The 72,089-nt window shown below is 43.4% G+C and overlaps 2 protein-coding genes across 2 annotated transcripts; both read right to left on the bottom strand.

Moving 5' to 3' along the window:
• Positions 1 to 5,142: 5,142 nt before the first annotated feature.
• On the bottom strand, positions 5,143 to 7,669 carry ARL4A (ADP ribosylation factor like GTPase 4A). The gene has a single exon (XM_033165837.1). The coding sequence runs from the start codon at positions 7,628 to 7,630 to the stop codon at positions 7,028 to 7,030; it is 603 nt and encodes a 200-aa protein (XP_033021728.1). The 5' UTR covers positions 7,631 to 7,669; the 3' UTR covers positions 5,143 to 7,027.
• Positions 7,670 to 18,402: 10,733 nt separating this feature from the next.
• SCIN (scinderin) lies at positions 18,403 to 59,125 on the bottom strand. Its single transcript, XM_033165836.1, has 16 exons — positions 58,699 to 59,125; positions 55,371 to 55,525; positions 54,383 to 54,544; positions 47,496 to 47,645; positions 35,884 to 35,976; positions 35,596 to 35,728; positions 35,372 to 35,460; positions 33,872 to 34,087; positions 32,289 to 32,410; positions 31,495 to 31,585; positions 29,628 to 29,798; positions 28,516 to 28,693; positions 27,967 to 28,088; positions 24,726 to 24,803; positions 21,184 to 21,244; positions 18,403 to 18,904 (listed from the first exon to the last, which is right to left on the bottom strand). The coding sequence occupies exons 1-16, from the start codon at positions 58,898 to 58,900 to the stop codon at positions 18,771 to 18,773; spliced, it is 2,157 nt and encodes a 718-aa protein (XP_033021727.1). The 5' UTR covers positions 58,901 to 59,125; the 3' UTR covers positions 18,403 to 18,770.
• Between the last annotated feature and the right edge of the window lie 12,964 nt (positions 59,126 to 72,089).

Genomic DNA, 72,089 nt, shown 5'->3' on the forward strand with positions numbered 1-72,089 from the left:
CTGCAGTGGTGGGGTTGGGGGAGAGATTAAGGTTGCCACCTTTTTGGCTGGTTTTGCCCCAGTGCTTTTTAACAGCAGTTTGATGCACAGAATAATCAAATATAACCTTCCCCCTATCACTTTATCTTCGTGCCAAAAAACCATCGTGCAACTTCTGTTCCTTGCCCGATGTAGCTGAGTCAGGCACATCTGTTCTGCATGAAAGCATTTCTAGGAGGAAAAGGGAGGAGAACCGGACAAGTCATGAATGCTGTTACCATTGATAGAGCTTGGGTCGGGGCTAGATAAAGGAAGTAGGGCCCAGCCTTTTTAGAGCAATAGCCTATCATTCTGGTGCACACTCTGCAGATGAGTGGGAGCTCCCTGCCTTTCCAGAAATCGCTGCTTCATGCAGAAGACGCTCTTATTAATAATGCAGAAGTGGTATTTGGCATATATATATATCAGTAGCCCATTTCATATACACTCTAAGCACAACTTGCATTTCCAAGACTACACAGAGAAACAATTGCCTGATACCTTTGTGCAATGATCAAAGAAAGATATTTTTCCCCCAATGAAAAAGAAAATGGCTCAACGGAGCAGGATGCGTTTTCTGGACATTTTCAGCGTTTTGTCTGCCACGTTAAAGCATGAGATCTGTCATGCTTGAGGTCTGCCAGAAACTACAAGCATTTAACACTGGGTCACATCACGAGATGGGTGTTAAAAATGCCAGCAGAGCATTTCAAGCAGGGCTCCCTAAGGCTGCTAACACAACGAAGCTCCTCTGATCTTAGCAACAGTGGGATATTTTTAGAAATTGTCCCTATTGTACACAAGCTGAAAATACTCCACCTTTCCATTGCTTCTCAGATAAGCCAGCTTTGCATCGGGACTTTCTCTGGCAAACATGAATAGAACACCAACACTGCAAAATGTCCCCTACCCCCATCCCGCAATAAGCTTCTGAAATAGCCTCATCTCAAAGCTAATTTTGCCATCAAGAACTTGATAATTCTGGCAAGTACTGTAAATACATTGTTTTAAGTTACTTATGGTACAGGAGTGGAGGGAAAGACTGTTCTACAAAACTCAGGTTTATAAGAGATGGAAAAACAAAGACCAAGGTTTGATAGGGAATTGGACAAATGAGTTCTAGCAGGCCCCCAGCTACTCCAAACAGCTGCAAAAACCTTAGCATTAAACAGGAAATTGAACTAATTTTCAATTTGTTGACCAAAACAAGGTGCTAGATAGCTTAATGCCAAACCCATGTAGGAGTCCCCAATCACTAAAATCCTGACTGCCAAGTTTCCCATTTCCCCCTACTGTTCCCAAAACTTCCAGACCCCACGTCTATTTCCTGCTTCCTCTGCATTGCTACAATAATCTCATTTGAAAAGAAACAAAACTATTGCCACTTTCTTTCTTCTTTCCCAATCTGCTTACAGGGCAAAAACTCTTTGATGACTTTGCCCTGTAAACAAAATATAAGAATGCCCAAAACCTGCATAGGCCCCATTAACTCTCTTAAGTGTGTAACAGGATAGACTGCTCCTTAAATACTACTGTGGTTTCCAACAGTCTCCTCCCTCCTACCAAGAGAAGAATTGTTCTATAAACCTCCTGTCCACCCTAAAGCCGAAACTATCCTATATCCAATAGTGTGTTAATAGTGAACTAATTCTCTGGGTGTTGATCCTTACGAAACCAAAATAGCACCATCCATCTGCAAGAAGGAAGATTATCAGGTGAGAGACCCTCTCCCCCTGCCCATGTACACACTAGGGGGGGAAACCTACTTGGGGGCTCAAAGACACCCCAATTAGGACTGAACATGCTCAGTGGCACACAAGGGGATGGGGAATGAAGTATTCTTAAAGGAGATACAGCAGACTGCTTTATTTTGTTGTAGGCCCCACTACTTCCGTGTTTTTTACTCCATACAGCCATTGTTGGAAGCTGGTCAGAGTGGCTGGTGGAGTATAAGAAAATTAATCATCATCATCATCATCTGAATTTATTCTGTCTGTAAACACCTTTGAAATGCACCCTATATTAAATTTAAAAAAACTGGTGCTCTAACAGGTAGTTGCTAGAGAACCAACAATGGAAGAGCCAATCATGCTGTTCAGTAAAGAGTAACAACAAAGAGATGTGATTTTGTCAGCAGCATGGGTCAGCTCTTAAGTCTAAGCTTATATCTCGAAGCTCAGTTGCCAAGAAAGGAGGTTGTGAATACTGTATGTGCAAAATAATTTTAAGTAAGGCTGAGAAAGGAACCTACCTATATTATGGAAGTCCATAATTATGGAAGTACTTCCAGGTGCATCTGGAACCTACACTTGCCCCATTTCTCTAGAAGCATAAGTTTAAAATAAATTCTTAAAATAAATTCCTGTAAACTGGAAGAGGAAGTGGGAAAAATCTAGCAAATTCATTAGGGATTATATAGATTGAAACACTGCAATAAACTTTCAAGAGGCCGAAAAATATGTCTGCATTAGAGTACCTGTAAGCTATTTATTCAAACCAAAACAGATTGAAATAAAAGTACCTGTGAGCAAGTTAAACTTTTCTAAATGCTCGATTATACTCATTGGGTAGGATCCAGACTAAGCTAGTTACACTTAGATCCCATTAAAGGTAAAGGGGCCCCTGACTTTTAGGTCCAGTCGCGGATGACTCTGGCGTTGCGGCACTCATCTCACTTTATTGGCTGAGGGAACTGGCGTACAGCTTCCAGGTCATGTGGCCAACATTACTAAGCCGCTTCTGGAGAACCAGAGCAGCGCACGGAAACGCCATTTACCTTCCCGCTGGAGCAGTACCTATTTATCTACTTCAGCTTTGACATGTTTTCAAACTGCTAGGTTGGCAGGAGCAGGGACCAAGCAACAGGAGCTCACCCCGTTGCAGGGATTCAAACTGCCACACGTTTATATTCAGCATGATACGGTGCTTATATACAAAACAGTTCTATCTATTGCTTATCAACATAGATAGCATCTCTTTCAAAATATTCAGATAGGGGGAACAGCCAAGCATAATTTTAATGAATCACTGCAACACAAACAATGGATTTCCCCATAGAAGAGCTGTAAACAACCATCTCCCATCCTGCTCGCCCTGCTGCATTTGTGTATGTGTTACAGCCTGGCTGAATTCCCTAATCCTACATGGTTAGATCTCAGAAGAACTAGTAAAACTTTCAGATTAAGGTACATTCATCCTGCAGTGAATGTCATCGAACTTCTAAATTGCCACACACAGAGAGAGATAACTAGTTATTGCTACTGAGTCATAACACATACTACAGATGTGTGGCTGGTTAGAAACCACATGTAATATTGCATTGGTTTCAATCATGGGTGGAATAAACCAATACAATTACAGTTGCACTACCAGAACATGTGTGTCTTGGTGCATCATATCGTAAGAACTTCTTTCAATATCATACTAAGCTTTACTAAAATGTTCCATAAATTAGCCTTTAGAAGCACAACAGAATTTCATTTAGTGATTCAAGGATGTGTGGCTGTCCTGATTTCTTGCAAAACTGGGCGAATGAAGTATCATGCATAATATACTGGCTTGTGCCAACAAAAAGAAAATTGGCTGCTTTCCCCCTCCCCCTTAAATCTGTGGCTGAAGTGTAGTTACTGAATGTCCAAAGAACCAACCTTATCTACAGAGTGAATCCTATTAATCTACATCAAAGTCTTCCACAGGAAGAGGGACAAAAAAAATATAGGAAAACATTTTTCCCACCCTCTAAGTGTTTCTCTCAGCAGGTATTTCCTCCTTTTCCTGTCCATTTTAGTGGAAAGTTTCACCTAGAAGAATCCCTAGCTTTAACCCAGAATTGTTAGTTTCCAGTAAATCTATATTTTGCTTCTAGTAAGTACACCCCTTTTAAGCAAGAGTAAGGAGAAAATGAACCATGTTCAGCAAACCCTGAAAGGGGGCAGGGAGAGACTCAAACAAGCAATCGGCTTCCTTCTCTGGCACACACACAAAAAACAACACATTCAATGGCCACAGAATGGATGGGCAAACTGGATCTTTCCCAGCAGAATTCCTCCTGGTGCTGCCACAAAGACAGTGAGGTGGGAAGACTAAAAAAACACCTTACTGCAAATTCTCACAGCAGTAGTTTTAAGAGGACACACCTTTACAAAAATATTGAAAAGGAGTACTCAGCAGACAGCTGGCTCCATCTAGATCAGCTAAATTGACTATTCAGTCTCCAAACAACACAGCAAAATCACACTGCTTTAATAAGATATCACCTTATGTTTGACAATTTGTTTTTATGAAGTATACTACACATATTGGAAAACCACCAAGACTTAAAGGCTGAAGTGCTTAAAGGCTGAAGTACACAAATGTAAGCAACAGTAGTATGACCCTGTCAGTCACCTACTGAAGTCCACAGGATCAACATAGAGGAATTTTTGGCAGCTGCAGGTATTTTCACCTCTCACATGCATATGGGACACAGCACTATAGGTGCCTGCAAGAATAGTTTGTGTGGCATAAGAGTCTTATGCAAAATTCATCTGCATTGGGATCCTGCGGTGCTCAGTGGCTTAATTCGGACACAGGTAGGTAGCCGTGTTGGTATGCCATAGTCAAAACAAAATTAAAAATTAAAAAATTCCTTCCAGTAGCACCTTTCATACCAAGAACAAACTTAGTTGGTCTCTAAGATGCTACTGGAAGGATTTTTTTATTTTTTATTTTGTTTTAATTCAGACAGTCAGGGTCCTGCTACTTTTGCTTAAACTCCTGTTTGGCATTGGTTATTGATAATCACTGAAAGGGTACTTAAAAACTATGTAGCCAGGAGAGATAAAACCCATGCATACTCTTCTGGAAATGTATGCTATCAATGAAGGAAGGGAACACCATGGCTAGCCCCTTATTCTTCCTATTCAGTTATATACATAGGGCCTCAGAGTTCAAGAGCAGTTATGAAGAATGCTGAACTGTGACAAAGCAACAAAGAATGTCACACCTTTTTTAAAGCAGTTGAACTTTTCCACAATTTAATGAGAAAAACCTATTTTATACTACAGAATCAGGCACTGTAATAAAAAAAGTATTTTAAACCACAAATGACTGTATCAATAAGATTTCTGTTGTAAACATAGAACGTAATGCAAATTGCCATTAAATCTTTAATGAGATACCTGTGATTTTTAACATTGTCACATTTACAAATCTCACATGAATAAAGGGTTCAGTTTCATGCAGACAGTTCTGATAAAAAGTTATGATCCGCACAGTAAAATGTTGTCAACTTCTGTTGCCGATGACTCATTTGGAGTTGGGTTTATTGAGGTTTAAGAAGTTATCCACATTTCTATAAATATAGACATTAAGTGACTTTTCAATGTCACTAGTGCAGGTACATATAACCAACGTACAAAAGCTCCATTGGAAGCTACTTCAATTCTTTCAAAAAGGACCAGGATTTCATTATTTTTTTAATTAAAAAAAAGCTGTCACTTTCAGTATTGGAAAACACTAAAGTGCATTTTTGGTTACCTTCTAAGCAGTATCTGGCTATAAAATTTGATTTTATACAAGTATCAATAAGTTATGTTTCCTGACATTCAGATAGCCTCCCTATTTTCCAACTAATCCTCCCTATTATCTGACTAGTAGGTAAGAGAACATGCTGTGTTGTGGGTTGTGCCAAGTGGAGAAGTCTTGTTGTCCCTTGAGCTGTTCTCTTACAATGAAATTATTCTTATGTTTCACAGCACCAGTAGAGTAATACAGGATTCACGTTAGCCCTTTAACCTGCTACCCAAGTTGCCCATTTATTTATTTATTTATTTATAAAAAAACTGTACCAGTAAGAAAACTCATTTCTTTCCATCATATGCTGTCCCACCTACTTAACACTGTTTGCATGACTGTAAACAAGGAAAGCTTAAAGCATAATTTGAGCAGACACAGGTCATCTTTAAACTCTTGTTTTTCCACAGTGTCAAAATGTTTCAAGTGTATAAAGCTTCAATACATTCCTAAGAGTACTGCAAGGGTAATAAAATAACCTGGCAGTACATTTTAACAGCACTGGGCACATGGGACATATAGTTTTGTTAAATTTAGCTTAATTTACAATTAATTATGATCAAATTTTATTGCCATCAATTTCATTTAAAGGTAATATTGCACTATAAAAATCCAGAAACTCAAGTCCCTTATGGTCAGTTTACTTTTGTCTCATTGTTCAGTGTTTGTTGCGAGCAAACATTTTAGAACATGTCTCCATAGGACAAATAAGTATGGTCCAAACCTGATTAGCACTGCTTAACGATGCACAGCTATTTCTAAAGAACCCCTACACACCAAGACATGCTACATTATCAGGAAACTCATCCATGCTCTTATATATTCCATACTTTTTCCCTCTATCAAGCTTCAGATAACATGAATGCCACAGTAGTGGTAGTTCAAATCATCCAAGCCACAAATGTTATTTTAAGAGAATAGATCTAAAAGCATACCATACTGCCAACCTTTCATTAAAAACCCTCCACATTCACAGCCTCCTTAAATAATGGTATACTAGCTCCATATATGTTAAAGGATACTATTTTAAAGCTGCATATCTTCATCTAAACACTCCACATACAAGCAGTAGTTGAAAAAACACTGAATGCCTTGAACGTAGTTTTCTTGCAAAGGCACTCTCAAACATATTATTACACCACCAAGCAGAACACTCTTCATTGTTTTATTTGGCTATTTAAGATATCCAGGTCACATTTACCCACCCATCTGTTTCCTGATCATTTTGTACTATGCAACAAGGGAGCTGTTTCTGTTTTGCTTTCTTTATATATAAAAAAGTAGTTGTAGTGCCAATAACTTGTGGGGAAACCAGGTAAAAGGGTCTGCGTCTGCAAAGCTTCCCACCAGGCTGAGTGTTTTATTAGGCTGTACAGGATCCAAACAAGCAGGCCAGGTGCTGGGAACTGTTTTAGTCCAATGCCAAGAAGGAATTACCCCTCATGCTTACAGCAGCTCATCTCTTCTTTTTCTGCTGCCTCAGCATTTTCCTTCGCTTAATTATCATATCGTGCAGTTTCTCGAGTCCTTCTTTCAGTCCATCTCCTATGATAGCACAGGTAGGCTGCAGGTGCCACGGCGTGGAAGCGCTCAGCTCGCCTGTGGCCAACATCTTTTCCATCTCCGAGAGCGACAGCGAGTGTCTCAAGTCCTGCTTGTTGGCCACTATGAGCACGGGCACCCCTTGGTTCTCCGAGATCCGCGTGATTTTGTGCAGTTCCGTTTTGGCTTCTTCCATCCTTTCCACATCCACAGAATCCACCACGAAGACGATGCCGTCCGTGCAGCGGGTGTAGGACTTCCAAAGGGGCCGCAGCTTCTCCTGGCCTCCGACGTCCCAGAAGTGGAAAGTGACCGTCTTGTTGTTGCCCAGCGTCACCTTGATCTTCTCGGTGTTGAAACCTTTGGTGGGGACGGTGTTGACAAACTCGTTAAACTGCAGCCGGTAGAGGACCGTGGTCTTGCCGGCGCAGTCCAGCCCCAGGATCACGATGTGGAAGCACTGGAAGGAAGGAAGGCTCGACAGGATCGACGTCTGCTCAGACAACCCATTCCCCATCGCAGGGGAGGGGCCCGGGGCGAGCTGGGGGCACCAGTCGCCCGCCGCCGCCTCAAGCCGCCCGCTGCTGGTCTCAGGCTCCTAGTCACGGTCCTCTCCTGCCAACGAAAGAAGCGCAGGGTCAGACCCTGAAGACGATCGCGGGGCCGGGGCGGCGTAAGGAGGACGAAGAAAGCCCGTGGCGGGCGCAGGAAAACCCTGTCGAGAGGCGCCCACCACCCCCTGGGCGCAGCTTTCCCTCCGTCGCTAACAGAGGCTCCAACAAGTCTCCCAGTGACGCTGCAGCAAAGGAGCGCCGCTGCCTATGGCCCGGCCGCGCCTCCTCCTCCTTCACCTAACCCCACACTCCTCCCGCCCCTTTTCGCACAGCGCGCCTCCCATTGGACGCAGAGAGCTGCGGTGGGCGGGCAGCGAGGCGGCGCAAAGGCAAGCCGACCCTCCAGCTCCCTCTTTTTCTCTTTGGGCCAGAGACACGCCACTCCGCCGGACTGCTCGCGTTCCTTCCCGCCCATTGGTCGCCGCGAAGCTGCTGGAAGGCGGGAGGTAGCGCCCGTCGCCTCCTTGCGGCCACGCTCGTTTTTAACCCACCCACGCTTTCTCCTTTGCAGCGACCGGGAAAGGGACGTGCTGCAGCGCCCGGCCCCTTTAAGCCGTCAAGGTAAAGGGAGTCACGTCTTGAGGGTGGAGAAGTGTAATAATAAATTCCCCAGCTCTAGCCCCCCTCCACCCTTCAGGCCCCGCCCCCTTTCCTGACAGGACACCCGACATGCCTCCGGCAGCGCCGAAGGTCAACCAGCGCCACGACACGGAGCCCCTGGGTTTCAGGGAGCCGCCATTCCTCCCACCTGTTAGTCACGCCGCGGCCCATCTCTGGGAACGCCACCCTCGACAGCCGTCGTGTTCTTCGGTCACGAACAGAGAGAAGGGAGGGACGCCGCGGTGTCTCGCTCACACAACTTCGCCTCAGGCAAGGAAAAAAAAAAAAAAAGACGAGCTGGCTTCAGCCGCGCCACTCCAGCCGCCCGCCCCTTCGCCTTTCCCCTTCAGACTGGCGGTGGAACGCCGTCATTGTAACGGAAAAGCCTTTCCGTTGTGGCGCCGCCCCCACCGGCGAGCCGTCGCCTAGCAACCCCTTTCAAATGACGCCCTCGCGGAGCTGCAGCTTCTCAACGGCCTACGCCGAGGCCCCGCCCCTCCCAGAAAGAGTTCCGTGAGCTCGCCGCAGGCTCGGCTCTCCCGCCTAGCCCGTCTCGGCGGCCCATGTGCCACGTCACGTGAGCTGTCAGATTGCTGGCCGCGTGTCCGTCCCTGCGCCACCGGCTCTTGGGCCACGCCCTCTCTCGCGCCTCTACAGCTGCTGGTTCTAAACCACGCCCCCCCGCTGCTGCTGCGCCGCCTCCCAGTCCTTTCCTGCCTGTTGCCTCTGCTCTGCGGTTTTTCCCGTTTCATTCCGCGCAAGTCCTAGTTTGGGCGCGTTGTTTGCTGCTTTTCTTTCCTGCCCAGGGCTACTGGTCCCATAACTGGGTCTAAATAACTGAAAATGTGGAATGTTCATAACCAAGGCGCTAGATTTTAACCAGTAGGGAGGAGGAAGAAGCTTTTTTCACACCAGGAAAAAAACATGGACACCTGTTGGATTTCTGCCTGTTCCATTGAAGGTGCAGGCATCTGGTTAGAAAATGGCAATGATAACTTTGGAGAATTCCTCCAGACTTATAGACAAGCGCAGGTCACAGTGATGAATTGCAACTGCGGAACAAAGAGAAAGATTTCCCCCCCTCCTTACTTAATTTTACTTATGTTGACTTTTTTTTTTTACTTACTTAACTGGAGCAAAGGCTTATTCCTCACAGAATTGGCTCATGTGGTTGGAAGCAATCTATCTCCTTACAATCTTCAAAAAGCGCCCTTCATTTCTAATTTACCATATCTGTCCACCTTAACACAATAAAACACATGGCAATAAATCATATTTTTTTTTAAAGACACTTAAGGTTCTGTTCCCACTCCTGCTTACTGTGCACTTTCTGCATTTCCAATACTGGGTTTTTAATCCATATTCACATGACATCCCAAATGTGTATGTATCCTGCTTGTTGAATTGTTTTTCAAACCAACTTCACACCCATTGGAATCCTTAAGCCATTTCTAATTCATCTCTAGCTAAGATGTGAACACTTTTGCATCCCCACCCAGTCATCGCCCCCTGGTGTGTACACAAACAAAAACATTGAAGTGGTGCTGATGTGAATTTAATTTACCTTTCATTTTATCTTCCAAAAATACTTTTTTGGCAGAACTCATTTGTTTCAGATGCAGAAATCCTGGACTTCACTCTCAGCCTCCTTTAATTTGTTCTTTTCCAATTTACCGTATCTGAACGTTCTACAACCTTGTAGTCACCAGAGTATTTGCCCAGGGCTATCCAAAGAGGGCCACCTTTTAAGAATGTGTATCTAAGTGCCCAGGTTCCTAACAGATATTTGACATAAGTCAAGTATTAGCCCTACATTTGCAGCTTATATTGAAAAAGGCATAATGAATAAACAAGAGGACTCTTGCAGCCTGAGGAGTTCCATGGTTACCTCAGAACTCCTGCTTTATCGGGGAATTTACTTAAGTTGCTGTCTTTTTTGAGTTTTAGTTTAGTGTTTTGCTTACTGTTACATATGAATAAAATGTGGTTCCGTTAGCTGTTGTCGGAGTTCAATACCCAGCAACCCCAGCCAGCATGGCAAATGGTCAGGGATTGTGGGAGTTTCAGTCCAACAGTTGGAGAGCCATTACTTCACCATCCCTATGCTAGGTTTCTAGAGGGTGCAAAAGAGTTTTCAGAAGACCATGAAAGAACATTGGGAACAGGGAAATATATCGTTAATTTTTTAATCCTCAATTTAAACTCAAACATTTCTTACAGTGAGTTCATTTGCATTTTTTAAAAATAAGGGTTTTTCTTGGCAAAATGACATGCATGTTCTATGGGGGTTTTATTACTAGAGTATTAACATTTGACTGAAAATGTGGAGAAGCGCAACATAATGCAAATAACAAGTAAAATTAACTGGCATGCGATGTAATTTGAACAAAGCAGATTTTCATAATCTCTGCAATGTCTGCTGAACACTTCTCCAATAATTTGCATGTTGCCAGCCTGAGTTGTTTTGCTTTGATATTGGAAAAAGTAGTTGCTGGACGAAAATCAATTTTATTCTTCAGAAAATAACAAAGCTTATAATCAGCAGGAGTTGGCAGTGATTCATATTACGATGGAAATTTGTTTACCTGACTGGACTATTTGATTAACATTGCAATCCTACTCCTTGTTTAAGTCATCCCAGGTGGGGTTAAGATGCTCCTAAATCCACCTTTCTCATCAGAGCCTGGAGGTGCACTCGCATAAGGAATCTATGTGGGTACTGCAGAATCCTTATGCCATGGGTAGGCAACCTAAGGCCCATGGGCCAGATGCGGCCCAATCGCCTTCTCAATCCGGCCCACAGACGGTCCGGGAGTCAGCGTGTTTTTATGTGAGTGGAATGTGTCCTTTTATTTAAAATGCATCTCTGGGTTATTTGTGAGGCCTGCCTGGTGTTTTTACATGAGTAGAATAAGTGCTTTTATTTAAAATGCATCTCTGGAATTCGTTCATTCCCCCCCCCCAAAAAAAATAGAGTCCGGCCCACCACATGGTCTGAGGGACAGTGGCTGAAAAAGGTTGCTGACCTCTGCCTTATGCTATCGGAGCAGAGTGACGTTGGAGAGAAGGTGGGATGAGGAACTGTTCATTTACATCACGGGTCAGCAACCCTTTTCAGCTGTGGGCTGGTCCACCATCCCTCATACCATGTGTTGGACCGGACTATATTTTGGAAAAAAATATAAACGAATTCCTATGCCCCACAAATAACCCAGAGATGCATTTTAAATAAACGGACACATTCTACTCATGGAAAAACATGCTGATTCCCGGACTGTCCGTGGGCCAGATTGAGAAGGTGATTGGGCCACAAATTACAAGGTGATTGGGCTCCCAAATTACATGGGGGTTACATTCCAAGGCAGCATTCTTTTAAGTGAAACCGTGTACGTTTATTTGAAACACCGTTGAGAAAGCCTGCAAACACTCCATTCTGCCCCCAGGGGCGGAGGAAGGGGGGCGATGGGGGCGCACCACCCCCATTGGTGTGATCCCAGTGGGGTTCCATCGCGGCTGCCCCCCACCCCAGAACGCATGCCCCACCCCTTTGGGCGGTGCACCCCGCCCCCGGGAGTGTGCCAGCCCCACCCACGCCTGCTCCCCTCCCCCGGTGCCCGAGAATGAAGCTCCACCACTGTCTGCCCCTACCCCATTCTGCCCCTTTTCGTGGAGTTTTTCTCTTTCTTTTAAAGATTTTATTAATTTTTTTGGTAACAGTTTGTGAAAACAATTATCCAATTTTACATTTTTCATTTCCCCCCTCCCCATTGACTTCCCTCATCTTCCCCTCCCTGGCTTGTTACGGTTTTTGTTTTCATCTGCATGTTAACATACATAAAATGTTATTGCATTGTTTTTCTCCATTTTTTACTTAAATAAAAGTGTGAATGTTTATTCAAAACCTGCCAATGAGTCCATCTCTTTTTGTTGTTTCTGTAGATAAGTTGTAAAAGGTTCCCATTCTTTTTTAAAGTCACTATTGTCCTTTTCATGTAATTTGTCTGTTAATTTTGCTAATTCTGCATAGTTCCTCAGTTTTTCTTGCCATTGTTCTTTCGTTGGTACGTCTCCAGTCTTCCAACCTTGAGCTAATAAATTCTTGCCACCGTTGTAGCATACATTAAAAAAAATCCATTTTTCTTTCGGTAATTCTTGATCTGAAATACCTAGCAAAAAGGCTTTTGGTTTTTCCATTTTTGGGTCACTTCTGGGTTTGGCATGATGTGTGCATGCACAGTCATGCACCTATCAGACGCACCTCAAACAGTTGCTGCCTGTATTCCTATTGGAGTCCATGGAGAGACCAGTCAAGTGCTCCCTCCTCTCCATTGTCAGTACAAAGACTGTGGATTCAAACTAATTCTGCAGGTAATCACAGCACATCACCAAGTAGGTTTGTCACCAGCTCCTTATTTAGGAATAGGCTACATTTTTTGTACTAAATCAGGAACTCTTCCTTTAAATGAGGAACAGGAAGCAACCCTACTGCCAAACAACCATCTGAACAACTCTCCTTTACTCAAAAGGCGGTAGCAATGATGGTCATATGCATACATTGTAAGTATGCGGGATTCAGAGAAGAGCTTCAGTTAGTGGCAAACGCCACACTTAGTATGCACTGGGCTTATTGTGCATGGATGAAAGCTGCGGGGAGCATTTCCTATTTAGATCTTAACCGTTGCTTCACATTCATCCATTGAACCGAACTTACTGGTCTTATTCTCTTGTGTCTTGCTTGGCCATATTTTCTCTTGCTTTGTTGAGTCCCCATATCCAAGAAATATATCAAACTTCCACGAAAGCAGCAATGAGAATTATAATTGCTGCGGCTCATTACAGGCTGCTTGTAGAGTTATAGGCACTGCTATTTTGCAGATGATTAATGGCTTGTTCTGCTAGGGATTGCCCAGTCATTATACAGTCAAGGCTTGTTCCTGAAACTGGGAGCCTCTCATCTAGGATTAGAGCAAGAAAACGGAGAGAGGAAAGCTCACACATAATAGGAAGTGGAGGGTAGAAAGGCCTCATCAGAGCAATACAAACATTAGCAGTAGTCCTTTCCTGCCACCTGCCTGAAAACTGTATCAATGTTTTCAATCCACTGAAAGACATTAAACCTGATGCTGTTATTTTTGTAGTTATGAGGAGGAAATCCAAATGATGTCAGACAGCAGAGTGAAAATGCTGACTGGGTTTTATCATGCCAAGTTCCAGTTCTTAAATAGCAAAGTAGAATCCTTAGGAAAAATTATGTTACAATTATCTGTACTAATTTATAAGGAAGTGCATGTGCATAGGCAAGGAGATGCTGTCTGTAAGGAAGTTCTCCTGGTGCCAGCTCTGACATTATTTCAGTGTCAGGCAAAAACTGTATTGCCAGGCATCCTGCTGATTCTTGCTTCTTGGGGTGGAATTAGTTTTACAGGTCAATTATGTGGTGTTCATGACAGTGGAATGTGGGTTCTTGTGAAGGTTTTTTTTTACTGAATACACCACAGTGTTTTTAATTTTGAATCCCATGGGTTTTGTATTTGAGATGTGCTATTTTTATATTATCCATCACCTTGAGAAGATTCATGTAAGGTGATTCATACCTAATAAATAAATCACATGGAATCTGGTATCCAGCCATTCTTGGCAATGAAATATTAATTCCTGGTTGACATTTTCCTTCAAGACAGCTGAGTCTGAACGAATGCTGTATTTTTGTGGTTATCCGTCTAACCTAGCTACAAGGCAGACAGAAGAACATTACATCTTGCTGCTTTAAAGTAGATCTTGCCCCCAGGTTAATGGATCTGATGTTATTTCTAACCTCCTTCCACAATCCATACTAGTAACACAAGGAGTGCCATCCTATCCAGAATCAAGTCCCATTGAGTTCAAATAAGCATATTTCCAGGTTAGTGTTGTTGAGTTCAAAGGCCTGAGGCTATACTAGAAATGAGAACCTGGACCGAGACTTTGGTTTTAAAGTGAAGATGTTTGTTTTAGAATACTTTCCTTGCTCACAATTACGGATGGATGCTCTTCCTTCCAGAATTCTCTATGTCCTGGAGTGGACTAGTCTACGCTTAGGACAGAGCATTCTGGAATCCTGGTCTGGATCAAGGAAGGGATCTGCCATAGACATTATATAGGATTGCAACATTATACCTTATTTTACTTTGGAATGTATCCTTTGTAAATCATGGTGATGTGAGAAAGGAAAGCCCATTTTTAAAATGAAACATTCATTCTAACCCATATACATCTTACATTCAAATAGTAGATGCATTAAATGCAAAACCAAAAAATGATCCAAGTGTCACTTGCAGAAACCACATTCCATATCCTATCTGCCAAAACCATATTCCAGATACTGTATCAGGCATACAATAGGATGGGTGCCAGTTAAACCACCACATGTATATGAGAGAAATGCAGCTCTTCATTCGACTCCCTCTGTACAAATGTATGCCCATGCACATGGTGTTCTGCTGCACCCCGTTTCTGGGGTGACTGCAATTATTTCAACAAACCAGTTTGAGATCATCACCTCTGTATGAGTCATATTTTTAAGTTCAAGGGAGTGCCACTAACATGCCCATTCTAAAATACTGGTATGTTTTCAAAGTAGATTGCATGCATCAACTTGATTAACAATCATGTTGTTCTCATGATAGACACTCTTGATGTACAATTTAATGATACAGAAGTAATGTTAACACACACTGTACAGATAATGCCAGTAGAAGGAATTGATGTTCAGAGTTTTCGCTATTGGGTTAATGTCAGAATCAGACAACACAGAGAACAATTTAAGTTGCTTACTGGTGGTGGAAAATATAGCATTGCATTTCATTTGTCTCTTGTTGATTGCATTATAAAAGGAAATTGCTAATCAGGCCTTTCATTGTTGTGTTCACGCAAATAGTAATAAACTTGGTTGTTTTCCATAAGGTGACCCCTTATGTGCAAATCTCATGTGAGAAAATGGGATGCAGCTGTACAAATCCTTCTGTTCTGTATATCTGGAGCCAAAAAAAGTAATAGACCTAACAACTATGAAGCAGCTGAAACCTCCATGCACGTGAGCTATGATGGCCAGTGTGTTGAGGGGTTTTGACTAACATGGTGTGTAAGAAATGCCAATAAGGTGGTTCTGATGACTTGTTCACTCCCACAAAGAACAGAATTCTGCAATCTCCAGTGCACTGCACCTAGTGATAATCAAATCCTATTGTAGGATCTATATTCATGGCTGAGTCCTGATGCTATTTTATTTTGATTTATTGATACATTGTACTTTTATTATATATTTTATTTGCATTAATATATATTGTTGTTCACTGCTTTGGGAGCCTTGAGTTAAAAAAGCAGTACACAGTGTAAGTAAACCATACCATATATTCTTTAGCATTTGGATCTCATGTGGTATTTCAGTCAGGAGGTTGTAATGGGGGGGGGATCAAAGATAATCAGCCATTAAATGGCCAGTCACTTCCATGAGTACTAAGCATAGGTCATAAAAGTGGTGTCTTTACCCTTCCAGGAGGAATGGCTAGGTGTAGTGAGTCGGAGCAACTCTACACTGGTTGGTTATAACGCTAAAAATGTGTTCTAAAAATGTGACAACAGAGGGCTCTGCAGAGCAGCAATCTGTTGGCAAAGGGAAATTGCATTGAGAGCTATATAACTTTTTAAAAATAGCTTTCAGTAGCGTTTTTACAGATCAGTATAGATCCATCCTTGGACTGGATGACCTCTAAGGTGCCTTCCAACTCAAAATCTGTTTCTAGACGGAATTATCTTTACTGAAGGCAGCTACATCTCATTTGAATTTTTGTAAAGCATGAAGAGTCATGGTGTGCAATATGCACTGCATTACTAAACCAGTACTAATCTCAGTGTAGTATTTTTGAAGCTGCACATTAATTATCCTGCTAGCAAGAACTAGTGGAGCAAAGGGGTTAAGAATGTTAGATTAGCCCCAGCTGTGTAGCTCACTGAGTGATCTTGGAGCAGGCACACTGTCTTGGCCAAAGCAACTCCACAGGGTTGTTGATGGGAGCGACCATGTACAATACTCTTTGGAGGAAGGTGGGATAAAAATGTAAGAAAGAAATATTAAGAAATAGTTACATCTACCTCAAAAAGCCAAATAAAAGATAATTTTCTTCAGTTAGTGGGAAAATAAAAGATGAATATAACATCATGTCAAAATTAGTTGCATTATGATAAAAGAAGGAAAACAACAATGTAGTTAGATTGTTCAAGATTGGAAAGCATTTATTTATTGGATTCATACATCTATAAATGTGTCAATTTTTTGTAAAAATGCATAATTTAGAAAATTTATAGTCATCACTTTTTTGTAATTTATATGCTTCTTTGAAATATATACTTTAAAAAATAGCAATGTATCAAAATATGACTTAGCACATATATGCTCAGGTCCAGAAAAGGAGCGTTTTATGAAGAAGCAGGCCTCTACATGCGGGTTTTCTTGCTAGATCAGGAGCCATGCATGCCTCCAAACAGCAATGCGAATCCACTGTGATCTTCATTCACACTCTATGGTGTGGCATTCATTTGCTCATCCATTCTTTACAGCTACTTCATGAGAACTATTTTACATACATTTTATTCCTACATTTCTACATATTCAGTTCTGCAGGCATCTTGCTCACTTTTTGCCTCTACTCATGGTCTGGATTATGCAGATTGATCTGGAGAGGTGGTAGGGGGAGAGGTGGCCACAAACCTCCACACAATCCCACAATCACGTGAAAAGAGTGGTAAACCCAAAACAGTAGCATGGTGAGGAACCAAGCTTTGCTGAAATGTGTTTAGACCACAGTTTTGGCACAGAAAGAGGAACGAATAGAGTTTTCAGCAAAGGAGCACAGCTGGAAATGGCTTGAGTATTTCCCTCTAGGCTGGGGCTCTTACCAGTTACATGGGCTAAGGGGAGAGCTCAAATATAGAGACTCTACAAACACACTGTGCTTAAGTTTTGGCTCACTGGGATCAGGGAATTCCCTGAGCTTGGTTAAACAAGTTCAGGGATGGTATAGCTCCCTTGAATGGCAATGTCCATCAACTTGGGGGGCAGCCCCCTCAAATATTTTATTGAGCAGATGGAGGGACCTCAGCCCCTAGGAGTTGGCTCCTATGTCAGGAACTGTACAGGGACTGTAAAAAAATTTTTTTATTACAATCCTCTGGAGCCTTAAACTTTTGAGAGATAAGGCAGAATTAGCATCCAGTACTTGAGCTAAAAATAGGAGACAATGAAAACTCACTGAAAAATACAGTGTCAACAATAACTAAAGCGAAAGCAATCTATAAAGACTGCACCAACATTATGAGCTAGGCGAGAGCTCTGAGAAATCAGACGAGCTTCTGAATGCTCACTGAGAAGTCATGATTACCAAGCTAGGTCTGAGCTGAGTGTAACTCACCCATCGCTATTCCTAACGGAGACACAGCACTCAAGTACATAACAAGCCAAGCCACCGGCACAATGGAATGCGATGCAGTGGGAGTTCTATTGATCCTTTTCAAAACTGAATTAAGCCTTGGATTTGGGGGAGTTATGCACAGACTTGGAACCGGAGAAGGGGCATTTCCAGTTGCATCTGGGAACATGTTTACAGAATGTGTGCATATTATTATACCTGCAGGCTTTCCCTGATGCTCATAGGGCCCCATTCCTCCCCACCCCACCTCTCACTGAAATTAGGCTTGAAAGAAGTATTGTATTGTAGCCAGCCAAATTAACAGGTTGAGCTGTGTGTGTGTGTGTGTGTGTGTGTGTGTGTGTGTGTAGTAGGGATGGGGGGAGAAATTTTATTTAGTTTACATTTAAAGCTCAATTGATCAAATTTGCACTCTCTGAAACAATATGAGAACCAAAACACAGCCATGCATGTATCCAAATGTTGTGATGCAGTTCCCCAACAAATGTTTACAAAAATGCATATATTGGGGAGAAATGTGCATAAAATTTAACATTGTTAGTGAAAATAGCATGCAAAAACGCATTATATTAAAAGAAAATGCTTGCAAAAATGTATACATTGGTCAAAACTGCATACAAAAATGTGTTTGTTGTGATAAATTCTTAAGAAAACACTTAAGAATTTTCATGAGGATCTCTTTTAAAAAATTGCAAGTTGCTGCAGAAATGTGGAGAACAGAATTCAAAAATGAGAAACTGAGAGAACCAAAGCTGACAGGTCCTTCACTCTCTTGTGTGTGGTGCCCACAGCAGTTTTTCCAGTTTACAAAAATATTGGCAACCTCTGTGCTGTACACACACACACACACACACACACACACACACACATAACTGGCACATGGACCACGACAGCAGCAACATATACAGTGATTTGCAAACACATGCTTAAAGCTGCCAGAGAATGGCTGTCCTGGGATATCTCTTCTGCAGTAGAAGCTTCAGTTTTTCCATTTGTTGTAATCCCAGCCCAAGAACCAGCCTGTGAATGTGGGGGGTTCGTAACCTTGCTTCACAATGACAAGTGGAGTCCCTTTATCTCGCCCAGAAGGATCAGTCTCAATGTAGCGTTTGGCTGAAACACATGAATATGCAAGATAACAATCTGTTAATTTATCAGTGAGGAGGGAAGTAACTTGAACGTTACAGCTGTAACACAGATCACCACCCGTAACCCTAAACTTTCTTCTTTGCTCACTGCAACAAACAGGCAGCTCTGTGTGCACCTCTTTTCACGTCTGTGTGTGTGTGTGTGTGTAGTGGCCTTGCCCTCAGTGGAAAGATATGTCCTGCCCTCCACATCCTACCCTGGCTCCAATATGTTGGCACAGTGCAGTCGCTGAAAACCACACCTAGCCTGCCCCTGCCCTGATCTGTAGCCTGTGTGATAGACCAGAGGAATTAAAAAATCAGTGCAAGTGGTAAGTCCATGCCAGGGTAGCCATTTTCCTGGTACTGCTTCCTTCACTTCTAGGTTGTAGACCAGTGGTTCTCAACTTTTTTTGGCCATGCCCGACCTAACCATCTCTAAAATCCTGATGCCCCCTCCCGTGGCGTGACATATAATTCTTATTATTCAAAAAGTGAACTCATTCATGTGGAGGAAGCCTAAAAGGTCATTAACTGTTAATAACTCATTCTAAAATTCCCCCCTTAAAAATCAAATTGCCCCCCCCCGTGGAGAGTGTACCCACACATTGGGAACCATGGTTCTAGACCAAACTGGGATCACTAAATCTTCTCAAATGTTCCAGTTACAGGTAGGTAGCCATGTTGGTCTGCCATAGTCAAAACAAAATAAAAAAAATCCTTCCAGTAGCACCTTAGAGACAAACTAAGTTTGTTCTTGGTATGAGCTTTCGTGTACATGCACACTTCTTCAGATACCCTGAAGAAGTGTGCATGCACACAAAAGTTCATACCAAGAACAAACTTAGTGGGTCTCTAAGGTGCTACTGGAAGGATTTTTTTTATTTTTTTATTTTGTTTCTTCTCAATTGGATATGTAAGCCAGTCCCCACTGTAAATCTTGGCCATTTTTCTGTTTCTGACACCACAAATCCTATGCATAGTTACTGGGAATAAATCCAATTAAATTAATTGGGACTTACTTCCAAGTAAACATGCATAGGATTGTACTGCAATTGACTTATAGTACTATCCAAAACACTGTTATAAGCTCCACTGATTAGGTGCTGAAGGATCACTCCATCCCTTGAGTTGTAGGGTTCATTCAGACATTTTTCAAAATGCAGAAGCATCTGTGAAGGCCTCCTGCTCTTCAACACCCACATCAGCATTCTCTTATCTTTCAAAGAAACTTCCGCAACTTTTTCAAATGAATGAATTTATTGATTTCATTTTGAGCTGGATAATGTTATTTGGGTTTGTGTTGTTAGCTTTGATTTCATTGTTTGTCTCATTGTAATCTTGTTTGTAAACCACTAAGAGCTTTGCTACAGAGCCATCTGGAAATTTAATAAGTACACATTTGAAAAATGCAAAACAGATCCTGTCCATACAAAAGATCTGAGTCCTGCAGGCATTTTAATAATCAGCAAAATGCCTATTATTACAACAAATGGGGAATGTGTGGGCTTTTATACTGCAAGGACTATTGGGGACTACAGTCTGTCTCATGTGAAATACACATTGCATGCTCTTCGTGATACCTTCCCCCAACATAGACCATCTAGGGCACCCAGTGGGCTGCTTTGGGCAATCAAATGCACACAGGACATGGATCTTTATAAGCCAAGATGCAAATTGAGGTTTCTGGATGTGCGTGCAGCTTCTTTGCTCTTCCTTTTTGTGGAAGAAACAAACAAACAAACAAACCAGAAACTGTTCAGTAAACTATAGTTTCCCAGTTTTGTCCAAACATGGTTAATTGTGATTAATGTCTTTGGAACAAGCAAAGATATTAAGACAACTTTAAACCAAGGGTTCACAACCTGGCTTGTTATAAAGCCAATAACCATTGTTTCAGGATTCAGATGAAATGGATAACTACAGTTAATGGTAGACTTTGGCCTGTTCACTTTTGCGAAGAGGATGGATGCATGGAAATTCTTATCTCAGCTTAGTAAGCTGAGATTTTAAGATCAAGTTTGGCTTTTCTCACAACAGTGTCCCCAAATATTCCTTATCAAAGTGAATAATGCTTATTTAAATGAGACAGAGAAAAAGGGAGAGTTGGGGAGGAGAGAGAGATTTCTGCTTAACAACTGCTTTGATGAATTTTGTTACCTCTGACTATCTTGTCTGATTAGTATAAATAACATGGGAGCAGCTCTTCAAATATCCCCTTTCATTCATCTAAAAAAGACTGCATCAATTTTAATCATAGCTTACCTGATTTAACTGATTCAGTGCGTTCCGTTTCATTTGCATCCTTACCAATCCAGACAAATACCTAGGATGTGATGAAAAGAGATACCTCCTCAACAAAGTGGTATAAATTTGAGGTATCGCCACAGCGCAACCTATACATAAAACCAACAGTCAAGGACAGGGATGATTTCTAGTCAATATTTAAAATTCAGCCCCATAATTTGCCTACCTCTGTGGGTTTGCAGTCCCACGGCCTTGAAATTTTCCTTCAGGCTGCATGTAGTCTTATTTCCACCTCATTTCTCTATTGGCCATCAACTTTTCCCAGTCTTCCTCTATCTGGTGCCCTCTAAATGTTTTGTACTCCCCACCCAGCATGGCAGTGATCAGGAATGATAGGAGTTGTAGCACAAAACATCCAGATGGCATAAGGTTGTGGAAGTCTGACATTAATCTGTCCTCCTCTTGCACCCCTTAGGACAACAAAGGCTCTTCTTTCGGTGTCCACGTCATCAGAGGTATGGCAGATGGCTTCATGGGAAAGGGCCTGCTTGGTGGTGACACCCCAACTGCGAAATGCTCTTCCCAGTGTGGCTTGCCTGACGCCTACTTTGATGTCATTTTGATGCATGGCAAATACCTTTATATTCCCCCAGTTTTGTCCATTGCTTTTGTGCACATTGAGCTCATTGGAGAAAAGGTGGAGTGTAAATGTAATAAATATCCTGGAAGATTGCCCCCTCCTGCATATGCTTCCCCAAACCATGGGCTTCCATGGGGGGGGGGAGGCTGTTGGCTCCTCCCCACCAGATGAAGCACAACCCCCCGATTCCCAGTTTTCTTTTATTTATTTTTAAAGAGGAAGTTTTTAGTATTTGTAGAGCATGAGATGCAAGACAAAATGTGCAGGTACTCTTCTCCTCATTTATTTAGCAAGGAGCTTGCCTGTTCCCACCTTTCAGTTATGGGTGCATATTTGTTGTTTGGTTTGGAGTGTTTACAGTGGTGCCCCGCTAGACGAAAATAATTCGTTCTGCGAAAATTTTCGTCTAGCGGGTTTTTCGTCTTGCGGAGCGGCAATGACAGCCGCGCTCCGCAAAACGAAAAGAAAAAAAAAGACGAAAATTTTTCGTCTTGCGAGGCAGCCCCATAGACTTTTTCGTCTTGCGGGGCAGCCTTCCGCTAGACGAATGCCTTCGTCTAGCGAGTTTTTCGTCTTGCGAGGCATTCGTCTAGCGGGGTACCACTGTACTTGTCCCCCTTCCCAGAAAAATTCCTTCGGATACCCATGCCCCAACTCTTAAGATACTCCTAAGAGGCTGCACTCTGGGTGACCTCGCCAAGTGGAGTGAGGTGGGTGCCTAGGAAAGTGAGGGTGGTTTGGGGTTGTGGTTTTTTTTGCTAGTAGAAAGAACCCCGGCTAGGGAATACCTTTCCCAGGGAAGCTTGCCTGGCACCATCTCTGGTCTTTTGAACACCAGGCAAAGACCTTTTTATTCACCCAGATCTTTTAATTGTGTTTTGAATTCAAGCTGTTTTATACTTCCTCTGGCAGTTTTCTGTTATCTTTTCAGCAGTTTTTTTGCTGGTTTTAATTACGATATATTGCAATTTTTAGCATTATTTTGCTTGCATGCTGCCCGGGGAATATTTATTGATGGGCAGCTAAATAAACTCTGACAGAAGAACTAGCAGAAGAATGATTGACAGTAAGGGAGTGGAATGGAGTTGGGACTGACGGCTAGCGTGTGCCAGCTGAGAAATGAGAGTTGGAGAGTGTGGTTGTGAGGGACAGAGAGGAGGAAATGAGATGAGAGAGATATTAAATTACATATTTAGGAGAGTTGGGATAGCTGTTATGAAACGGAAGACAGTCAGTTACTATTAAAAAAAATTGTATATGAAGACCATTTGTGCTGAATATCATGTTCCTTAATTAAAGACATGTCTTGTGTTCAACTGACTTGTTTTCTGGTTTGGGTGGATTCTCAGATACATATATATATAAATAGTCATATTTTTTACTTTTGGCAGGGCATCTGCTAAGTTCTCCAGGTCATCTCTTGGAAAGTGGTGTGAATGACTCATTTAAACAACATGTTTTTAAGGGAATTGCTCAATAGCCAAGCCAGAGATGCCAAATGTCATGTTGAAATGGTCCCCAGGAAAGCCAAGCATCATTCTAGGACATTCTTCTGGCAAATATAGTCATTTATCAAATACATTCAAATAAACATCTTTTACAACTGCTTTAAACAGAGGTCTCTCCCTTCCCCCATGTTTCCTCCTTTAATTTCACTTCTGTGGAGTTTCCTTCACAGCACAACCCAAGATTCATTTCCTTCACAGCACAACCCAAGATTTTCTTATATCATTCTTTGAACTGCTTTACACAACAATTCAGGTAGACCATGGCTGCAGAATGAGCCTGGAATAGGCCATACCATTTCAGACTAGAAATAGGGGTTGCCACTTTTGATTCCTTCCCCAGGGAAAACAAAAACAAAAAAACAAGCACAGCTCCCTGCACATAAAAAAAACCCTAGCATTACAAACCAGCCTGCTGTGCTAGTTTTCTATTTGCAGGTATCCTTAGTGGGATTGGGATTTGAAGATGTGATTACCGTATTTTTCGCTCCATAGGGCGCACCGGACCATAGGATGCACCTCGTTTTTAGAGGAGGAAACAAAGGAAAAAAATATTTTTTTGGTTTTCCTGCTCTAAAAGCCCTGTTTTTTTTAAGATCAGCTAAATGTTTTGTAGCTTTTTTTGCAAAGGGAAAAGCCCTGCTTTTTTGAGGATCAGCTAAAAGTTTTGAAGCTTTTTTTTGCAAAGGGAAAAGCCCTGGTTTTTTGAGGATCAACTAAAAGTTTTGCAGCTTTTTTTGCAGAGGGAAAAGCCCTGGTTTTTTGAGGATCAGCTAAATGTTTTGCAGCTTTTTTAGCAAAGGGAAAAGCCCTGTTTTTTTGAGGATCACCTAAAAGTTTTGCAGCTTTTTTTGCAGAGGGGGAAAAGCAAAGAGGAAAAGCCCCATTTTTATGGGGTTCAACTCACATTTCTGCAGCTTCTTAAGGAAAGGGAGCCTTTTCTACAGTTTCCAGACAGATAATCTAATCAGCCAGTCACATGTCCCTGGGGAAACAAACAACCTCCCTCTGCAGCACATTCAACAAAGGAGGCCTGGGCAAGAGGGCAGGGCTGAAAGGGAGCCGGGGACTCTTATCTCTCTCCCATTCTCTTGCTGATCAGCTGCTGAGCGGGGTCCTTTCAACACCCCCTTTTCTCTTTGTAAAATAAAAAGCATGATCCTCTTTTGGCCCCTGGGCAATTCAGCTCCAGGGACCACCATTCGCTCCATAAGACGCACAGATATTCCCCCTTACTTTTCAGGAGGAAAAAAGTGCGTCTTATGGAGCGAAAAATATGGTACTCCATCTGCAACCTGAAGTGGTGCAGTCCATTCTTCATCTTACATGTCCTTCCACTTAATGCTGCTATAGGTGTAAAGCAGATCATACGTCTCTTTTGTCCCACACAGCTCCGTTAATAACATGCACCTTACCTGATCCCAAGTATCTAGCAGCATGACATCATCTTCAGCCAAGTCCTCCTGAGTGAATTCTCCAGGAACCTCCTCAATCTATGTTTTTTAAACAACAACAACAACACTTGGCGACATACGTTCCTGTATACAAAATAGCACAGACTAGTCTACAATGTTCTCTGATTTATGAGTGGGTGTTGAGGTAGAGTCCAGTTTATGCTAGAAGTGGCAGAAGCTATTTAAGGGTTGTTGAAGGTTGTGGGGTCAAAATCACAAGCAATGGACAGTATAGGTTGGACTGCGGGAGGTTGAAAGGGAGAAATCACGGCAAGGAGAACAGTTAGAGACCGAGTCTCAGTCCAAGATACTGCAGTCAGGCGTTCAGGACCAGCTCCAGCAAGAGGGGAGGCCAAAGTGTCAAGGGTTAGATTACCGGTATATCTGGTCTTTATTGAGCATTCACTCTGATTATACAGTGGTTATACGGCAGTGAGCACTCATCCTAATTTGCTGGTGGGGTGTTCGTATGTCTTTCCATTAATAATTTGTTCATCCCAGACTTTCCAATGCATTTCCCTATCACGTTCCAAAACTCAGAAAGTCTTTTGATTCCTTTTAAAAAATGGATTTGTTGCACAAAGGCAACAAAATGCTTTAATCTACTTTAATCGCACACACCTAAATTTATGGTATGTGCTTGAATTCCTCCTACAAAATAGTGACAGTCAGAAGGCACCCATATTTTCACAAACCAAGTGATGTGGAACACATCCTTCTTGGCCAATCAGAATCTAGGACTAGCCATAAGACAGAGATGTTCCAGGTGGCATTACACCTATGGTAGCGCTTGTTATTTAGCTGTCTGGAAACTTACCCAGGCAGTGAATTTGAGGCTGCCGCTGATTTATTTTTAATAAGCAAGGGACATATTATGCTTGCACTGAGGAACCAGGTTTAGAAAGGATTTAAATAAAGAATGAAATGCAGCAAATCTGTTAAATTAACCAGACACCCGGTGACATTACTTTATTTTATAAAACCAATTAGCAGATCTTTTTTTATTTTATTTTAAGAGAAACGCTTTTTTGGTACAGAACATTGCGTTTTAGAAAATTACGGCAGATGTGTGTGGGAATTTGCATTGCACTTGTTACTTGACTAATGAGTAAGCTGCCACCATTCGATACAATATAAAGCTACCAAATAGTGACTACTAAAAAGTTTATCTCCCTTCTCCCTTTGTACACAAAGCAACTAGACTGTTGCTAAACGATAAAATAAAACTGGATATTTCAGTCCTTCCCATACAACTTTGAAACAAAATGTAAGCCCTCTTACACTGCAGAAAGTACATGTTTTCATAATCAAGCCAAGGTTGGTTCCATTAATATGTTCTTCCTCAAAGCTTCCTGTGTTTTTACAGAAAGGTATCAAGTAACTATGTTCAGACACGTTGAGAACAAAAATATCCCACACAGGGCCAGTGAAAGATTATAGGGCCAACAGAGGCAAGCTGCCCTTTCCCCCACCATTTTCCTCTCCTCCCATGCCCCCAATACTACTCTCCCTCCCTGCTCCCACTTACTTTTGTTTTGCCACCAAATAAGAAGCAAGAGTAGTCTCATTGCCTTGCCCATCTACTCCCTGCCTCTCTCCGAGAAAGGGGTAAGGGGATCCTTCCTCAGAGTGAGGCATTCTGGGTAAGATGCCCAGAGAGCACCCGCACTGCTGAGGCATTGCTGCCAAGCCTACAAGTTCTGTTTGCATGAAGTTAACTAGGTTTAATTAGAATTTGTAGCTGCCTTGGAAAAGTGATGATGGCACTTTCCCAGAAAACCTCAGCCAGCATTCTCTGCTCTGGCAAAGGATCTCCTTTGGTCCTCAGAGTAGGGCAGGGTGGAAGGGGAGGCGGAGACCCTGCAGAAGGATCTTGTGCTCTGGCAGTGCCAAGGCAGACAGCAAAGAAAGCAAGCCGCAGGCCCATCAGTTCACAATTCCTTCACACCCACTTCTTGCAGTGACTATCTCCTATGTTCCCTCATCAGAGCACCAGCCTTCATTACCCTTATTCTATGTTTTTGTTCTGGTCAACCAGGTCTCATATGGTTGGAAACATTCGAAGTTGACCACTAAGGTGTGACTATTTAGGGGGCAAATAAAAAAAGACAAATTTTACACCCTTCGCTCTGACTTAATTATATAGCAAAACTGGAAGATCTCAATGGGGTACCAGCTTAGTATGCATGTATAAGTCAGTTGTTTCTTTCCTTCAGAGTCCAGACACACTTGATGGACACAAGGAGCCATGATTTATTAAACATTTAGGTGAAGCAACGAGCAGATAAGAATCTCTCTGTCTTATTTTTATTTAATTAATATTATTTGTTATCAATGTTTGTGTTATGAAAAGTGGTCCTGGAAAATGTTTCTTCTAGGTTTTTTTATTTTAAAAAATATGTATGTATATGCAGTGCTTTTTTCTTAAAAAAATGTTTAGGAGTACTCTCATTTTGACTCAAGAAAATCACCATTTTATAGTTCAAATCGGAGAAAATAAATACAGTAAATGGACAAAAGTACAAAGATTCACAAAATGTTTAGGGGTATGCATAAGCACTGTGTATATGCATGTATGTTTGTATGTATGGAAAGAGAGAGAGAGAGATTCAACAAAGCTTTCCTTGGAAAAAATGTTTTAATCCATGCCTCATGAAGATCCTTTGTGTGACCTATATTTTTATCCACCAATGTTGACTCAGTTAATCAATATCTTCTTTGCTTATTTTGGGCTTGAATACTAGGAATTCTTAAAAGGACCCTTTCACACCTATTACATTTCTCAAGGCAAAAGGAATGTATCGAACTCCAAACATAGCACAGCTATATACACGGAGGTGGGTTTTTTGCTCTCTTTGACAAAGTCTTTGAGCTACAGTATATTACAAAAAAAAAATATTTATACTGCTAGGTGGCTCAGTGGACAAGGAGAAAAACACCAGCCAGAAGGAAATGAAAAGGGGAAAAATAAAAGACAGAATGGCAGGATTGTCAGTGGGTGGGGCAGCATTCCTCCAAAATACGATCAACTATAAGGCAGCCTACGTCTGAGCCCTCCATGTTACGATAAACTTGCTCTATGCCCTGCAAATGATGTTCTTCCTTGCCCTGCATAGGATGTGAGTAATCTCATTTAAGACCCAGAGATGGAATGACCATAGTAATCAAGGGACAGAGCAGAAAGTATCTGCCATATACTTACAATAAACCTGCCGGTCTTATTAGAACAGCCATAAAGACGTGGAGGATGGTCTTCGGACTCAGTTAGTAACTGTGCAGATGTCTGGTATTCTTTCTTTCCACCAAGGGCACTCCAAAATGGCTCTGGAAGATACAACAAAAACACTTCCTTGGTGAAATGCCCTGCGAACAAGAGTTGAGGAAACAAGATTGTTAGGGGCGTATAATTTCAACACCGGGTGCTGCCTCAATACAGCTGTGTGCTTCCATCACTGGGCTCCTCCATGGAAACCAGGAAGTGACCTCTACAGACAATGGAACGACTCTTCTTATCTTTGCAGCTGCGATCTCCTGGATGATGTGGACGCTGTTAGGCAGCTGAAAGTGTGTGCATGCTCTGTCCATTTCCCTCCCACCCACCTCCTCTTCTATATGGCCCTGGGCACTGGCAACCCACGCTACACCACTGATACGGCCAGAAATATTAGGAATACATTTTCCCGAATGTCAAGGACTGTGGACATTTCCTGCATCGAATAATAGAACGCTAGAATTGTAGAGTTGTGCTCACCTGGTTCCTGGCCTTCTTCAATCCTTGAGGTTTGGCACCTGAGGACACCAGCTACATACTGCGCCCCCTTCTCTTCTTCTCTGCTTGCTCCTTTCCCAATCCAGGTATACCCAGCATTACTTGGCAGTTTCAAAACAAAAACATCATTGGAATTCAACGAAGTGGCATCTGCATCAACCTGAGACAGGAGTGAGATTGCATCAGTCTCCTGCTTCTTCTTCTTTATTTCTTTCCCATTTTTGCAGTTTTCAACATTAAGCCCAGAACAATTTCTCTGACTTCACAGGTGCCACTCAAGATGCAAGCTCTTGAAAGGCCAACACAAAGAGAGAGTCCTAATTATAATGTTAAAAATAAACTAGCAGTGAAAGGAAGGTTTTGCTGTACACACATCTCCACTCCCACCCAGCAAAATAAACAACAACAACAACAACAACTTCTTAGGAAAGTGCTTTTGGCAGGACTTTCAATTGACTCATAAAAGTTGGATTTGGATAACACTGAAAAATACATACAAGCGCCAATTTAATCCAGTTTCAGTGCAGCAATGATACAACCTAGACAGCAAACATTCATATGTGGGACCTGAAATCAGTATACAGCTGAATGGTTGCACAAATGGAAGACATTGCAAGGATTGCCCAGTAGCACAACATGACTCCTGAATCTGCTCCAGAGGGTCAAGGATGTCTCTTTTCTGAAGCCCTGGAGAGGTGCTGCTTGGGCCCATCCATACCTTGGTTTCATGTGGATTGTGAACCCCTCGCGCCCGTTTAATTCCCCCTCATATGGCATTCTCCTATGATGACTGCTGCTCCACCCTATTTCTTCCCCAAATCTGGAGATTCCCCATGCTTTGAAAATCCAGAGAGGAGAGCTGCTTTGATTGCATGCATACGGAATCAATGTATTCAGCACTGAGCTAGATGGACCTCTCTCAATATAAAACAGCTTGCTAGGGTCTTATCACAGCTTTCTACGTGACTGGGGCATATCTGCATGCAGACACACGTGTCTGCTACCATCACATCTAGTTTGTCCCCGGCTCTGGAAGTTGGAGTCCATTTCATCTTGCTACACAGAGAACAGGTTTCCGAACGCCTATTTCTCACCTCGACAATCCTGGTGATGGATGCTAGGTTCCTGCGGATTTGGAACAAGCGTGTTGGAGCAGCAGGCTTCTGTCCGCCTTTCTTGGATGTCCCATCCTTGTAAACAATGAGCGGTTTGTCTTTGAACAAACTCAACAAGTGCAGGGGCTCCTTGCCTTGGCTGACTCTGATCTGCAGCAATGTTTGAAGGGAACAGCACAGAAACAGATTTTTTACGAGGCTGCCTGCTGCCCTGGCCTGCCCTGGCCAACAGATGCTTCGCTGGAAGTTGGCAAGAATGAAGAGTGGCACGTTTCTCTTGAATAATTCAAGCTTACGTGACTGCAGTGTGTGCGTGCAGCCGTGGCATTCTAAATCTGCTCTCACGGAGCAGAAATGCAGCATGCGGTTGCAATCTAAATATTCCTCATATAACATTCTGGTGTGTGCATGTGCGTTTGGTTCAGATTTGAAATTTGCATTTAAATGCAGCAGGAAGCAGCGCCCTGTTTGTGTACCTGCCTGGAGCTGGGAGAAAGGCAAGGAGCATAAAGCCATCTGGGAATGGAAATGCACCAACCAGGTTGATTATCAAGAAGGCTGCCATTAAAGAAGGAAGCAATAAGAGCTCTTTCTTACAACTGATCCCTGGAATGCATGATCAATTGATCTTTGGGGTGCATTATCTAATAATAATAATTTATTATTTATACCCCGCCCATCTGGCTGGGTTTCCCCAGCCACTCTGGGCGGCTCCCAATCAAATATTAAAAACACAATAAAGGATTAAACATTAAAAACTTCCCTAAACAGGGCTGCTTTCAGATGCAGGTGGCTGCAATTGAGGCTGCTCTGACAATGGGATGTACAGGTGTGATTAAGAGAGGAGTTGGCCAAATGAAACCAACTTCACACACCATGAATTGCCTGTGCAACGGAGAAGGCAATCATTTGCAGGTCCAGCAAAGTCTCCCAGGGAAACATGGTGCAGGACTACTTACAAAGATAAACAATACAGTACCGTATTTCAAGAGCCTCCTTTTACTGTAATGAAGCTTGCAGTGCCATCTAGTGACAAAAAATATAGTTGCACCACGAGTGTATTATGATTAAGGATGGAAGGTCAGTTTGGTTTCTCACGGTTCTCATTTTTCCAGTGTGAAGCTCAGTTCTCCACATTTCCACATGAGTTTGCTATTTTGTTTTTTCCAAAAAGCCCTCCTAAAAAAACTCATCAGCATTGTGGCTTTCTCCTAATCGACACCTTTCTGTATGCAATTTTGTCTAAGATACACATTTTTTGCAAAGCAGCTTCTGTTAATATAACGCATTTCCGCATGTTCTTTTCACTAACATATGCAGCTATGTTAACCTTTTACACTAGCAAATGCATTTTCGTTTATATTACTTGGCTGCAGAACTGTGTCATTGAAAGGTAACTGTATTTTTCCTTCGCATATTGTTTCGAAAGTGCAAATTAGGTACGACTTTGCATGGGAACTAAATTGAATTTCTCTTCCCGTCCCAGTCTTAATTGTGATCCTGTTTTTGAATAGGGCTTAACTAAATATGCAAGGAAGGGGGAACATACAGAAGCGGGCTAGTTCTGCCCCACACCCACATCTCAATCTCTCTCCGTGTGTCCACAAGTCACAACCTGCAATGGCAAAGTCTCCTATATCCTGGTTTTCTAAGGTTTCTAAAGGCACAGGAGCTCCTGCAAGTACAGGGTGTCTGTCTGTCTTCCCCGCTCACAGATAGTTGCCTTTAAATCATTTGGAGGACAATAGGGAGCATGGGCTTCTAGGCCATGCAAGAAACAGAATGTAGCTTTCAGGTTTCCTGTTTGCACCATCAATATTTTCAGGCTCATCAGGAAGGCACTAACCTGGACTGCGTGCCCGTCTAGTGACCGGTCGAGCTGGACTGTCAAGAATGCTGAAGTAGTCAACTCATCTAGGGTGGCATGAGCTCCTTGCCTGCGGATGGAGAAGACGCAGATAAAACGCAAGTCCCCTTTGAAACGCGAAGCTCCTGACTATAGGAGTCAAAGCACATGGGAGTGGCAGAGGTGACTAGCTGGGGAGAACCCGCAATTGCCTTCGGAACTGCAAAGCTTACCCCCCCCAAAAAAAAATTAGTAGCCGACCTCATCCGAAAGATTCAGGGAGGTTATCTGTAGGGCAGTATTAAACATGGAGCATGTGGGACCTGAAGAGATCACAGATTAGGTGATCGCTCATCTATCCAAGAACTCCTCAGGTCAACTCCCTTCTGGTTTCACTCTAGAATGTAGAACTGGGTTACGCCCCACGGTTTGAGGCAGGAGGGCTCTTCCCATAAGCCAAAGTTGGAGTGTCCCTATTGCAGATTTAGCTATTTAAAACACAACTCAGTCCGATTCTGAAGGCCTGATGCAGGCACAATGTTATCAGGCAGAGTGAGGTGGCTCCTTCAGGTGGCAGATTCTGGGGTGGGGGGTGGGGGGCAGGATGTTTCAGCTGCCAGTCCAATCAGCTTCTGGTTACGGAATGGGGGAGGGATATTTTTGCCCTTTGCTTATGGCACCAAACATCTTGCAGCCACCAAAGGGGCTACTGGTTTTCAGAGAGGCTCCTTGCAACGCATCAAGGATAAAAACAACAGTAAGTTAAGAAGCAGCACGGCTTCCATTAAACATACCATGTGTAGATTATCTGTCCTTTGGGATAGGTGTACAGTATGATGTAGCAATCTCCACCATAAAACTGTCCGTAGCTCTGAGGTTCTACAGGGATTCTGCCATTGCTTTCGACGCGCCAAATCTAAGACATGAAAGATGTCACGGGGGAAGAGCGTTTGCAAAATTTTCAAAACAGTGCGTTTTGATAAGGTGACAGATTGAAGAGAGTTAGTTAGCTGTGTTAGTTGCAGCAGAAACACTAATCTGATTTACTGTAGCTGAAGCTTTCGCGCACTGCAATCAATTCTCATGTAAACAGTGGGTCCAAAAGGCCATGAGATGTATTCTATCACTATTAGGCATCACAATCAATTATCATTATCAGGGATTGAACCTGAGACCTTCTGCAGGCAAAGCACATCCTCTGCCACTGAGCTACATTAACTCCCCTAAATGTAAGTATAGTAGGCTCCACTATAATACTGTTATAATTTTGGGTAGCCCCTAGAAATTAATAAATGGTAGGATTTTGATTATTTGGGGTATGAAAGGAGAAATGCCAGCTGCAGAGGAATTCCTAGGTTGTGTATGCAAAACGACCTGGCCGAGCAAGGCTTTATTAAGAAACAATACAGGCCACAGGCAATAGAAGAGAACTGTCCTTTCCCCATTGCCTTAAGGTGTGAACAGTGACTGGGTGTTTGGAAGGTTGTGAGGTGACGGGAAAGGGAGTCTTTGGCAAGGTTGCTGGGTAGGAGGAAGGAAGAAGAGAGACTGGGATCCATCTTGGGCAGGCTGGCTGCAGGCCTGCTGGGAGAGATGCCTTGGGCTCCTGGGCTGCACTGATGTTGGGGTCCAAGCCCGTCTTGAAATGGACCATGCTGTAAGATCTGGACTCCCTTCCCCATGCAAACTGAAGGTGTAAACAGGGTGAACAAAGCATATTTCTTAAAGCTACGACATACTCCTCCGTGTCTCAATTCTCCAAAGGAGCACAGACCCCGGGGTGAGTGCCTGGAGCGCCCTGGACTCTTGCTACTGCTCGGCATAGATTGGGGAGAAGGCACCCACTTTTGTAACAATGCTAAAAGCATAACAGAACCTCTCCACACCTGCAGCGGATTCTGCATTCAGAGGAGCCGTTCCCCCATTTGCAGGGTTCAGATTCCAGGTAGTTCTCAGACTCAATTGTATATCACATACACAATCTAGCCCCCCCCCCCATAAAAACACGTACTAGATGTATTTGTATGGGAGTGGGGAAAATAGGTGCAAAGTACAGTTGTACCTTGGTAGTTGAACAGGAAACTGTAACGGAAGTCCGTTCAACTTCCAAAACGTTTGGAAACCAAAGCGTGGCTTCCGACTGGCTGCAGGAAGCTCCTGCAGCCAGTTGGAAGCTGTGGAAGCCCTGTCGGATGTTCGGGTTCCAAAGAACGTTTGCAAACCAGAACAATCACTTCCGGTTTTGCGGCATTCAGGAGCCCAAGTGTCTGAGTACCAAGGCGTTTGGGATCCAGGGTACGACTGTACTGCAAAACTACGACTATAAAGTAGAACAGCAGCTAAAAGAGAAACCCGGGAGCTGGATGTCAATAAATACCTCCACTTTCCCAGAGCCATCGTCGACCATGTTGTGCTGGGCTGCCATCTGCGGAGACTCGTGCAACTTGGTAGCGTCAAACTCGACCTGCTCAATCCTTGCCACTCTCTCTGTGACATACACTTTTCCGAAGCCATCGCTTTGATCCTTATCTTTCCAGTCTCTGAAGAACTGCTTGAAGATCGGTGTTTCACCTCCTTCTGGAAGAACCTGAATCTGAAACCAAGAAGCAAAGGGTTGGAAAGCCTATAACTGACAGCTCTCCTTCTTTCCTAGAGTACCGCTGTGTGCTAATGTATGGGAGAAGAGAAGCAGTCGCCTGTTAATCCAATCTCTAGATATATACCAGACAGGAGCAAAGGCTCACACATATGGCCAGTGATCAAGGATAATGACAGTCCTGCAACTTCTGGAGAGCTGCAGGTTCCCCATCCCCAGTTTATAGTTTTGCCACTTTTTCACAATGGTATATTTCCTTAACATGCTGCCATATCAGAAGGGGGAATGTATTTGAACTTTTAAGACAGAGTGTTCCTTCCTAGACTGGCCTCATCATTTCTACCTCAGCCACCCATACCAGGTTGCTCACCGGAGCAAGGTGGTTTGAGCATATTACACCAATCCTGGTCCGACTGCACTGGCTACTGATTAGTTTCCGGGCCCAATTCAAAGTGCTGGATTTGACCTATAAAGCTTTAAATGGCTCAGGACTGCAATTCCTCAAGGACCACCTCTATCCGTATGAGCCTACCCAGACACTGAGATCATCTTCTGAGGCCCTTCTTTGTGTGCCTCCTCCTCGAGAGGTCCGGAGGGTGGCAACATGAGAACGGGCCTTCTCTGCAGTGGCTCCCTGTCTGTGGAATGCTCTCCCCAGGGAAGTTCACCTGGTGCCTTCATTATACACCTTTAAGCACCAGGCAGAAACGTTCCTTTTTAACCAGGCCTTTGGTTGACCTGATCAACATCCCATACCCTTTTAAAATGTAGCTCTTTTGGGGGGGCATTATTGGGTTATTGCTTTTATTTTTATTTTATATACTGTGATTTTTTTATGTGAACCGCCCGGAGACCTCCGGGTATAGGCGGTATATAAATTCTAATAATAATAATAATAATAATAATAATAATAATAATAATAATACCAGTGGCTGGCCTTATATAAACTATACTCAGGGTAGTTTCAGACTGCCACTGTTTTCTGGTGGGATTTATCCACATACCAGCAAATTCAGGTAGCACAATTCAATTTGAATTGGTGCTCTTGCACAACAAAATGCACCCTACCTACCCTTAAAAACCACACCTTTTGCAACAAGAAATGTGGCAGGGAAATGCACCCAAAAGTGTGAGGTACCAACTGAAGCAACGTCATCTAACCTCCCTGGAAACAAATTACGATAATAACAGATAACAGGTCATCTGGAAGTGACCTTAGTCACCTGTAGGGGTTTACTGGGGGGGGGGAGGAAAGTACGTTTGTTCCTTGCATAGGTATACCTGAGTGTTGGCAGGATAGTTCATTTGCTGAATGAATTCTTCAGCCGATTTCATGGCTGCTTTCCTCTCACTTGGATTAGCATTCTTACCTTTATAAAACAAAGCAGGAGGAAAAATTACAATGGCAAAAAGGAGAGCTAAACTCCCAGAAGCCTTTGTTGATTACAATAGCAAATTATAATATTGTATTGCTAAAAAGAGAAGCAAAAAGATTTGCCACATACCTTTCCACACAAATATCTTCCTAGCTACTCCGTGATCCAGTATAAAGCACTCTTCAGACAAAAGCATTGCCCTCAAGAAAGGATTCTCCTCTGCAACAATCGAAACCTTCATGGATCCACTGGCGTCTGATACCTGATGATGCAGGACATTCACATTTAGATCAGCTACAAATCTGCATTCAAGTAATTAAAAAAAAAAACCGAACACATATTGTCATGACTTCTAAAGTTGTAACAGGGTTCTGTACAGAAACAGCCCTGCAGCCAGATGGCGATTCTGCTCTTTACCATGTAGAGTTTGGCGCTTTTCCTGTTGGTAATATCAGCAGCTTCATCATCGTTATCATCACCCTCACGAAGTTCTGGTTTCCGTCCCAAGACCTTCAGAACGAAAAGAGGAAGAGAAAAATTGTACTGGCGGATGAAGCCAAACAGTATTTCAAGACTGGAAAGATAAAATGCTCACCACCCATTACTCAAAGGTCTGAAGATCTTAATCCCCTTTCTACATTTGAACATATATCTTGTTATCATCTGCTGGTTAGGCTATCTATTCGGACAGATGGACTGCTTAGATTAATGTGCCCGTTTAATTAAGATTGATGGGTTATTCTTGTTCACCGCGAGCAGACGTTGCTTCCTTCTTCTTTTCACCATATTTGCGATAAAAAGAAACAAAGCCAAGCACCCAGACTCAAGTAAATAAACAAAACAAGAAAAAAGGGGGGGAATCAGTCATTTGTAGCTATGGCTTTATTAGCAGCATTGTGGAAAAATTTAGGATAATTTTGAAATTTGAATTTAAAAAAAAGATGTTGCATGATTAAGGACTACATTTGGCATGGTAATAATAATAATAATAATAATAATAATAATAATTTATTTGTACCCCACCCATCTGGGTGGCTTCCAACAAATATTAAAATGCATTAAAAGGGTAGAAAAAGTTCTGTAATGGGATATACTGACGTGATATTTTCTTGGGCAATAAGCCGCTTGGGAGCTGATGTGAATTGGAGCCACAGTGCTAGGGGTGAGGAGGGTTGGGATTAGGCTGTCACTCTGTGATGACGTCTCTCCAATAGTCATCATTCCCAGATCCACCCAGACTCTGCTCTTAGCCATGAAGTGAGGAGGCAGAGGACAGGAACCGTGGTAGCTGTATATTTTCCTGCCCACAACTAGTAAGTCTGGGAGCATGAATTCCTTTGGGAAAAGAGCATGGGAGAAGTTTGAAAGCCCCCTTTCCTCTGTGCCGCGGCTGCTCATGAGGATGCTGCCTAGGCAGGGTTGTGTGCTGGGGGGAATCTTGCCTTTGCCTTCTTTGAGTGCACTGGCTGCTTCTGTGTGTGAACAGCATATAGGTAGTGTCACCGTCACAGTCCCTGACTGATGGGCTGTAATGGCCTTTCCAGGGATGCTAATGGGCATGTATGTCATATTTACAGACTTTTTGCATTTTCAGGTTGTGGGTTTCCCCTCTCCAGGGCTGTTAATAACTGAGGCTTTCCCAACCAAGAATCCTACAGATGTTTGGATTCCCTTTGGTCCCATCCAGTGCTCTTTTTTTTTTTTTTTAGAACAAAAGGTGCCAGTACTGATTCACCATGAAGTTTTAACCTTGTGTGTGTGTGGTTTTTTTTAAGGTGCCGGTACAGTCGTACCTTGGATCTCAAACGCCTTGGCTCCCAAACAAATCAGCTCCTGAACGATCGAAACCCGAATGTGAGCATTCCGGTTTTTGAACGATTTTCAGAGCTGGCATCTGGCGTGGCTTCTGCAGCTTCTGATTGGCTGCAGGACACTCCAGAAGCCAGTCGGAAGCCACGCCTTGGTTTTCAAACAGTCAAATTCCCAGAATGCATTCTGTTCCGAGAACCAAGGTACGACTGTACTGCCTGCCCTTGAGTAAGGTGGAAAAAAAGTAAGCCTGGACAGTCAAGTACAGTCAAAGGTGACTCTGGGGTTGGGGCACTCATCTAACTTTTGAGGCCAAGTGTCAGGGACTGGGCAGAGGAGGAATGGAGACCGTCTTCCCATCCTGACCCTCCCAGGGAGGAGGAAGAAGAAGACAGTATAGATTTACAACAGGGGTTTGTGGGAGGTCACAGCTCAGAGGCAGAAAGTTGGGAAATAATGGGAAAGGAGGAACAGGCAGAACTGAAGCGGCAGCAGGCTGACATGGTGTCATTAGAAAGCATTCCAGACCCTCCATCTCCCAGAACCCGGCAAGTCTTAAAAGTAGGAGAGCAAAGAGCTCGAAGACAGAGGGCACATAGCAGCACCAGTAGAAGTGTCAAATGAAGAAGTGGAAGAGACGGGGTGTGAAGATTCACTCGGGACAATACCATTATCCAAGAGGCTGGGTTCTATAGCCCCTCTCTGTAAAGATTGAAATAGAAAAGGACGGTAAGAAACTTTTCCTTGTCTTTATATTTTTCTAGGCAACCAGCTGGAAGCCGCTAACAGCATCCTGACACCGAGGGAGCCAATGTTTGCCCACAGATAATATAATAATAATAATAATTTATTATTTATACCCCGCCCATCTGGCCGGGTCTCCCCAGCCACTCTGGGCGGCCTCCAACAAATATCAAAATACAATACAGAGTCACAAATTAAAAACTTCCCTAAACAGGGCTGCCTTTAGGTGTTTTCTGACAGACAGCTTTCCGGGTCATATAGCCAGCATGACTAAACCACTTCTGGTGCAATGGGGCATCGTGGCGGAAGTCAGAGCACACAGAAACACGGTTTACCTTCCTGCCACAGCAGTGCCTATTTATCTATTCACGTTGGTGTGCTTTTGAACTGCTAAGTTGGCAGGAGCTGGAACAGAGCAATGGGAGCTCACCCTGTCACAGAGATTCGAACCGCCAACCTTCCGATCAGCAAGCCCAAGAGGCTCAGTGGTTTAGACCACAGCACCACCTGCTCCCTCTACCCTTGAGTACCCCCAGAGAAAAAGCAAAGCCAATAATCGAGGGTGGTAGAATTTGTAGTCAGGCTGGAGAAGCCTGACTTGACCCATTTCTAATTTCAGTGGCTTAAAACAACCGTAAGTTTTATTGTGCTGGAGGGAGGGGGAGTGGAGGAGAAAGGCCAAATTAATAACTTAAACACAGATTAGGGTGGGCCAAGGAGCCAGTTCAGATGTTCTCCCACGTGGTCATCTTGGGAGAAATCCAAGTGACATCAACCCATAGTTTTGGAAAACAGAACCAAAAATACATTCCTTATGTACCGAGTATATCAAATCCTTTTAATGGCCACAGCACAAAAGCCAGCCAGAAGAAGAAGAATAGGTGAACTTTAACCAGGTGCTGAAAGACAACGAACTGCTAAATGTGCTTCACAAATGCCTTCATCAGGGGTGAATTAAACTTCTGTGGTTTAACTCAATGCATGTTGATTCCGAAGGAATTCAATAGGACTTGCTTTCATGTAAGTGGACATAGGAATGCAGTACAGTGGTACCTCAGGTTATGTTACCTTCAGGTAACGTAATTTCGGGTTGCAAACTCGGCAAACCTGGAAGTGTGTACTTCTGAGTTTCATGGCGCACGCATGCACAGAAGCGCTCTGTCGCGGTGTGTGTGTGAGCAGAAGTGGCGCCTCTGGATACGGACTTTTCGGAGTAAGTACGGACCCCCGGGATTAATTAAGTTTGTATCTGGAGGTCCCACTGTACCTTCTGATAGAGGGGAAATTTCTGTTGCTGCCCCAGTGAAGATAATTGCTTGAAATGCATTGTGCAATTCATTTGGCAATAAAATAAATTGGGATAATAATAGCAAAATAATTAAATAAGCAATTGTGGCTACAAAGAGGGAACCAACCAACAACCACCCTTGCAAGAAAGAGGAGCTGGCTAATTAAGAGGCAGTCAGGAATGCTATAGCTACAGAGCATGAGAAATTTAATAAAGGAAAAAAAGTAAAAATGTTGACTGTGGAACGTTTCTGAATCTAGGTCCCAAGCATAGAGCAAAATAGTAACCCAATATGCCTTGCTGCCTCATATGCACCGGCTGATAGATATAACATCATTCCTATAATTCTCCTATTCACCAGAGAAGGGCCAGCTGAATTTGGCTTAAAGTCAAACTAGCTGAAATAAGGTAAGTGCAATGTAGTATCACCTATTCAAAGGAGATACTTATATTGAGACAAGGAGGGGCATGTTGACAATGTAAATATTTGATAAGGGAGAAATTGCCAAGATAAGGAGTGCAAAGGTACCTTAAATATTTCAAAGAGCCACCTACCTATATGGCTTTCTCTCTCAGCAAGATAAATATTATTACACAGCCTATAAAGGGCTATATCAGGTTAAATACAAATAGAATTTCATTTCTCAGCTGGTAAACACAGTAGAGAAACTTGCTTATGTATTAGTACTGCACAGGCAGAAGAAAAGCAGAACAGACCTTTCTAAATAAATAAACAAACCTGTATGCATAGCCCTTGTCACTTAGTGGCTGATAGATTTAATAAAAAAAACAATGCCAACAGGCCCATCATGATGACAGGTAGGAAATGGCCCAGTGAGAGAATGGTTTGTCTTCTCAGGTACAAAAGTGGCAGACAGCATGATGGGGGTTGGCGCCCACCTGACCTCTTGCTGCCTATCAGAGGCAGAGCAGGAAGGGTGACGCAACTATGAGGTGAGAGTGGTGCAAGCTCTCCATCAGAACCAGTTTGGTGTTCCCGCCAGGGCATTAGCACCTTGCCAACCATGCAGCCACCTCCCTCCTCTCCTTCTCAGTAAGCAGCAGTGATGCAATTGGTCAGAGGTCAGGTGAGTGGCAGTTTAGGAGTGGATTGTAAGCAATGAGGTCAGAGGAAAATTAAATGCAGAAAGTATGTCGACAGTTCAAATTGAATACCGTAATTAACAAAGGTCTTTCGTAATACAGTTGTTGGTGACACAGACGTCTTGGCCTTGATATGCCAAGAAACATAATGAGATTTAAAATGCCTTTCGCCAGATTCAATCCACTGACTCCAGAATATAGGAGATCGTCTACTGTATCCACCTGGGTAATCTTGTACACTCCTAATTGTTCTCTTTAACAACTGGAGCACTGCAATTTGCACAGTTCTCATATTATGAATATTTGCTGGCTGTATAAGCATTGGCACTTGCGGAAATGAATTCACTATTAGTATATAAGATTATGAGTGGAATGCTCAGAGCTGTTCTGCTTCTAACAGAAGGCTTCCCATAGAAGTTAGAGCAATAAGACAAAAGACTTCAGGAAGATACAGTTTTTTCTGCTCAGGTATTTATTATTTTACCTTCTCCTGCAGTTGTACAATGCAGTCAAATAGGTTTTATTGCACCAGGGTATTCAACCCAATGTGTCCCTATTTAGGATGCTGTAAAATGGCAAGATGGAATTGAAGTCACCAGGCAAAACATTTTTTCCCCCAATTTTCAGCTTCATAAGTATTGTGTCTCTTTGTTCACAGTGTATCACTCTCAATTTTCTACAACACAAGGCATTCCACTTTGGCATCATTCCAATAATAATAATAATAAAGCATTTGCTGCTTGAAAACACTTTCTAAGGTGCACTTCAAGGTGGCATGAATTCTCTCCTCTACACTACAACACTCTACACATACCGGTAGATCTTGCATAAATACTTAGGAATCTCTTTCCCTTTATTCAGCAACATGGCGAGCATTCAGCTTCAAAAACCGTAACAGATAATGGACCATACTCACAGCTCTGAAATATTCTCACATCAAAGTACTTAGCTTTCTTAGTTTCTGGGCTTGTTGTTATGAACCTCTCTGAATATGGCAGCCAATTTTGAGAGTTGAGATTATTGTTGTTGTTATTTCATTATATATTATTATATACTTCAACCCAACTCTCCGGTTCAAATGAATATCCAATGCAACTCACAAAAGAAACAGAAATCAATAAACAGAACTACAAGTACAATAATTAAAAGTAGCAGTCAGGATTACACGAATGCTTATGACACACACGTAATTCAATGTGATTTGACCTTTTTTCTTTTTTTGCTTGCTGATACGAGTCCTGGGAAGAGGTAGCTTTGCAGAACCACTAGCCCAAATCATACAGTCCTATCTGCTCATGATATCCATGACCATAATTTAATTAAGATTTCCTCAGAGCTGCAGCTGCCACAGCCATGGGAAGATTCTCAGGCACAAATCAAATGATTAATCCTCCTCGTCACAACTGTGCTGTTTTCAAGAATTATCCCTGAAGAGTGCCATGTCTTGACAACAAGGCTTTTGCAAGTCATTCTTTTCTCACTTACCACCTGATCAAAACAAATATTTATGTCACGCTATGCCACCAAAGAATAGGCTTCATATTTGTGCTTGAATACTGAATTCATTATCGGACAATGGAAAGCGGTTTCGAGTTCCTTGGAACTACTTGCACAAACTAGAAAGAAATGCACAGTTGTTTACGTTAGGGAAGAGAGCTGTGTGAAGAGAGCTGTGTATTCTACAGTGAGCCAGCTGGGAAAAGGATTTCGAGGATTTCACACTATTTAGCAAGGACCGTGACTTTGGAAGCTCAGGTATCAAATGAGGGTTGCCTTAGCTCAAGTTAGGCTGATGCACCAACTATACCCATGAATGGAGATTTTAGAACTGGCAAGGTGAAGCACACTTATGGCTTCTGACTAACGCTTTCTGTTGTTTTATAGTTTCGATCAGACTGTTGTTTGGATGCTGCCTTGAAAACTGAAAAGCAGGGTCATAATGTTTTTAGATATCTGGATTTACGTTTAAGCAAACAAGCTATAGCTTAGGGCCCCACTCTCTTGGGGGGCCCCCCAAAAAAATAAAGGGAAAAAAACTGGATGTATAGTTCTAAAATATAAGATAAAAAACAGATAAAATAAAACCTACACAGAGCAACAGTGTTTTGTGTTGTGTAGGCTCCTATTTGTTATGTGCAAATGGCTTTAGATACCTAACAGGTCCATAAATTACCGTATAGCATATATTCAACACAAAAACCCACGACAATTGGTTGTTGACAAAGGACAGCTAGATATATAAAGGGCCCCATTACCTTCAGTAGCTTAGGGCCTCATCAAACCTAAATCCGGCCCTGGACTCACCTCAAGTGGAATGTCATCTTGGCACAGAAAGCTATTATAAAGTAGGTGGACCATTTGCTCTTAAGCATAATGAATCTGGGCATCCAGCAGTGCAGATGATACAATGCTTTTAAGTGGGCCCTGCAATAATTGCAGGGAGAGGCTTGGTTCCTGGGGAGATAAACCATGACTCCTTCCATGGTAAGGCAGCAAAACACCCCTTTCCCTACCACCTTTCCCATATCTGATGGGCGGAAGATGGAACTAACAACCATTTCTATCTCAAGTGTATTATAGCTGTTGGATAATAGCCTAGTGTGTGAAAGAAAGCTTCGCTGTTTTGATAATTGTAAGGTAAGGGCATGAAAGTAATTTATAACTGTCTAAGGATCTAACCTTGTGTGTAGTTATGATGCCAAGTCGGAGACCACACAACACAAATGAACAGGTTTCAACATGCAGATTCTGTATACTATAATTTAATTGTAAGCACTTCCCCCCCCCCAAAAAAAAGAGTTGTAATTGCTTTAGAAAGCTGTTTAAACACCTAATAAAAGGATGTCTCTGCTTGCTCAAGGAATTAAAGAGTATTTGCATTTGCAACCATCCACTGTAGAGTATCTCCTGAAGTTTAAGATTAATGCCTTGCAATAATTGTCAGGTGAAGAAACATTAAGCAAGCCACACAAATTGGCATTTAGGCCTCTGGAGAAGTACCGCATCTTGTATTTCAGGCACCTAACTTGGCAAACAGCAAGCTGTAGACCAGGAATGGGGAGCTTTTGGCCAGGCTTCCTCAACCTTGGTCCTCCAGGTGTTTTTGGCCTACAACTCCCATGATCCCTAGCTAACAGGACCAGTGGTCAGGGATGATGGGAATTGTAGTCTCAAAACATCTGAAGGGCCGAGGTTGAGGAAGCCTGCTTTTGACCTTCAGGACGTTGCTGGACTACAACTCCCATCAGCCCTAGTGAGCATGGCTGATGGCCAAGGGATGATTGTAGTTCTGCAAGATCTGGAGGGCCACATATTCCCCACAACTGCTGTCAACACTATCCACCCATCCCCATTCAGCAGTGGTGTGCAGTGGAATTTTTTGTAGGGGAACAGTTGGGGCCAGAGGCACCAGCTTGCAAGAATGATGGGGGAGGGGATGTCAGACACATGATGTCACAAGGTCCCAATGTCATGAGCATGAACATCACACCTCCCTCCCTAAGGTGGGCAGAGGCTTCCTGGGCTTTGGGAAAGAGGGGCTAGGGGAACATTTATGGGACTAGCACAATTGTACTCTACGTGAACTTGGAATTTAAGGTAGGCTCATTACTTACTGACTCCTGGCCAAACTAGAAGTAGGCCTCAGACTCCTCTCTCCATAAGCAGAAATCAGCAAGTGAATTGGGATCCTATCTATCTGAACCTTTGATCCTCCTAGTGTTCTCGTTACCTTCTTTACCATTGCCTGAAGGAAGATGACCGTTGTAAGAGGGAAGATGAAAGCCCAAGAAGCTGTTTCCACTATTACCACTGACAGAATCCTGGAAGCCAAGGAATGAATAACTGTGCCCCGTCCTGAGATCTTGGGATGGAGAGCAGGACAGTAATGTCCAAATAAAGTCCTGCTCCAGAACAACTGAGCTGAGCATCAGGCGAGACATGGCACAAGAGAGCCATGATCAGGAACACTGGAAGCTGCCTGATGCTGGACCAAGTCAGACCACTGTCCATCTAACTCACTATGGTGTGTTTGCTATCTGGCAGTGGGTCACCAGGTTCTTGGACAGGAGTCTCAGACCTCCAAGTGTCCCTATTTTCCGGGGACAGTCCCAGTTTTGATTTGATCCTGGAATGTCCCATTTTTCCTTAGGACATCCCTATTTTCATCAGAGAAATGTTGGAGGGTATGGAGTTTTTCCCAGCCCTTCTTGCAGATGTCAGGGGCTGAATCTGGCCACTGAGGCTCAAATTGGTCAAGGAAGTAGAACTAAGGGGTGGGATTCTCAATGGCTTGGGTAACTGTTTAACTTTTCATTTCTACTGATCTACTTCTGTCTCATTCTAACTATAGGTAGTGTGTGTGTGTGTGTGTGTGTGTGTGTGTGTGTGTGAAGCCCCAACTCACATTAAGGCGAAGGCGACTGTACACAGGTGATTTGCTTGTTAGCTTATCTTAATTTGACTAAATATCATGTGAAACTTTCTAAGCAGCATTTGAGTGCATTATGTTAGTCCCCAACCAATGAAAGATGGAAATTACTGGACCCTGAGCCCAGTGGATATTCCCTACTCAAATCATCAACATGTTTGAAAAATATCTTTCAGTTTACTTTTCCCAACACAATAAGCAGAAGCCCACAACAGATGTGGGAATGAGGTAGAGAAGAATAAGTTTACTTTGAGATTAGCTCAATTATTATCATCATGTTGAAAAGCGAATCAAATAAATACCAGAATCCCCATTGTGATAGCCACTATGTAATCAAAAAGCATGAGAGGCAGGTCCAGAGGACATCTGTCCTTGTCAGGAGAAGAGTTTATGCTTTCTCGGAACATTGAGGCAAGAGTCTAACTTACAAGTATTTTATGACCAATGGTGTATAACTGCATTGCAATGAGTTAGATCAGATGACTGCTTAACAAGCTAAGATATGAATGAGCCTTTCACCTGTGCTCATATCCGCTTTGTTCCTTCCCTCTGAGCAAACCATGACTTAACCAGGAAATTATCCAACCACAGTTTCCCATTTTGTCCAAATTTAGAAATTCTAGTTAATACAGTAGTTTCAAAACAAGCCAGAATATTGAACCAACTTCTGGCTTGTTCTGAAGTTGGCAGCCACAGTTTCTCAGTTCAGATCAAATGGGAAACTCTGGTTATTTTGAAACTTCCCGATTTAATTGTGTCTCACAAAAAAAGGAAGAGTGAAGAAGGCAAACTTTTTTTGTTTTTGTTTTTCAAATCTCAACTTGTAAATTTGTGATATGATCATCTGAACGAGCTCAATGTGCACCTGAGGCAAAGGCTATAACAGACTCCTTTGTGTAGAAAATGTATCCCAATCAGTCTAGGCAGTGGTGAGTCATTTCCATTTTCACTTCCATTTTCGACTTTCACTTACAAGAGCAAGGATATATCTATTGCCAGTTGGTTGGTTGGTTGGTTGGTTGGTTGGTTGATTAAATTTGTATACCAACCTATACCCGCAGGTCTCGGAGCGGTTCACAGGATAAAAACCACAATATAAAAACACAAAACACATAATCAAAATAAAAACCAGAACAACCCAATAAGCCAAAGTATTTGTTGTTTCAGGTGTGTCTTGCTCACACATTTAACAGGTAGGATACAAGTCATTCTGAGTCCTTGCACACCTTTACAACTGCCCAGCACCAGCCCAAGACATTTTGAAACCTGATGGGAATCGCAAAAGGGGGCCCCCTCCACCACTGAAGAACAACATCAGGAACAAGAGCAAAATAAAGGTCTACATCGGGAACAATAGTGGGAGTAGACCAGAAGCGACTCCTATTTGCCAAGAGGCAGCCCTTATGAAGGGCTGCTAAATAGACAGAACAGAGACGGCTTCCAAGTCTCATGGCATAGCTCTTGCTGCCACCATGGCAGCCGTGGGTGATGCAGTCCTCGGAGGCCAGATCTGCTGCCCCTGTGGATCCAGCCACCTGATTCGGTCGCCTCAGATCACGGGTGGGCCAGCCCTATAACTGCCACATGTTTCCTGAACCATTTGGCCGATCTCTTTGGAAAGAGGTAAATCTTTGCCCAAAGTTCCTCAAGATAAAACCTTCCTAGGAAAATGCATTTTGAGGACATGATCCTAAACACATTACGAGTCGGAATGAAGCCCCGATGAGTGCGGTGGGATTTATTTTTGAACGTCCTGATAAATGCAACATAGTAGCGATATAATTCACACACTTCCTAAAAAATACTGAAACCCACTTGTTTTGTTTATTGTAAAAAATAATAATAATGAAGAAGCACAGAGACTATGAAACGAATTCAAATCCATGCACTTCACTGCAAAAAAAATGAAAAAGTTGACATATTCTGTCATACATTTATGTTTGACATGTGCCTTTTTAGTTACTCCATGCTCATCTGCCTGAATGATCTGTGATCTTATCTAGAAGTTAACTAGGGAAATGTGCTGTTTGACCTTTATGGCTGAATGGAGTCTATAAGGAAGTTCCCACTGACTTTGGAAGGATGCCAGCATGGGGTTGTGGTTTTTTAGCTGCTTAAAGGACACAGACCTTTTTGCAAAGAAAAGGAGAGAGGAAAACACCCCATATTTTAAACACATGGCTGGTTAACACAAATGAAATCACTGAGCAGAGGGAACACCCCAGGTTTTTTATTCTGGAGATTCCACCTCCTAAAAAATAAACGGAGAGCAGATTGTACTCATGCAATGCTACAATCGTAGCTTCAAGGTCTTTGCAGCTGTAAAAAGGGGTGTTTTAACTTAGATGGAAATCTGCCAGTCTATGCTAGTAAATAGTTTGAAAGATTCTTCCGGCGACTGTACCGAAGGGGTGGGGAGAATTATGCAATCTGAGGGCTGTGTTGCCAGAGACTGAACCTGGGATCTTCAGCATGCACTGCATGTGGTCCATCAGTGCATGTGGTCCATCACCGAACTTTGGTTCCCCATGTATGCAATAGGCATCTGTCTACTTCATGGTATCTCGAGCCATAGCCTGAGGCAGGGTGACTGGCCAGATAAACAACACAGCTAATGGAGTGGGTGGGTTTTGCCACCAAGTGAATATACAATACCTTTAGGAGTTCTTTTGGCTCACTTCCTTCATCCACAGCAATCAACTGGGCTCTTCCGTTCCGTTCATTGTCCCGAATGCCCACAGCAACCTGCGTAGCTTTCAGGCGCTCAAATTTATTGCATGTAGAGCCACACCACTGGTAGATCTCCTAGAACAAAACAAGAGATCTCATCAGTCAGCAGAATTATTGGGGAAAGCTTCACATGGATAGCTTGCAACATTCCAGCATCATTACAACTCTAAATTCTCTGTTGGAACGCAGCTGCAGATATTTGTTAATACTGACTGCACCTGGGTATTAAGTAAATTTTGGTTTATTGTTATGGGAACAAGTCTAAGGCATTCCTCTGTTTTTCTAGGATGGCTATGAGAAGTTTAGGATCATGTCCACACCCTAATCTGTGGGTGATCTTAACTACAATTTACTGAAACAAGCCAACACCATAACCCACGAGGGAGGAAAGCAATAACCACAAGCCTTACCTAAATTCATTCCTTACACAATAAACCATGGTTTATTCATTGTGGCATCACAAAGCTACAACTGTGTCTACAGAATAGTATACAGATCAGTTGTGTCTATATGGAAGAATGATTCATAACTGTTTCTATTAAGGACTAGCAAGAATGGTTATTTGAAATATATGCTGGTTGCCATAGGTTCCCAGAGTCCCTTATGAAGAGGGGTTGACTGTGGAACCAATCTGGGAATTGTAGCTCCATGTGGGGAATAGGGGTCTCCTAAAAGCTTTCGGAACCCATAATGAATCACAGCTCCCAGAATTATTGGGGAAGCTATGACTGCGTAAGGGACGCGGGTGGCGCTGTGGTTTAAACCACAGAGCCTAGGGCTTGCTGATCAGAAGGTCGGTGGTTTGAATCCCCGCGATGGGATGAGCTCCTGTTGCTCGGTCCCTGCTCCTGCCAACCTAGCAGTTCAAAAGCACGTCAAAGTGCAAGTAGATAAATAGGGATCGCTCCGGCGGGAAGGTAAACGGTGTTTCCATGCGCTACTCTGGTTTGCCAGAAGCGGCTTAGTCATGCCGGCCACATGACCCGGAAGCTGTACACCAGCTCCCTCGGCCAGTAACGCGAGATGAGTGCCGCAACCCCAGAGTCGGACACAACTGGACCTAATGGTCGGGGTCCCTTATGACTGCTTAAAGTGGCATCACAGTGCTTTGCAAGTATTTGGTGTGAAGGCAACTCATGGCAGCCCTTGATGCCAGCCCTGCCTGGTGATTCCTTTGCTGCCAAAGATGAAGGCTTCTTTGATTTGCCCTGGCATCCCAGCCGTTTGTTTAGCCAGTCGTTTCTGTTTTCTTAATTATTGTTTCACAGTTCACAGCTGGCTCTTCTTAATTGCTGTCACTGTGGCTTTGATTGCTGCATTTTGATTGTTTCATTTCATTCTTTTAATTGTTCACCGCCCTGGGAGATTATGCTAAAGGACAGCTAACAAGCTGGCTGAATAAATAAATCCCGCAAACTCATCCAAATAAGCTTGTATGGAAGCAGAACCTTTAATTCAAAGACAAGCTGCGAATAATTTGACAACAAAATCACATGAAATGAACAGATTCTGGTAGCCTGAAAGTAGAAAAACAGAAAGGTGGAATAAGAAGATGCTAAAGCAGTGGCGTCCAAACTTTTTTCAAAGAGGGCCAGATTTGATGAAGTGAAGGGCCATGAGGGCCGACCAAAGGGCCAACCAAAGTTGTTGACCTTTTCTTAGGATTGAAGTTGTTGACCCTTTTTTAGGATTTTACCCCCAAGTTGTTTTTTGGGGGGGGGTTGACGTTCTTGAGGTTTTTTTAGAATTGAAGTTCTTGAGGTTCTGTTTTTTTTTTTTAGGATTTTACCTCAGGAAATAAACTGCCACAGGGGCTGGATTAAACCAACCGGTGGGCCGGATTAGGCCCCCGAAACAGACTTTGGACATGCCTGCTCTAAAGGAACTACAGTTCCTAGTTTATGTGCTTTGCCTAAAATTTATCTCCATTAATAAACATCTTGTTCCTCAGTCCACAGGCATTTTGGCACATAATGAATGCACTCTGAGCACACACCCAAGAATACAGCACTTCCTACTTACCAGTGAAAGGAGTACTAAATGAAACTAAGTCCACGCCTACTTTCTAGACCAAACAGCTTCACTATTCACAATTCACTATTTTGAATTCTGATTCATATTCCAAAAATGCTACTAAAAGCACTTGGCACGTGCCTAAAGTCAAGACAGCTATTAATTCCCCTGCCTGCAGTGAATGGGTCCCAATTGGTGAGATCTGACACAACTCTTTACAATTTTAATAAAAGCCAGGTATCTGAAAGCCTTTCAGAGTCCCAGCTGTGAAAGGTTTCTAAACTTTCAGAAAAGCAAGAGTAGATAAACGTTCCAGATTCCTAGGCAGCAACATCTAATGCAAATAAACTCACTATTTGACCGACGAGTCGGTTTTCGCCAAGCCACACCCTGCATCATCAGGCATTGGGCACATAAACATACAGCTCAGCTGAAAGGGGTGAGGACTGTTGTTGTTATCAGAGACAGGCAGGACTCTTAAGGGAGGGGTGAGGAGGCAAGGGGGGAGGATCATGGGGCCAGTGATTTGTGCACAAGGCAGGAGTCAGGGCTTGGGGAAGAAGGAAAGTCAGGGCTGTCAGAGACAGGGGAAGAGTTGCAGGGAGGGCAGGAAGAGGAGAAAGAGCCGGTCCCAGTGTGGTGTAGTGGTTAAGAGCGGCAGACTCGTAATCTGGGGAACCGGGTTCGCGTCTCCGCTCTTCTACATGCAGCTGCTGGGTGACCTTGGGCTAGTCACACTTCTTTGAAGTCTCTCAGCCCCACTCACCTCACAGAGTGTTTGTTGTGGGGGAGGAAGGGAAAGGAGAATGTTATCCGCTTTGAGACTCCTTCAGGTAGTGAATAGCAGGATATCAAATCCAAACTCCTCCTCCTCCTCCCTGAGAGAGTTGAGCCATTAGGATCTCCTCAGACTAATGTCTCCAAGGTCAAGGAGGGGCCCTATGTGCCAGGTGCAAAGGCGGAAGATGCAGGCTACTTGCATGAGCCCCGTCAGGCGAGGGAATTGAGTTTGGGAAGAGGTGTGGTCATGTTGTTGCATCAGTGGTCCAGTTCAGGGCACAAGCGTGGAGGGGAGTAGATGCCTAGCTAGCTACGTAGCAGGAGGGGTGTATATATGCTGTGCACCTTGGGAGATGCTGAAATTCAGTGTTTTGCCAATAAATAAACTATCACCTGCTTGTTCTACTTAGGCTGAGTGTGCACAGGCATGTGTGCAGAGCTTCACAAGCACCACTGGTCAGCTGATTAATTATCCAAGTTTTTTAAAAAAACTTTTGCTGATTTTATTTGTGTTCTATTGATACATTGTGTATACTTTAAAAAAATAGTTTTGCTTAATTTGGCTGCATTCCATCAATAATTTTATTATGTACATCATTGAGGGTTTTATATTTAACCGATCTATCAATCCTTCTAAACAAACAATCAAGATCCATGTTCACTTTGAATGGTAATTGAAATGTACATCCTGGTTTGGGTTCCACATTTTAGGGAGGCCCCCACTTCCAAACATTTCCAATGCATGTGTCTTCTATTCTGCAAAAATAGGTGGCGGCCATTCTGCATGGGGGTGCCATTCCTGGGCCCCCATATGCATCAGCGGAGCAAGCATCAGCTCTCCTCACCCCCATTCTGCCCCCTGTTCTGCCCTCTTCTAGGTTGAAAAGGACCCACGTTATCGGCAGTCTCATGTCAATTGGATGCACGCAAAATGGCCGTCGCCTGTACTACATAACCTACCAGCAGCATGCAGATGAAATATGTCATTAAATTGTTTTCAGGAAGGAGTGGGGAGCTGTGTTGTACCTTGAAAAGGGGTTGTATACATAAGTGGGCACAGACAAATGAGAGTCAAGTGAGAGTTGTTCCTAGCTGTGTTACGATTCCCAGACTGGTCAATTCTAGAATGTTCTGTTTGTTCTGTCAGTGAAGCCTTGCCCTGGGCTGACCAGAAGAAGTCCAAGTCTTTTTTCTGACATTTGTCATCTCCCTTTCAAATAATAATAATAATAATAATAATAATAATAATAATTAATTGTTTATACCCTGCCCATCTGGCTGGGCTTCCTCAGCCACTCTGGGTGGCTTCCAACAAAATATAAAAAATAATAAAATGTAAGACATCAAAAACTTCCCTTCAGATGTTTTCTAAAAGTTGTGTAATTCTTTATCTCCTTGACAACTGATGGGAGAGCGTTCAGTTGTTATTCAGTCGTTTTTATCTCCTGCTGTGGTTGCAGCCTTGTGGCATATTTATTGTACTGGGGGCTTGTTTTATCATTTAATAAAACTGAATTTTATCCTTTTTTCCTTTTGTGGCCTGGATGCCTGTTCCCAATTACCGGTACATGATCTGTTTAACCTTTGTGTTTATGTGTATCATCATTCACACAGTAAGGAATCATTACTGGCCTGGAAATGACATAGTGGCAATGTAGTCAAGTGAGAAATCTAATTAGCCGATTAACATCATTTTTGAGTGTTGAAAGGCACCCCAGAACAATATTTAGGCAGACAAACACATATCACCAGCACAACCTCTGAACTGATAATGAAAACCTCTTTTCTTCCCCTCTCACACACATAAACTAAATAAAAGGACACGTGGGCATTAAGGAAACAAAAAGAAGAAATAGCAATTGGGATGTTTCAGAGTGTTCTGTACATTAACAGTGAACTCATTCTGTATGTGTGGATTCTTACGTAGCCAAAATGGAATCACCCACACACAAAAGGAAAATATGAGTAGGGTTGAGGAGACCCCCGAGAAGTACAAAAAATGTTATTTTTAAAACTCTAAGCTGGGGAAGACCCAATGCAAACTGATTGCGTTTGGTAGGCACAGATTGCAGATTCACTGCTGGAGGGTCAATGAAAAATGTGAGGAGGGTAAAATGGAGTTTCCTGGAAGAGCTGGCTGGAACCCTGACAAGAAGCACTTTTACTCTGCAGCATTTTATTGCAGGTCCAAGTTGTTTCAAACCACATATTGCCTTTTAGAGAAATGTTTTTTCAGCTGCAGCTAATAGCATCTCATTGCTGATTCTACGAAGTATTCTGCATTTTCATTATCTTAGTTGTGCAATGTTTATTAGTGGCCAGTACGAACAGTTATGCGAACGTAGCAGAATATTCTCATTTAGCAACGCTAGTGTGCATTTGCTATGGAAGGCTTGCCAAATTAATCAGATTAATTGTTCAGTAAGGCACCTGAATTTCAAGTTCTTGCTTCACGTACAGTAAATGCCAACCAGATGCACAACCACGTAGGGATATGAAATGAGAAAATCTCAACATCTCTTGACTTAGTCAAGAAACAGAAAAAAACGCTCAAAGCATTTTTTTTGGAAATGCAAATAACATATGGAAATATACTGCATGGGCAAACACCATGGCTCCATGGAAGCTGTGTTTGCAATCCATGGGCCTGATCTGGTTACAAAAGTAAATCAACACGATTTGAAGGTTGTCGTGTGTTTCCTTGCTACACCCTCAAAATACCTAATCTGCCACACTGTAATAAATTGTATCACTGCAATCCCAAAATTCCTCAGAAGGACAGCAGTACAACAGAGCTGAGTGACCTTTCAACACACACAAAAGCAAGATTCTGAAGTGGCCCAACTGTAATTATGGACATAAATATGTTTATTCTACAATAGTCTTATTCAGGGGGGAAAAACAATTCTTTCCTTCAAAACTCTAGATTGGGGGTGGGGGATCTGTGGCCCTCCAAATATTACTGGACTCCCACTCCCATCAGCCCCAGCCAGCAGGGTTAGAGATGATGGGATTTGGAGTTCAACAACAACAGGAAAGCCATGGGTGTCCCCACCCCTGCTTTTAGCTCACAGCATCTTCCTTCTGCATTCTCTCCGACCTTTCACAATGGGCTGCTTATTCTCAGTTCTTTGTAATGTTAAAGGACGCTGGTGGTGCTGTGGTCTAAACCACAGAGCCTAGGGCTTGCCGATCAGAAGGTTGGCAGTTCGAATCCCCACAACGGGGTGAGCTCCCGTTGCTCAGTCCCTGCTCCTGCCAACCTAGCAGTTCGAAAGCGCAAAGTAGACAAATAGGTACCACTCTGACGGGAAGGTAAATGGTGTTTCCGTGCGCTGCTCTGGTTCATCGGAAGTGGCTTAGTCATGCTGGCCACATGATCCGGAAGCTGTACACTGGCTCCCTCGGCCAGTAAAGCGAGATGAGCGCTGCAACCCCAGAGTCGTCCGCGACCGGACCTAATGGTCAGGGTTCCCTTTACCTTTACCTTGTAATGTTAAATTCGTGAACATTCAGCCTGAGTCCCATATTGACCACCTGATTACGAATACTACATCCTTAACCAGGTCTCATGCCACTGCCCTAAGTCAAATTTAATCTTTTGACCACACAAGGGGAGTAAACAAGATGAAGGGAAATAGCAAATCTGATTCCAATCTTGAGAAATCCTGGCTTTTTTCAATGCTTCTCACATATGGTTGTTTCTGTCTTTGATTCAGAACTACATTAAGATGAAGGTAGGTATTCCTTTTTAACCAAGCTTTGCTGGAGCCATTTTAGAGCACGTCAAATTCTAGCAAATATTATTTCCTGTTGGTCTTTCATCTGCTTAAATGCTTCAAGGGATGTGGTCAGCAGCAAACCACCAGTGCTTGCGACACAAGTTATTTTGAGTCTAATATCGCAGAGGAAGGGTTTGCAATGTATAGAGATCTTGGTTTGAGGCTCAGACATAATTATATGGCAGTTTTGGTAGGAGATTTTGTTGCTTTGGAAAACTTCATTCCTTGACCACTTACCGTTCCAAGATCAACAATGAAGCAGTCTCCTTTGTTGAAACTGTCCCAGCTAAGAGGAACTTCTGTGGCTCTAATCACTCTCCGGCCTTTGATATGCAGAAGTCTTCTTGCGCTGAGGTCATTGGTGATGACGTGATTAAAGCCCGAGGCAACACCACCTGCCTAAATAAAGGGGAGCAACTTAGGGTTAGTTGGTTTCTGTGGTGGAGTATATAAGGACCTAGTACACATACACAGAAGCAGATCATACATCACACCCAACCAGTTTTGCACTAACACAGAAAACTGAGTTTGAAACCTGAGAAGATGGTCAGGGAGATAGACCAGTTGCTTATTCTGGGTGGGCTTTCACTTCCTTGGAAAGGACAAGTTTGAAGTTCGAGGCTGTACCTGGATCCATCTTTGTCACTGAAAGATCAGGTGGCCTCGGTGCCTTTTACCAGCTATAGCTGATACATCATCAATAGCAGTCATTTTTGGACAGGGAAAGTTAGGCCAAGAGGATCAATACATAAGTAACCTTAGTGGTGTCCACTAAGAGGGCCAGATTTGATGAAGTGAAGGGCCGTGAGGGCCAACCAAAGGGCCAATTGAAGTTGTTAAGCTTTTTTAGGATTTGATCCCAAAGTTGTTGAGCTTTTTTTAGGATTTTACCCCAGAAAATAGACTGCCACAGAGATTAAACGGACTGGTGGGACATAGACTTGATTATTACAATACACTCTGCGTGGGGCTGCCCTATTGAACTTCCAGCAATTATTGAAGACTTAAAAAAAAAAATTATTCCAGCATGCATTTTAATTGATGTGTGATTTTACAGTCTTAATTGATTTTGATTTTTTGTATTGTATCTTTGTAAACCACTTAGAGACTATTGTTTGCTTCAAGCTCTGCTTTAACACCGAATCTGAATTGTAACTTCTTTTTAGTTCCCTTTTCACAGGTTCCAATTATTGTAGAAACATCATGCAATCACACTATTACACACCTTATACTTCATGCCGCCTTTGAAATATCCAACGAATTGCGTAGACTCATATCCCTGGATTTCCCGATGCTGAACAGGCTTTCCTCCAAGATAATCATCCATCTGAACCGTAAAGATGGCTGCTGCAGTACTTTCATCCTGACTGCACTCTTTTCCTAAAACCAGACAGGAATGTTCTTAATAATATTCTCGATTTCCTAAAGTATTTCCCCTAAAATAAGAATATTTAGAGGAGCAAAATAGCAAAGAAGGGTGAACTATTACAGATTAAATGCCTGCCTGTACAATACAGTACAGTGGTACCTCGGGTTAAGTACGCTTCAGGTTAAGAACTCCGCTTAAGAACAGAAATTGTGCTCGGGCGGCGCAGCGGCAGCAGGAGGTCCCATTAGCTAAAGTGGTGCTTCAGGTTAAGAACAGTTTCAGGTTAAGAACAGACCTCTGGAACGAATTAAGTACTTAACCCGAGGTACCACTGTACAGTTAAATTAATTTTAGATGCCATGAATTCCTCCTAAGTAACTTTGTGTAGTCCGGTTTGCTGAGGCCAACATGGGAAAAGCAATGATGTCTTCCACTTACATACATACATACATACATACATATGTCTGTCTGCTTGTTTTTTGGTCATTTGTTACATTTATATCCCGCTTTTCTTCCAAGGAGCTCATGGTGCTCTACTTGATTTTCCTCACCCTCTTGTCACAGGAGCCCTGTGAGATAGGTTAAGCTGAAGCCTAGTGACAGGTCCAGGGTCGCCCTCTGAGCTTCATGGCTGAGTCCAAGTTGAATGCTATCTAGTTGGGGTCCTACTGAATTGAATGTTGCATAACACTCTTGATGACTGCATTTCCACATGGCTGCATCCATGCTAATCCAAAGCAGAGCCCCATTTGATGCTCTTGTCTGTACTTCCGTAGTACAGTACTGGTAATTCACAACTTCAAAATATAATCTTTAATCTCAAACACAGTGGTACCTCGGGTTACAGACGCTTCAGGTTACAGAATCCGCTAACCCAGAAATAGTACCTTGGGTTAAGAACTTTGCTTCAGGATGAGAACAGAAACCACGTGGCGGCAGCGGGAGGCCCCATTAGCTAAAGTGGTACCTCAGGTTAAGAACAGTTTCATGTTAAGAACGGACCTCCAGAATGAATTAAGTTCTTAACCCGAGGTACCACTGTATAACCTTTAATAATCTCCCATCACATGCAGCCAAAGAAGGTATCTTCAGGTCCAGGACTTTGTTTTGTGCACCAAACAGAAGCCGTGTGTGTGTGTGTATGTATGAAACCTCAGGTGCAACCTCAGGTCAAAATGGAAATTGGCAGATGTAGATAGTTTTCATCAAGGGATATATGAGTTGAGCACAAAACCAAGCAGAAAAAGATTTACACATTGCCAGACCCTCTCCTGAGAGGCCAGAACCACTTTCAGCATTTTAGGCCCCTAGCCATGATAATAAAAAATGATGATGCACGTAAACAAAATAAGGCACCCCCGCCAAAAATAATAATAATGAATGGCTTGTTTATATAATCAGCATATCTGAAACGGCATGTACATCACAGTCCAATCTTGTGCCATCAGAATGGAAATATTTTTTTAAAATAATATGGATGAACATTTTAAACTCAGGTTGGATGGCCATCTGTCAGGGATGCTTTGGTTGAGATTCCTGCATTGCAAGGGGCTGGACTAGATGACCCTCAGGGTCCCTTCAAATTCTACAATTCTGTGATCCTTTAATGTGACAAAATCTATTCTCAGCTAACCCAAAAAATGCCTTTTGCTAAACCACATCTATTCGTTGATTCAATATGCAGTTCTGAGCTGACAAAGTGTGTTGCATTTTGGTCCGATGTGCATCAGCACAAGCTGTGAAACTTATCAAATGCCTCCAAAATTGACAAAGAGTCTAAATCTGAGGGGCCCAACATTTGAGCTTGAGACCCAGGCCAAAGGGCCTTCCTCCTACCCTCCCCCCACTCGTATCGGCCCTGCACACAGCCTCTTCTGCAAACCACAGGAGATACTTAAACACAACACAACACAACACAACACAACATGCTAAATGGGTCGGACCCTAAGACCAAGATTAACATTACCCGCAAGTTCCTAGTATCTGCAAAGAAACAAACTCTTATGTCACCTTGGAGGCTAACAGATTCATTGTAACAAGAGATTCTCTCTTGCATTTATTGTAGGAGGCAAATCTGGTTTCACCTTTCTGGCTGGCACACGTCACCTTGGAAGGCACCGGATTTAGCCACATTGTGGGAACCCACAATAAATATGTTGATAATATCATTCTTTCTACAAAGCCACATGTGTGTTTAGAGCTTTAAAGGGCACAAGAGGGCAGGTCCCTGCCTGCGGGGAGTTTGCAATCTAGACTGAACGGTGCCATAAGATTCCTCTTTGTAGCACCTACAACAGATATCTGCTGCTTACAAAACAGCTCGGGTGCAGAGCTCCTTTGCAACTCATCTTCTGGAACCAGCCTTGCAACTGATGTCAGCACCAAAGAAGAAACACACGCATCTCCCCGCCAGTACTTTAAATCCTATAATCTGTGCCCCGAAGGAGAAACAGAATTCTGCAGAAACATTATGGCATCAGCTGGGTAACACTGCCAAAACTTTTTGATAGCAAACTCAGACGGTTGAGAGGAACACTGTGTCGCATCTGCTTTGCACATGAAGGGGCTCAGTTTCAAAACTCAGCATCCCCCAGGTAAAAGCAGGTAGAGATTCCTGCCTGAACCCCTTGGGCAGTGGATGCTTGTCAGTGTATAACTGAGCAAGTTGCACCAATGATACCAAGCAGCTTCCTAATAATGTGTAGCAGCAACAAGGAAGAAGGGGTGTCAGGAGCCAACACAGAAGGAGAGACAGTATGGTGTAATGGTTAGAGCACCGGACTAGGGCCTGGGAGAATCAGGATTCAAATCACCACTTGGGATTTGAAGCTCATGAAGTTCACCTTGGGCCAGCCACCGTCTCACATCCTAACCTACCTGACAGGGTTGTTGGGAGGGTAAAATGGGAACACCCCGCATTTCGACCAGGAGCCGCTTTCCCAAGCTCTCTTGAGCAAAGCGTGGGAAAACATAGATATGGCAAAAGCACCTTCCTGAGTGAGCATGTCAAACCCTCTTGAGTAGAAGAGATTGGCTCATCCACAAGAACTTCCAGAAGCAGCCAAAAGCAATAGCGCATCATGTGGCCCCTTAAAGCCTAGCGGGCCGGCAGGTGCCGCTAGACAGGAGGTGGCTGATTTGGCTCCCTCAATTCTGCCCTGCATCCACCCCCGCTGCCCCGTACCTAGCCAGTAGTGCAGATTGTAGAAGGTGGCGTTGCTCCTCTTGACCGTGTGCAGCACCAAGTAGGCGTCGCCCACGTAGAAGTTGCCGTGCAGCGGTTCGGGCACCGGCACCAGATCCAGTTTCTCGATCCGCCAGATCTGCAGCCCAGCCCGGTGGCCCGCACTGGCGAACTCTTTGTGGTACAGCTCCGGGGGCGCCATCGATGCTCCTCCTGCCCCGACGTCAACCAGCGAAGTCCTTCCCGAAGTGGCCCAAAGTTGAGCGTAAAAGCGCACGAGCTTTAAGCCCACTTTGCAATTACGCAGCCGGACGGAGTTTGCAAAGCCGGCGCTGCAGTTCCCCTGTTTTATGGCACGAGCGCTGCGTTTGCACAGCCAAGGGGCGAGGCCTGTCAGTTCCCCAAGAGGCGGGTCTTACGGTTGTATTTCTCCCCAGAGCCGACGGGGCGGCCTGGAGACGCCTCGCTGCGCCCAGCCCCAAGCGCACCTATGGCAAGGCGAGGGCGCGCGGAGGGCAGGAGCTGCTGCTGCTGCTGCTGCTCAAAGGCCGCTTGTGCGTCGAGGAACCGCAGGAAAACCTCCAAAGTGCTGCTCAACTCTCCTCTCAATCCCGGCCTTGTTCTGTCTCCTCTTTGGAAGCGATTCATTCTTACAGCAGTTCCAGCCAACGCCTGTCTACAAATCTATATAAAGCTGTCGGTGCCATTTCTTTCTCCAGGCTTAAGGGCCAGGGACGTCATTCCTTGAATATGTGAAATAAGAAGTTTTTTAAGTCTCTGAGCATGCACAGAGCGCTTCTCTTTCCTCTGCCTTTGATGAGCTGGTGAGGAAAGGATCCCACGGTGGATTTGCAACTGGAGAAAACTTTTCATCTATCTGTTTCAGATATGCACACACTTTAATAAATTTTACGCTGCATTGGTGAAGCAGTGCCAACTCTGGTGGTTGTGCCAGTTTCAGCTGGAAAGAGCAAAAATATTCCTGTGTGAGAAGAGAGGCAGGGCAAGGTTGATGAAGAGACAGAGGAAGTCAACATATCTGTTTATACATTATACACAAGGCTGTGTACATGCTATTAAAGCAAACCTGAAGCACATTTTCCCCGTTCAAAGAATTCTGGGCCGTGTACAGGGGCGTACCCAGGATCAAAACTAGGGGGTGGGGGCAAGCCAAGGTCGTCCAGGTTGTGACATTTCAGCACAGAAAGGCGAATGAAACCAAAATTTTAGGAAAATTATATATAATTATAGCAGTGCTTTATTACGGTAGTTATTACAATTATTTGCTTGAATTTTTTTAAAAAATTTATTCTAGTTACATGTCTTATACCAGGGGTGGCCAACTCCCAAGAGACTGTGATCTATTTTCAGCAGTGATCTACCCCCGTTTTTTCGGGTTCAGCTCAAAGTTGTTGACCTTTTTCGGGGATGAGGAATGCCCCGTTTTTTAGGGGTTCAGTTCGTTTTTAGATTACTGACCATATTATGTAAACAGCAAACAAAAACAGCTTCAAAAAAAGAAAAACTTTCCCCCCCAAACAGAAAGCCCCCAAATGGCTGAAAAACTCAGTTTCCCAGGATCCTCAGCCCTCACAAAGGAACTACTCACCATGCAAGGGAACTGTTTCCAAAGCTCCTTTGCAACGATCAGCCGGTGCAACACACACACACACACACACACACACACACATGCAGTGGCCGCCGGTTGGCAGAGCTCAATTGTTATTTAGATTTTGGGAGGGGGAGAAAGACCAGTAGTTAAGCTTATTTAGGAGAGCTTTTTTCCCTTTTAGGCTGCCGATAGATAACCATTTAATTATTATTATTTTTTGCTTCTAGGGGGGGCAGGTGCCCCCCCTGCCCCCCCCGGGTACGCCCATGGCCGTGTAGTTTTATCCCCTACTGAGGTACAATTCCCAGCAGCCCTTGACAAACTACAGTACCTACCATCTTCTGAGGGAAAGAATGTGTTTCGGGTGTGCTTGGAAGGCATAGGGTGTACCAAAGGTCCATCTAGCTAAGTATTGCGTTCTCTGACTGGCAGTAGCCCTCCAGGGTTTCTTATGGAGGATATTCCCAAGCCATACCTGGAGATGCCAGGGACTGAACCTGGGACTTACATGCAAAGCTCTGCCACTGAGCTATGGCCCATCTTCACTCACTGAGGCTCTACACTTACCCCATTACAATGTATATTGCAGGGAATTATAGGTTGAATTTGTTTTGGTGGGAAGCTAGTCCATGTCGAAAGCAGTATGTTGCTTTACCTGAAGGAGTGTCTCCACCCCTATCGTTCAGCGCGGACACAGGTCCAGCTCTGAGGGCCTTCTGGTGGTTCCCTCACTGCAAGAAATAAGGTTACAGGGAACGAAGCAGAGGGCTTCTCGGTGGTGGAGCCCACCCTGTGGAATGCCTTCCCATCAGATGTCAAGGAAATGTCAAGGAAACAACTATCTGACTTTTAGAAGACATCTGAAGGCAGCCCAGTTTAGGGAAGTTTTTAATGTTTGATGTTTTATTGTGTTTTTATATTCTGTTGGGAGCCGCCCAGAGTGGTTGGGGACACCCAGCCAGATGGGCGGGGTATAATAAATTATTATAGAATCATAGAATCATAGTGTTGGAAGAGACCACAAGGGCCATCCAGTCCAACCCCCTGCCAAGCAGGAAACACCATCAAAGCATTCCTGACAGATGGCTGTCAAGCCTCCGCTTAAAGACCTCCAAAGAAGGAGACTCTACCACACTCCTTGGCCTCAAATTCCACTGTCGAACAGCTCTCACTGTCAGGAAGTTCTTCCTAATGTTTAGGTGGAATCTTCTTTCTTGTAGTTTGAATCCATTGCCCCGTGTCCGCTTCTCTGGAGCAGCAGAAAACAACCTTTCACCCTCCTCTATATGACATCCTTTGATATATTTGAACATGGCTATCATATCACCCCTTAACCTTCTCTTCTCCACCAGGCTAAACATACCCAGCTCCCTAAGCCGTTCCTCATAAGGCATCGTTTCCAGGCCTTTGACCATTTTGGTTGCCCTCCTCTGGACACGTTCCAGCTTGTCAGTATCCTTCTTGAACTGTGGTGCCCAGAACTGGACACAGTATTCCAGGTGAGGTCTGACCAGAGCGGAATACAGTGGTACTATTACTTCCCTTGATCTAGATGCTATACTCCTATTGATGCAGCCCAGAATTGCATTGGCTTTTTTAGCTGCTGCATCATTATTATTATTATTACAGCCAGGCCTCTGCATAAAGTGAGAGTGTATCCCAGAACACTCAGCAGCCTTGAGGAAATGGTACATGGAAACAGCCCCGCTGCTGACAGTTTATTTTCCCATCTTGTTTGTTTGTTTGTTATCTGCCTTTTGATTGAATGATATGTCTAAAGTGGATTATGCAATACTGTATATAGTATATCAGTTTGAGAATGGATTGCAGCTTTGGCTTCATCATGCAAGAGTGGATCAGCTAAGAGAGGTGTTGAGGAGGATGGTTATTAATATTAATTAATTAAGTTTATCGCCTTCCACACTCTCATGTCAAGATGTTGTACAAGTTACTATAAGAAAACCCCAACAACCCCAGTGTGATCAATCTTAGTAGCATGCCCAATTAAAACATACAGAGTTCTGACTGCAATGAATCCTTTTTTCCCTACTTTTGCACCTGTTAAATATTGGCCCGAAGCAAAGGACAGAAGACTGATAGAAGAACACACACACACACACACACACACACACACACCTCAAGCCCTGTGGCACTCTAAAGATTAATAGGATGGAGGTGGCCTAAACTCAGGTGGCATACAGGCAACTTCTTGAAATGCCAGGGGACCCTGTGTGTGTTTATTGCAACAGATTCACAAGATCAGCCCTCTGGGATTCACCAGTAAGAGGAACTAGAGCCACCCTAGGTATCTAGCACACCACAGAAAAATCATGCCTTTTACTCTTGTCCAATAATGAAACTGGCACACTGGACACAAAAATGTAAGTGCTGTACTCAGCAATTAAATTAAAGAACCCTCCACTTTTTCTTCAGTATTAAAAGAAGGGGGAGAAATCTCAGACAGCATATTCAGCTTGCTAGGAATCAGATGAGATGCTTTGCTTGCTAAGTCCAGGGGTCAAAGAAGAGTTTGACTGACAATATTGGCAGCTAACAATATTGGTTTGAAACAAAACGCTTAATGGAACAGGTGGGTTTTGAGCCGGGATCTGAAAGAACGGTGAGCATCACACAAGGTGAGCTCAGAGGCAGTTTGGAACATGAGGGGTAGGAAACACAGATTGAGAAAAGTAGACCTTCAGCTTGCTGAGGGTGGTGAAGCTGCAGGAACAAAGGGCACAGAAAGCTACGTATTTGGATATAAGAGAAGGAAGTAAGATGCTTGTTAGCAATATTGCTAGCGAACAATATCAATGCAGAACAAAATGCTTACTCAGCAATTTAGACTGCATACCCACTAATCCGGCTGGAACTCAAAAATGTAGTTTTTCTTGATCTGGAATTGTTCAGGCTTATACTCAACAAACTTCTTTCATTCATGATTGATTCTTAATCCTGCCATCTGCAAGGGTAGGTGTGGTTGCTAGTTTTAGGTTGTGTTTTTGTTTTAATATTTTGTTTTAATGTAATATTCTTTTAGACTATATGCCACATAGTCTTTTAGACTACTTTGTGTCTTCTAAACTGCTAACATCCTACCTGTGGTAGGTAATCCAGCATTTATAATACTTATTTGTAAGTGTTTAGTTCTCTCCCCCCCCCCCCATATGCTAAGTTGTTGAGTAAGCAGTTTGGTTTGCACCAGTTCTGTTAGCTACTAATATTGTGAAACTGGCATGCCATATGACCCCTGCCCCCACTGCCAACTTTAGCAACCATCTGCTGCATATGCTGACTAAACTTGTTTCATGCTGGAGAAAGTGGGTGTCTTTAACTGCTGACTACCATACTTCCATTTTTGGATCAATTGTGCCAGTTTCAATATGTCTTGGGCAGGCCGGGTCTTCCTGTTATATAACTGCTGGGATTGACAAGGCATCTGGCCCTCACCTGAATCTCATAGCTCTTCTGACGAGTGCTTTGGTCTACCCACCAGATACCAGGCTCTCTTTTATTCAAATTAGGCCCCAGTGTTTTTGTTACAATCCCCTTCTCAATTAAGTAATCAATTTTAATCTAGAATTTAAATTCTCAAAACTTCCTTATTTGTTAATTCGAGCAAGTAAACCACCGCTCTCACTTCATTACAAACAGTATTTCTACCTGCAACACATTTAAGCAAACCTGCTCCTCTTCCTTTCACAGATATTTTGTTGCCATTTGCAACTTCTAGCTGCCTCCTATAACTTGATATTGCTGGATGGTTTTGATGAACTGCAAAAGCATTTTTAGTTTGCTTTCTGTTGCCACCCTGGAACTTTTCTTTATTAGTGCCACTTTGATTTGTACAATTCCTTGCAAATGAAGGAAAACAACTTTTCTGCTTGTATATGTTGATAATATAATTTTGGTTACTGAGGACAAACAAGATTGTACAAAAACAAACTTGGGTGCAGGCCTAGCCAGGACATAGGTGTCCTGACTGTGATAAGGGTGACCTGTGTGCTTACTTGCTTGCTTGATTAACAGCTGTTGGGAACTTCAAGGTCCCTGCTCTCCCTTCTTATGGTCTTTGTACTGGACCTGGAGACTCCAATAGAGAGCATTCCATGTCAAGAAGAAGGGCAAGTGGGCACGCTATCAAATGACAGGACAGGAGCTACACTGAGCAGGGCCTTTTCACTGGTGGTGCCCATTGTATGCTTTGCTCTTCCCAGACCTGTTCTCTTTTGGCCTGTATTTTGGAGCTTTATAATTTAGGAAGACTTTGGAAGAACTGGTTGACAAATCTTATCAGTCGCTGATGTATGAGCGGATTTTATGTGCTGCTATTCTGGGCTTCTGGTGCACCAGGGTTTACGCCAGTGTAACAAGAGTTGGCCAGTATGCCAGAAGGGATACAATTTATGAGCTTTCTCCATTATCTGCACAGCGGGGGGTGTTCAGTCAACAGTGCAAAGTTTGAGCTGAAGCATTTCCTGCTGGTTACCTGCTTTCAGCAATAGGGGTTGCTGTTTAGTAGCACCCAATTGGTTAGCTGTCAGATTCTAGAGCTCCCTATTGGTGGCTCTTAGGTAATTCACAAAATACTGAAACACAGTGTTCACTCATAAAGCAGTAACATAAATCTCCATTACTACATATGCGATGTATATTTCAGCGGTTGAACGTACAGGTTTACGACCATGCTGTAGTGTAGTGCTTATGTGACTGTGAATAAAAGGTGGCTGGGCTCATTGTCTCAGGGTTTGGGGGGGAAGGTGACAAAACTGATTTCCAATAATTGCCCCCACTTTATTTCCATAAGAAGTCCTTGAGTTTGTACTCTGAATAGTGACACGAGGGACCTAGAAGGTGCAGGGCTTGTCAGTCCAACCCCTGCACAGTCTCATCAGGGCTGACCTTAAGGCAATTGGAGCAAATTGGCCAAATTGGGCCCCGCGTGCTGCTCCTAAGCCCCCCCTCCCGCACCAGGGCAATCTAGATGGATTTTATTTATATCTATAAGATTTTGCGGACTTTGGCTTTGAACTGGTGCCCTACCAAAAAATAATAATTCAAGTTGCACCCCACTGCTTCAAATTGGGTCCCACTGGCTAGTCCTGAGTCTCTTAGCTCCTGGGCCTGAGTTGCCCAGCCCTTGCATGAAGTCTTGGGTTTACAATTTTGGGAGAGGGGAGACTGTGGCGCTGGGGAGCGGGCAGGCTGGAGAGCCCCCCTAGATTTAGAGACCTGAGTTGCCCTGCCCTTGCATGAAGTCTTAGGTTTGCAATTTTGGGAGAGGGGAGACTGCCCGCTGGGGAGCAGGCTGGCTGGCGAGGCCCCCTAGATTTAGAGGCCCTAGGCTTCAGCCTACTTAGCCTATACATACATAAATCCGGCACTGGGTCAAGGCGGCAGCTGCCCCTCTGCCTCCGCCATCACTGCAGCATCAACATCCTGAATGTGTACTGTAGTATTTATTTATTTATTTAGCCATGCCCCCCCCCCCCCCGGCCGACCAGATTGGTCGATCCAAGGAATGACGCAGCTGGGGACTCCCTAATGGTACGGGGGCTGACCATGCCTACCGCGCAGAGGGGAGAGCTCGTGATGAGCGCACAAAAGGGAAATGGCTTTGGTGGGCAGGCACTCAGGGGCCGCAAGAGATTGCTTTTTCAAAATTGCCTGGGGGCTGTTTGAAACCAGCCCAGGGGCTGCAAGTGGCCCCTGGGCCGGACTTTGGACATACCTGCATTAAACGAAATCCAGTGACATTCCGGGGATGGATTTTGTCAGGGGACAGATTTGTAAATCTGGGGACTGTCCCCAGGAAATGGGAATGTCTGGTAACCATAACATATAATCAGGCAGGTGTGGACACACCTTTCACTGTCAGGACCACCTACATCTGTTTTCCAATGGACACACTGAAGGATGCCAGAACTCGCCATGAACACCTCCTTTGTTCCCTTATAACGGCGATGGCACCCACCTGAGTGTCGAGTTTCTGCTGAAAAAAAGCCTTGGATTTACGGCAGACGGCAGGGTGTGGGTGGGTGCAGCAGAACTTTCAAAGGTTTTCGTTTCTTTACCAAGCTGAAGTTTCTTACCTGAAAGCGGTTCCAGGTGCCAGTGCTCAATAGATGCCATTAAGTCCTAAGAAAAAGGAAGCTTTGCTTTGAAGATCTCTCAATTGCTGATTGCTACATTTGCAAAAACAACAACAACAACCCCACTTTCCCACAAACTCCTCCTAACAAGTTATTACAAGAATGTGACAGAAAAAGGGAAGGCTGGCTCCTCTTACGTGTCCCGCCAAAGTGCCTGGGTACCCCCAAAACAGTATGTGTATCAGCACTGCTGCACTTTAAAAAATGCTTTAGTCTCACACCAATTGTTGCAACTGTAGCAAGTGTCAAGGCTGAGCAGGTCTAGGCTATGTTTGGTGTTTAGTAAAATGGTTGTTTAATTGATTCACCACTCTCTCAACTTGTAGTGCAACTTCCTGGTTGCCTTAGCTCACTTTACTTTTTAGAAACACTGTATTTCAGGCATTCCTGAGATACTTTACACAGTCAATTAAAGCCCATGACTAAAGATATGCTCAGAGTAGACTGGAAATTACTTGGGAAACATTGCATTGCAAACTCATTGCCTAACAATCCATCTGATGACTGCTTTTGCTATGTGGCAAACTCAGCGCAGGTCCTGTCATGCCACATGCTGACAACAACAGGACGGTCCTATCAGTTGGCCTTCTGTTCCTATTATATCTTCATCATTGACAACGTATTATGGCTGCCTTCAAACTGCCAGTATTTTGCAGGTGAGATTAAAGTAAATGTAAAGGTAAAGGGACCCCTGACCATTAGGTCCAGTCGCGGACGACTCTGGGGTTGCGGCTCTCATCTCACTTTACTGGCCGAGGGAGCCGACGTACAGCTTCTGGGTCATGTGGCCAGCATGACTAAGCCGCTTCTGGCAAACCAGAGCAGCACATCCTGGAAATTAGGTTTGCACGATTAAAATGGATTAGAGTGCTCTTTTGCCCTGGTGCAACAAATCTGCTTCTTAAAGAAACCTGAACTTTTTATGGTTAGGAAAGTGAAACACGGGATGAATGAATGACTAGTGAGAAGTCACAGAAGGGAAGGCAGATCAGAATCCATGCTCAATAAATCTTACCTCCACATAAGCTTCGGAGGAGCTCAAAGTTGTTTTATGATATATTTCTCACTCTGATTATAGAGAGATCCCCAAAGAGTCTAGCTTGCATTTAAACTTAAGAGTCTAGCTTGCATTTAAACCTGGAATTGCCTTTACCTGTCATTTCTTTTACCTGCTTTTTCTCACTGCTTTATAATCTAAACTCAAGCCAACTATTGCTCGCTATACCGTACTCTTCAAATACACCATTATATGCTTCAGATTGAGTCACTATTCCTGAGTTACTTTAGACTGTGCTCATTAATGGCCACTGTTTGCCTACACAGCGGAACATTAAGGTCATTCAGAGCAGGTTATGAGGCTTTAGGTATACAAATGCTTTTAAGAGCTACTCCCTCCAGAGAATTGCACAAGGAAGCATTTATGTATCCCTCCTGCTTTTAATGGGGGGAAATGGGGAGAGGGATTTGCTGGTCAGCAGGTGTCTTGGCTTGTAAGTCACATGGCCCTAATAACAGGCTGTCAAATGGGCCACGGATGGGACTGAAATCTTTTGGTCAGTGGTGGAAAAGGAGAAAGCTTTCTGATAGTTGGTCAAAGGGTTCCCCACGCACTCCAGGGCTGATCTTTCCTGAGGTTGCTTGGAACTGTATAGGTGGCCCCTTATGCATTATCGAAAGAGGAAGCATGTTTAAAAATAACAAACACGCACGCATGCACGCACACACTGAACAACAAGTTTGTAGGCTGTGAGGCCTTGTCAAGTCAGGCTCCAAAGACATTGGGTCCCTAGAGCCAGAGGGAGCTGGCTATCAATCCGGGTGGGACAAAAGCAAATCATAGAATCATAGAGTTGGAAGGGACCCTGTGGATCATCTTCTAGTCCAAGCCACTGCAATGCAGGAATATGCAGCTGTCCCACACAGGAACTGAACCTGCAACCTTGGCATTATCAGCACCACACTCTAACCGACAGAGCTATCCAGCTGTGTGGTCCCAAACAGACAGGAGGCAGAGACAAGTTCAAAGGCAGCAGTGAAGAACTGGAGGAGCCAGAGGAAAGTTTCTTAACAGATCTAGGCAGGAGTTTAGGCCCAAAACAGTCCATGTCTTCACACAGGAAACACTAAAGCTGCAAAGACATGCATTTATTCTACTTTCCCAACTCGTCCGTACAATTTCCACATGTCCACAGAAATGCCTCTTGGGGGGGGGGGTTGTAATGAGTGAACTATGTGGAATATGCATTACAGGGGGTTGGACTACTAGGTGATCCTTGAGTCCCTTCCAACTCTATGATTTTATTATTCTCAGTGACCCTAAGTGTGGGGTAGCCAATGTGGTGCCTCCTTGATGTTTTGGACTGCAGCCAGCATGGTCCATCATCAGGTTTGATTAGGAGTCATAGTCCACGACATCTGAAGGGTGCCGCATGGGCTAATCCTGTCCTAAATGATCCACAGTGCTGAGGTAACAGGGGTCAGTTTTGTACTTTCACAGAATGTATAGTGTATAGTGACATAATGTATAGTGATGTCACTTGGATTCCCACAACTTCACCCTACAAAAAATCCAGAGCAGTCAGACTCCATGAGATACAATCCACCGGGGTCTTTTCATAAACAATGCCTGCTGAAGTGAATGGCATCACAGAATCATATATTCATAGAATTATGGAGTTGGAAAGGACCCCAAGGATCATCGAGTCCAACCCTCTGCAATGCAGGAATCTCAACCAAAGCATCCATGACAGATGGCCATCCCATCTGTTTAAACAACTTCCAAGTCCACCACCTCCCGAGGGAGTCTGTTCCACAGTTGAACAGCTCTTCCTGTCCGAAAGTTATTCCTGATGTTTCATCAGAATCTCCTTTCTTGTAACTTGAAGCCATTTGTTTGGGTCCTAGCCTTCCCTGTGACAGCCCCTTTAGATATTTGAAGATGGCTATCATATCTCCTCTCAGTCTCTTCTTTCCAGGCTAAACACACCCAACTCCCTCAACTGCTTTTCATAAGGCTTGGTTTCCAGACCCTTGATCATCTTGGTTGCCTTCTTAAACTGTGGGGGCCAGAACTGGACACAGTATTCCAGGTATGGCCTGACCAAAGCAGAACAGTGTGGGATTAGCTTTTTTTAAAAAAAACCGCATTAGCCTTTTTTGCTGCTGCATCACACTCATGTTAAGCTTGTTGATTTAGCATAAGATCACTGGATCCTTTTCACATGTACTACTAACATGAAGTTGATTAGCACCTGGAAAGCTCTGCTTTGCCAGGTGATACGTCCTCTCCCTTCTGAGTTCCTTTGGAGAACGGATGGGATATAAATTTAATAAACAAATAAACCCCTCATAGTTTGTTCCCGCTCAACACACTGCACCACAGAGCATTCTCACCTTTACTTTCCAACATTTTGTTTACAGCACACAGTTTGTCTCTCACTGAACAAATGTGCGAAAGGCGTGATCTTTACTAACTACCGGTATGATTCTATTATTCTTTAAATAGACACTTCCCTTTAACTTGCCATTACTGCCTGAAGAAAACCACAACTGTGAGAAGCATCTAGTCTGTATAAACAAGCAGCAAGCTGAGTTTTCTTCAGTACAGCTCCCCTTGACTGTCTCAAAATCCAAGAACCCAATGTTAGCAGAACATTAAGCAGCAGCTGAGACAACACTCAAGCTATTTAGAGCACTTGCATTGTTCCGTGATCAAATCTCATGATCGTGTTATGATGAAACAATCTTTACGAGCTAAGTGGCCAGAATTAAAACCGTGTTTCATATTCTACCGAGCAGAAATCAGAATGGCTGGTGCGGATAAACTGCAACTGTACGAAGTCTGCCTAATTTACTTCCAGTTCTTGTTTTGCAACGGCTTTCCCCAAAGTATTTTGCAAAATGGATGTCAGCAGCTAGCTTAGACAGGACATGCACAACAATGCCAAACTGCTTCAGAGCCCTAGGAGCCTCTCTTGCTATAAAAGCCCTCCACAAACTTTCAATTATTGTGTTTCCATTTGAACAAGACGGGAAATGAACTGTTCCACAGCTCTGTCTTGCAAAGGAAAGGACAGATTCAAATTCCATTAAACTCAGCGCTTGGTCTTTCAACTGATTTCAAAGGGATCAAGGACAGTCAAGCAAATTGGATAAGAAGCGAGAGGGACGGGTCTATTTCCAAACTGTCTCAAGTGGCATTTACACAAGATCTGGCTCTGTCTTCTAGGAATAGAAAGGAAGAGAGTGTTTACTTCCTACCCCCCCAAACATGTTTAAGGTCCTGAGAGAAGCAAGCATTGTATACTAAAGAGTGGCCAAAGCAACATTGCCTAAAAGCTTTCCAGTGCTAAGGAAGATCCCTTCTGCATCAAAGCTTTAGATGGTTCCTGTTTCCAGATATTAATAAGCACATCTCCAAAGCACAAGGAAATTCCTATTCTGTTTCTGATGGCTATTTTGACTCCAGGGAACAAGAGGAAGCTGCCTTGACGTTATAAAGAGAGAGAAAAAACTGCCGTCGTTTTCAGAGTTATGTAACAAGCCTAATAGAGCAAACAAGGATCCCCGTCAAAAATGTGGATTATTGGTCCAAAAAAGCTACATGTATTTGACTTGTCTTTAAAAATCTCGTTCGCACTGTTAAAAATACATGGAAGAATTTAAGGCCTCGTCTCATGGGTCGTGAATGCCAACAAAAAGCACTTTGAATGGGGCACAAATGCCATTGCACAAGATGATCATGACAACTTGTGATGTGTCCATGTAACAAGCTGACCTGATGTCTCCATTGGGGCAGATAAATCATTTTAGTCCCTGGACTTATTGGTCTTGCAGGGGTGGGGGGAGTGAGTGAGGGGGAACGAAGCACACACTGTTTCATGCTTTACAATTGCTTCTACACTCCTTAAGAGTGTTACAGCAAAAACAACCCTTAGCTAACTCTTTTTTAAAAGAAGAAGAAGAAGAAGAAGAAGAAGAAGAAGAAGAAGAAGAAGAAGAAGAAGAAGAAGAAGAAGAAGAAGAAGAAATTCTCTGAGCATGTGCCCAGTTGTAGGTCCAGAGTGTAGCCTGCCAAATGGTGAAATGTGGGGCAGCCCCATGGCCATTATGGCAGCCATGAAGCCACCCCAGAGCCAGTTGCCTTGGCATGGATGTCGATGTCCCCCCAAACCAGCAGTCTGGGAGTCCTCAACACCACATCTCAAGACCAGCTCAATAAAAGCATGAAGTGATCCAGTAGCAAGGATTGCCAGCATAAAACACAAATGCTGGAAGTACCGGAAAAGAAAAGATGCTGAGGGCAGGGAAGAACCTTTAACTCTTTTTATAGTTCAGTAAAGAAAATCTACACAGTCAGGGCCAGATTTAGGTTTGATGAGGCCCTAAGCTACTGAAGGTAATGGGGCCCTTTATATGTCCAGCTCTCCTTTGTCAACAACCAATTGTCGCTGTTTTTGTGTTGAATATATGCTATATGGTAATTTATGGACCTAATAGGTATCTAAAGCCATTTGCACATGCAGAATGTAGGCACCCTATATATAGAAATGAGCAAACCAGTGATATTTTAGGGAGCAGGCTAGCAGGTGGGGCCCATTACTTACATCATAGGAGCCTACACAACA

Source organism: Lacerta agilis, chromosome 12, assembly GCF_009819535.1.
Source record: "Lacerta agilis isolate rLacAgi1 chromosome 12, rLacAgi1.pri, whole genome shotgun sequence".
NCBI lineage: Eukaryota > Metazoa > Chordata > Lepidosauria > Squamata > Lacertidae > Lacerta > Lacerta agilis.

Coding starts and splice junctions, on each gene's coding strand:
- ARL4A (XM_033165837.1), bottom strand. CDS start 7,630: ATGGGGAATGGGTTGTCTGAGCAGACGTCGATCCTGTCGAGCCTTCCT.
- SCIN (XM_033165836.1), bottom strand. CDS start 58,900: ATGGCGCCCCCGGAGCTGTACCACAAAGAGTTCGCCAGTGCGGGCCAC. Junction 28,694..29,627: donor CCATCACCAGGATTGTCGAG/GTGAGAAATAGG, acceptor CTCCTGTCTCAG/GTTGATGCAGATGCCACTTC. Junction 21,245..24,725: donor TGCTAGATACTTGGGATCAG/GTAAGGTGCATG, acceptor ATCACATCCTAG/GTATTTGTCTGGATTGGTAA.